The sequence below is a fragment of the Brienomyrus brachyistius genome, unplaced genomic scaffold (genome assembly GCF_023856365.1).
Source record: "Brienomyrus brachyistius isolate T26 unplaced genomic scaffold, BBRACH_0.4 scaffold148, whole genome shotgun sequence".
NCBI classification, from domain to species: domain Eukaryota; kingdom Metazoa; phylum Chordata; class Actinopteri; order Osteoglossiformes; family Mormyridae; genus Brienomyrus; species Brienomyrus brachyistius.
The window spans coordinates 117,998-188,824 of NW_026042423.1; the positions used below are offsets into that span (position 1 = coordinate 117,998).

At 46.4% G+C, this 70,827-nt stretch overlaps 2 protein-coding genes and 2 long non-coding RNA genes across 10 annotated transcripts; 2 read left to right on the forward strand and 2 right to left on the reverse strand.

The window, feature by feature from the left end:
• Window positions 1-2,116: 2,116 nt before the first annotated feature.
• grhl1 (grainyhead-like transcription factor 1) lies at window positions 2,117-16,079 on the reverse strand. Of its 3 annotated transcripts, none has more exons than XM_049005123.1 (15): window positions 15,904-16,079; window positions 12,720-12,906; window positions 12,288-12,361; window positions 11,349-11,715; window positions 10,810-10,892; window positions 10,369-10,528; window positions 10,094-10,205; window positions 8,547-8,641; window positions 6,600-6,846; window positions 6,309-6,439; window positions 5,150-5,175; window positions 4,935-5,023; window positions 4,244-4,329; window positions 3,781-3,845; window positions 2,117-3,647 (listed from the first exon to the last, which is right to left on the reverse strand). In XM_049005123.1, exons 1-15 carry the CDS (start codon window positions 15,921-15,923, stop codon window positions 3,533-3,535), a joined length of 1,857 nt encoding a protein of 618 aa, XP_048861080.1. In that variant the 5' UTR covers window positions 15,924-16,079; the 3' UTR covers window positions 2,117-3,532. The 3 variants fall into 3 exon arrangements, with proteins under 3 accessions (XP_048861080.1, XP_048861079.1, XP_048861081.1); XM_049005122.1 differs by having other exon boundaries at window positions 5,150-5,178; XM_049005124.1 differs by lacking the exon at window positions 15,904-16,079 and adding an exon at window positions 15,200-15,891 and having other exon boundaries at window positions 5,150-5,178.
• An 8,096-nt stretch (window positions 16,080-24,175) lies between these two features.
• LOC125728069 (uncharacterized) lies at window positions 24,176-34,223 on the reverse strand. Of its 2 annotated transcripts, XR_007388909.1 has the most exons (5): window positions 34,164-34,223; window positions 33,952-34,057; window positions 33,194-33,265; window positions 32,941-33,068; window positions 24,176-24,324 (listed from the first exon to the last, which is right to left on the reverse strand). It is a non-coding gene; the product is annotated as an uncharacterized LOC125728069 (long non-coding RNA). The 2 variants fall into 2 exon arrangements; XR_007388910.1 differs by lacking the exon at window positions 24,176-24,324 and having other exon boundaries at window positions 32,898-33,068.
• Window positions 31,301-32,806, forward strand: LOC125728068 (uncharacterized). Of its 2 annotated transcripts, XR_007388908.1 has the most exons (3): window positions 31,301-32,109; window positions 32,223-32,316; window positions 32,605-32,806. It is a non-coding gene; the product is annotated as an uncharacterized LOC125728068 (long non-coding RNA). The 2 variants fall into 2 exon arrangements; XR_007388907.1 differs by lacking the exon at window positions 32,223-32,316.
• Window positions 34,224-61,377: 27,154 nt separating the features above from the next.
• On the forward strand, window positions 61,378-70,486 carry ywhaqb (tyrosine 3-monooxygenase/tryptophan 5-monooxygenase activation protein, theta polypeptide b). Of its 3 annotated transcripts, none has more exons than XM_049005114.1 (6): window positions 61,378-61,457; window positions 62,550-63,016; window positions 67,273-67,396; window positions 68,530-68,693; window positions 68,925-69,020; window positions 69,469-70,486. In XM_049005114.1, the coding sequence occupies exons 2-6, from the start codon at window positions 62,723-62,725 to the stop codon at window positions 69,526-69,528; spliced, it is 738 nt and encodes a 245-aa protein (XP_048861071.1). In that variant the 5' UTR covers window positions 61,378-61,457; window positions 62,550-62,722; the 3' UTR covers window positions 69,529-70,486. The 3 variants fall into 3 exon arrangements, with proteins under 3 accessions (XP_048861071.1, XP_048861070.1, XP_048861069.1); XM_049005113.1 differs by having other exon boundaries at window positions 61,452-61,576; XM_049005112.1 differs by lacking the exon at window positions 61,378-61,457 and adding an exon at window positions 61,619-61,727.
• Window positions 70,487-70,827: the final 341 nt, after the last annotated feature.

The window sequence follows — 70,827 nt, forward strand, 5'->3', positions numbered from 1 at the left end:
AAGGTTTAATAAAGAGATATAAAATAATGAAAATCGAGCCTCCGGTAGATGAGGGATGACAATGGAAATGTATGTCCGTTTTGGTCCTTTGTACGTATGAAAGAGGGGGACTGGAACAGCCTTGTTTGGCTGACAATGTAGGCTGATGTCATCATATTTTAGTGGCTCACTTAGTCTTACCTTGGTTGAGAGGCCCTGCCTCCCTAAAGCCAAACAGACGAACACAGACTAACTCTGGGCCCGGGGGACATCCAAGCTGCTGTATCAGTGCTATATGCGCGCAGCTCTATCGTTCTGACTCTCCGCTTCATTACCACTAATTCGTTGGCTGTTGTCTTGGAAACCCTCGTCACGTATGATGTACCGTGTCTAGAGCTGGGTTGGGGGTTGTGGCATCTTACAGCGATTTTCACACTGGAGCTGGTGACTTGCTGGGGCTCCACGCAGAAGCCAGTTCCTGACAGTAATGATCAAGACGAAACAAGCAGACTGTAGACAGACAGAGGATTCCATTGTGCTGATTCTCCCTTGTGGCACCGGTGGAGAATGCAGGGGAAGACCCAGGATCCGCCCACAGCGGCTGGTCCCTAGACAGTCAATCAAGTGAATCTGAGTCTTTGATTGGCCAATCAGTCAAGTGCCCTTTCAGTCAGTGAAATTAAGGATGTGTCTGAATTCAGGGGCTGCATACTTTGCGGTCCATGAAAGTGTAGCATTTATAGGCTGCGATAATCAAAGTTCGAACAAAAAATGTTGTCAAATGGGACCATCTGGTCTACGGATAATTTCCTATTTATGTCACCAGCTGTTCCCGCCCTTACCCTTCGAGTCACACCTACTGTGCAATGAATCTTGGGATATGTTGTACTGCAAAGGATGCATTGGGTGCATTATTCACTGGGCGGGAAAAGGACGCATTTCTAGCCTGCATTTGAAGGAGCCTTTGAGATGGGACAGCCTCGTTGCATGACTGGGACACATTTATTCTTCAAATGTAGCCTTAAAAGGACATAGCCCCTGAATTTGGACACAGTCTAAGAAATAAATGTAAAGAAATCAATGCAGAAGGCTAAAACTGAATAAAACGGTACTCTTGATTGGTTCAGACAGGAAAGCATCTTCCTCTGGATTATGTCATTAATCTACTGCAAGCACCACAAACCCTCTGAAGAAAACATATTAGAAAGTCTGTACCTAAGGCTTGACCTTCTGTGATGGATGTTTTTTTTTAATTCATGCTGTACAGAGAGTTCTGGATAAATCCTGTCATCTGGGCGTCGAGTTACCGTCAGGCAGGAGCTGTGCGTGACCTTCCTTCAAGAGGTTATATGAGACCTCGCGAGCCTCAGAGTCACGTGGACAGGGATCTTGGAACCACAGGTGTGAGTTCTCAAGGGGGCCTCGGATATCAGGGTATGTCCTGCACGGTAGTCCCCCAAAGGGGGTGACCAATTAGGGGGGTCTTTGACGGACGATCCTGTAGCCTGATGGAGAGAGGCGGATGCCCTTCATATTTCCTGCATCCATGGCACACTGTTGGCATGTAGCTGGAACTTCCTGCGTTGGTGGTCTTTGACCCATGCGATCCCTCTCCCCAGGTATGCCCCCTCCCCTATTCCCCAAACAGACAAAACTATTTCCAAGTTGCTCATAAAAAGTCCCTCCAAGCAGTCACATCCTTTAGAACGTTCTAGAACATTGTTTCTCACCCCAATCCTGGGGGACCCCCAAACAGTCCACATTTTTGCTCCCTCCCAGCTCCCAACACACCTGTACCAGGTGTGTGGTGTTCTTTACTGCTGGGTTCGGGTTTGCAGGGAGCTGAGAGGGGGCCAAAGAGTGGACTGTCTAGGGGCCCCCCAGGACTGGGGTGAGAAACAATGTCCTAAAGAAAAACCATCTATTTGTTGCCAAGACTTGACAGTAATTAACGGCCACCTCAAAATGTTTGTTTTATGTACTTATGTTAATCACTGCAAATAGCTATTACAAATTTTCCATGAGCTATTACCTGTCAGCAGGATTCGGGTTACAGCCCCCAGGGACCGGGTTATAAATTCTGGTCCAAGTCTGCACCTCCTGGGCGACTCACAGCCCAAATCAAAACACCAAGCAATTCGTCCAAATGCTGATTTTATTCATCACAATGCATTTTACACACATGGAAGCATCTAACCGTGAGCATTAAGGAAGCAGATCTACCCTCTTGTAAAAATAGCAATAAAAAATCCCATCGCATACAAACGACACTCTATAGTATTTCCATATAAAAACAAAATACAATATTAAATGATAATAAACATTTTCTGAGATTCATAAATCTTTAACACCCCAACCCTGTTCCTGATATATAAAATAAATACGTCACGCACTTTAGCATAATTGCTCTAGCCGATCAGCCTTGCCAGGTTTTCATTTTTAAAAAAAGACAAACATATTTTCAAAAGACCTACACTGGCTTCTGAATATTCGTAATTAGAAAAAAGGAATGCTAGTCATTGAGAATATATTTTTTTGACACTGACGGTTTATATGAGATGATATATACAGATCTATACAGATGCATATAGACACAGATTTATAGACGGTATCTGCTCATATAATGGTGAGTGAACTTCATTGCACGTCCTGTACAGGTCAAATGCATTTACCGTAAGCAAAATTCACTGAGACCGCAAAAGAAAAAAAACAAAAAAACAAACATGGCCGATTTCGATATTAAGAGCACAAGACTTTGAACGAAGCAGAGAAAGAGAAAGCCACGCAGCTTTAACAACATTTCCATAGCCATCTGCATGCGCGTGGACATCGCCGAAGGGGTGACATCAGACATAACGAGCCCAAGTCACCATCAGAAATACGAGAAGGATGACTGCTTAAAGTTTACAAGGCTAAATACTGCAAGATGTTATGCTTCAGACTGAGTCTGGTCCGGTTGGCTGTGCTTGTATGTACAATCAAATTTAGACACTCGAAATAAATCCCTACGCGATACCCTAAGTGTTATTCCTTCAGTGCAATACTATCCACATGGACACAAAGAAAAATCGTAGAGGAAAAGCAGAGTGGCTTAAAGGACCGGTCTCTGAATGTCGTCCTGCAAAAATCCCACGGTCGATGACTCTGGATGGTGATGGATGTTCAAAGTAGAGTAGTTTTTTTACACAACTTTTACGTCTACCTCCATTTTAGGATGTCCATCTAAGGGGCTTCCACATGTCCATCTTCTATTATTCAGGTAACCGTGGGAAGGACGTGGAAAAAGCACTGACATACTGGAGCTCGGCGTGTCGTCGTTGGTCAGCTCGCTTGTGACCAACAGCAGCTATTTGCCCAAACTCCTCCCAGGAGAACCAATGGGCTCCTCAGCTGATGGAGGAGTGTGTCGAAAACAGAGACAGACCATAGGCACAGAGTAGAGGGTAGGTCTATGTACATGATATGTAAACCCCAATCCTGTCCGCGATGCAGGCCCGCAGCCGTCCGAACTGGCGGGAGGTGCTGGTGTTTTACAGCCTGTACTCCCCCCCTTTCAGATCTCCGTGAGGGTGAGCTTGTACACCCCACCCAACTCCTCCATGTGAATCTGGAAGGTGTCTTCATTAGAGTAATGCTTGATGATGTTGTCGTCCATATTCACGAGGATCCTGATGAGAAGTATTGAGAAATCCAAGATATTCGATGGGAATAAAGCCACAGGCATCTATGTAACGTGTGGTTGGATATTTACGCATGTTTTGTGCAAGTATGTGTATATGACTGAAGTAATAAAATTCTTACCCCTTTTTGCACTTTTTGTAGACTTTCCCTATTTTCTCCAGTGGTACCTCATATTTGTCAGATATCTGGGCAAAGACAATTGTTTCACATCCTTTAGCTCAGCCATAACACAAAAGTTCCACGTACAAAAACCTGGGGATAGCTCTCGCTAGGCACTGCAGTTGTGTTGGAAGACGGTACGGTGTTGGGCAACACCGTTAGAGTGTCCCAGAAGGCGTACTGGCATGGCCCCGGTGAGCGAGGGCGTCTTGGACATGTTACCCTGAACTTTTGGTGCTAAATGGAAGCTTCCAGCTACAGGATTTTACACAGGGAAGTTGCATGTGGATGCAAGACAATCGATAACATGGTGTGATATAACGTATTGTATTGCTTATCCCGTGAGTCACGTTTGATTGTACACGATAGTCATGTGATGCAGTCTATGTCCTAAGTCATCTTTTTGAAAAGTAAAGGAGCTCACCGCCTCAAGCAGGCCTTTCAGCGTGGGGGTGTTCAGCATGAGGGCATCAAACACCTCCTCCGTCTCCTTCCGTACGTAGAGCAGGACTGCATGGTGGTGGGGGGAGAACAGACAGTAAGAAGTGAGATGCGGTTTGCCTGAGGAACGTACACACGTGTGTAACCAGGCCACGTTTTACCAAAAAGGCACGTCCCAGATAAGAGTATCTGTGGGTTTTTGGTTTTGGTTTGTGGTTCTGAAAAAAACAGGCCAAGCCCTTGTGTCCTGCTCTGGGATGCGGTGGAGGTATCTCTGACCAACAGAAACCCACACAGGATGTGAGAAGCAAGGTTATATGAGCCTTCCTTAGGTACAAAGACCACGTCCTTTTCAAGCCAATGCCTGGCAAGCTCTTGTGGCTAGGAGCTGTTGGTGACCACCGCTGCTATCTACAAAGCTTCCGATAGAGCCACCCTTGGTTTCTAAACCCAACAGGGTGAAGCTTTTGGGAAGCCGGAATGCACAAGGTGGCATCCTTCAGATCTGCCTGCTAGACAAACTCCCATGAATGCTGTCTCAGGGGTAGCTTGGTGTAAAGACGACGGGGATGTTCAATAGATCTTTCTCACGATGACCAGAATGCATGACCGCTGTAGCCAGATCACAAACACAGGTGTGCAGGAGATTCTGAGGAGCATTAAAGGAGCCTCACCTTTCTTGGGCTCTTCCATCCTGGCCATCTTGTTGGCAGAGGAGCCAAACTCTTCCTCGCTGGAGTACGGTAACCTCTTAATGGCCGAGCTGGAGGCGAGAACAGAGAACAGCTGGATTAATACTTCTGCTGGGTAAGGTCGATGGACCTTCTATTCCCCAAAAAATCCCAACCAGGATCACGGTCATAGAAACAAATATGAAAAAGTAACTCACCCTTCCTCTCCATCTTCTGCTGTGAACTGCTAAAAGGGAAAAGAAAACATGAGAAAACAACGTAACAGCACAGAATTAAAGAAAATAATTACAAGTTAAGATGAAAATAATTTCCCAGTTTTGAAACGGTTAGGTTGCCTTTCAGCCTGTGACTCACCCTGAGACCTGCACTGTTCCTACACTCAAACCCAGCTAGGAGACCTGTGAGGTTCCTCACCTTCTTGCATGCCAGCCCAAGTCGCCATGTTAACACCCAAGGGCAAACTCAAGTTTATTATTAAAATTGGCCCACTTGTAGGGAAGGAAAATTTGACTTCTTAAAATATCTTTTCTAGACTGTATTAGATTTCATCTAGTCCATATATAAAATCGAACTGATCCAGTATTATTTTTAAAATGTGTTCATTACAAATATTGCTGCATTTATAACCCAGTATGACAATTTCACTTCAGCCCAAACATGTCTGCTTATCTCAGTCATGCCAAATTAAACCATAAACCTTAAAGCATAAAGGTGGGCGATTCTCAGGAGGCCAAGAGGACGTTCAGTTCTTGACATTTTGGCTCAGGGAATCACGGCCGTTATGACATGTCAGACAGATAAGGACCCGTCATGTAACCACCGCTGGAAAAACAGGAAGAGGCCTGTTGGCCCCAGTAACGACGGCAAACAGTCTGTATGTGGAAAAGACCTCAAACTCCCCTCACTGTGCCTCTGCTCTGCGTGTCTCCCCAAGAGAGATCGGAGCCTTTGGTTCTATGTACAGTGTGTATCTCTGCAAACACCTGATGTTAATCTGTGTGGGAGGGGGGCCTAGGTGGGGAACCGTACAAGGACAGGGTGGAAGCAAATTTGTAACGGCAAACACTTGACCCCAATTATCACTTTAATATTCGTAGAAATTCCAGAAAGAGTGGAATCTTCCAGAACAAATGTCAGTGGTTAATTTCTTTTTCATTAAAAGCATGGCGAAGCAAGCTAATATGTGCCGACACGTTAAACGTTAAACTTGATATTTGATAAAGAATCGGTTAAACTCTGAGAAGCTGCTTTTAAGTGTCTTTTTAAAAATGGTGTCAGGGGTAAGAATACGATTCTGACTTCATCAATAATTCGCTGATCAAGCAGTAAGGACTGGAGTTGGGGCGTGTTACTCACATGGCGCTGGAAGTTGGAGAAGTGGATATCGGGAATGAAGAGGACGGGCTGGGTGTCGAAGTCAGTCATCACCTTGAAGGTGGTAATGTCACTGCGCTTGTGCAGCAATGTCGGCATCTTCACGTCCACAACTGGGGGGGGGGGGGGGTGGGGGAGAAGACATGACTCAGCCATAATGATCGAAATGGGGGAGGGGCAAGGCCTGAGGCAACTAAAAAGACAAATGTAAATAACCGAATTAGACCAGCGCCCGCTCCACCTGGGTGTGGCCAGTAGGGGGCATATACTCACAGTTGCTGAGGTTGGTGTTCAGGTCTACGCACTTCCCCTTCCGGCGCGTCTGCTTCCTCTCCTCGTCACGGATCTTGCGCTCGGCCCCCTTGTCGCAGAACACCTTGATCTGGCAGCAGGCTCGGTGGATGGGCCTATTACTGCGGTTGTTGTAGCTGTAGGTGTCGATCTGCAGATTAAGGGGCAGACCCTTCACGCCTTTCTGGCAGGAGAAGTCTGTGCTCAGGCAGTTCACCGCGATGAAGATCTGCGGGGAGGAGGAGGAGGAGGCACAACAGTGAATTTTAATAACAGTTTCCACATGTAGGAAGGGACACAACGACGGGTTACCGGGGGCAATGGCAGACAAAAGTGAAACTGTGCAGTGGCAGTGAGCATGTCTCCCCCTTTTGGAAGACTGGTGGAATTACACATGTTATTTGCTCTTAATTTAAGTCAAATTTCCGCTTATAATACTTGACAACAGATATTTTTAAATTCTTTGCTGATTGTGACTAATTCATATATAGATACCAAAAAACAGTGAGTATTGATGTTTCAATACTTTGTTGTTTACTATATACAGTGTTTAATATTTCATTTTCTACTTTGCCTAAAACATAATTATCTCATTAGTATGACAAGAAAACTTTCAATCTCTCCATTAAGTGTTTTAATACAACTAAATTACTAGAATATATTGAACATTTAGACTATGTTTTCTATTTATTGCCACCAGGGGGCAATATTGTAGTAGACAAAAATGCTCCATTGGGATAAACGATGTACACTCAAAGATATCATTAGTGCTTTGTCTCATACACATAATGGTGACTTTCCAAGTTCAGTGAGAACTTCCTGCTGGTCGCCGAAACCAGCCACTGAGCTTACGAGCTCCTCTCCCTGCTCTGCTTAGCCTCCCTGGGCTCAAGCAAACAGACAACGTAGCGTGAGCAAAAGGATGGGTGTCCTGTGACCACCAAGCCACGTGACCGCTGCCGCCTCGTATCCGGGAGCAAGGAAAACACTCTGGAAAAGACAACAAGGAGCTGCCTACGCCTGCAGTTCTGTTTGCTGTCAGCAGCAGTGCGGGAAGGATTTTTCGTTTTTTTAGAACCCAATTCTGGCATTTTTAAGTCACCTGTTTTGACAGAAGCAAAAAGCCTGCATCTAGATTGGCTGGTGAATAATCTCCCGCAGTCACTGTCAGAGCGGTAAAACGCTGTACCCGTTGGACGAGATTCCATTACTAGCCATCCAGCCGAAAAGCTCGGCTCCTGCCCCGTTTCCTCATTCCACGTCCCATTGTTGGGCTCGTCTCGCCTGAAGGCTTTTTCCTCCATACATCACATGAGGTGACAATAGGGGTGACAGGCGTCACAGGCGAGCAAATGTCGCCGCCGAGCCACAGAAGCGCATGCTCGCATCGCCGCGGCGTCCCGAGCGACGAACGCCACGGGAGAACAGACTGATGTCACGGCCGGGCGAACTGGGACGGCGCCCTCTGTGACAAAAGCCACTTGATGTCACCAGCCATAAAGGACGGGCTGTGTTTGCGTAGGAGACCGTCACGGGATAAAAAGGCGAAGAACAAGAAAAGTATAAAAAGCCCCTTAAGTCAGACTTCCCCATTTTCACCCTAGTGAAGCTTTGTTCATTTCAACAACCACCTTTCTCATGCCTCCCAACTGCCCTGCACACCCTCTTTAAGAGGAACTGTCTTGTTCGGAATGCGCGTTAACCAAACAATAACATAAACAGGTCGACTGGCTTTAGGTGACATCTGAACAAGGCTGCCTCACAACCAAAGCCAGTGTAAATGTGTCCTTTCTTAAGGCGGCACTAGCAGGGTGTAATACAGGAACGGCCTGTGAGTTAGCGTCAGTGAGCAGCCATTGTGAGAACACGCCACGGGCTCAGTAAAAGGGATCCTGCACCATCCGAGGCGAGCGTGTTCTACCCGCTCACCTTCGCCTCCTCGTTGATGTCCCACGTGAAGGAGATGGCGTTGTAGGCGATCTCCTCGATGTTGCTGATCGTGTTGAAGCTCTCTTTGTAGTCGGCTGTAGGGGACCGGAGGACGAGTACAGCGTCAGTGGTTGGGACTTACAGCTGAAGCCCCATTTACATCCAGTTTCAACAGGCAGAAAACTGGCTACAAAGACATGAGGTATGGAGAAACAGGGGTTATAATCATCTGCGTGGTGATGCACTGTGATGGAAACAGCGCGTGGCTCGGAGGACTGAGCCTCTCTGCCAGTGATCAGAAGTCAGAGTTCAGCCCGGCTTCGGTAGAATCATCACATGTCTGTGTAGCCTTGAGCAAGACCCTCCAGCTCCATGGGTGCCACTGCTGGTGGCTGCCCTTCGCCGCCAAGCTTGCTCTCATGTACATGTGTGTCATGGAGAGCAAGATAGGGTAGACGAAAAAGATAATTTCCCAGAGAGGATCAGTAGAAGTGTCATTATTATTGAATCACAAATGGACAGTGGATATTATGATGAGAATGATATTGACCTTCTAGTCAGAATTCCACATGCGGACAAGAATGACACAATAGTTGGCCTAGATCTCCGACACTGCTGCCCCGATCTTTGACTGCATCCATGGCTGGATGAGCTCCTCTCCACCATTATCTCAGACCCATCATCCATGGTGACGCTACGTGACAAGACAAGTACCCTATTCTGTGTCTTCTTTTCCAGTTTCACTTCCAGCTGTTGTCCCAGTACCGGCTGGTTCCATGGGGAACTGACCCCGGCCACACCCAATGCCCCTGCAAGCAGAGGGCTCTTCTTCTTTCGCGAAACAGAAGACATTCTCAATCGATGCATGGACACAGACTCACACAACAGCCTTTGTATGAGTTGGACCATCTCCTAAACAAGCAGTTTAGAAGCGCTTCCCTCCCCCCCAGACATCCACCCCTCCCTCTGGTCCACATAAGCCGAAGTACAACAACACGTTTACCCATCTCTCACATAGCTAAGCTTCTCTTTCACACGCCATACATGCTCCGCAGTGCCAGATGGATGACAGATTGTCGGTCTTCTCTCAGGAACTAAGCCGTGCCATTGTCCTCTTCAGAAGCCGCCGTTGAGGGCATATTTCCCCGCGCGGACATACGCACACATCCCACCAAAATTTGATGTGTGACATAGCGGACCACTAGGGGGGGCAACCCTGCTTATATTCCCTATTCTCCCTTTCCCTCCTTTTTTTGGGTTGAGGTAGTTTATGTCCAAGGGAGTCCCGAGATTCCCAAGGTTCCTGTAACACGTTGCAGGAAGACCCAGACAGAATATTCTGGAAGAACAATACCTATGTTTGCCAACATTCACACGATGGAACGTAACGATAAAAAAAAAAAACAAGCACACATGGAAAAGTGTGGGGCGTGTAGACTGTGGCGATAACGTGCACACAGTGATGGAACCACTAGGATGGCAAAAATCTGAGGGTGACCCTGTGGAGGAATTTAGGCGGGCGGCTGATCGAGAGAGGAACATCCTACCGATGTCGATGCAGCGCTGCTTAGCTGTGTGCTGCCGGGAGTGCCAGTACTTCCAGTGCTTGAGCTGGTCTTCCCGGCATTTCTCCTCCCCGAACACCACCATCACCACACTCTGGAAAACAGCAAGTCGCAAGCGTCAGCCCACACACCACGGACGGAAGGACGCATCCGCTCAAACGCCCAACATGGTCAACAGCCCAACAGCAAAAGTCTAACAGCAAACCCTAACCAAGAACCACGTTTCCTGAGGTGCTGCGTTCTGGTGTCACCCTTACCCGGACTTTGCTGATAGGGTGGTGTAAGACCTTGCTGTTGTTGTCGGTTTCCCGAAGGCTGATGGGATAGAATTGGCCCTTGTTGAGGTATGTCATGGTGCCATCACCAGACTTCTGCCGGAGTGACTTGGAAGCCTCCAGTGTGTATTCAAAGTTATTACTGAGGAGGTAGAGCAGACATACAGTTTAGGAAGACCCTCCATTTTCTTAGACTTGAGATGCATTGAGATGCATGCAGTGTTTCCCCGAGAATCAGCACAACTCTTAAGCAGGGAACAATGGTGAAAATCAGGGAACAATGGTGAACATCACAAATTGACAAATCTTGGGGGAAAAAAAAGATTTGTTTTCCAAGGCTCAGAGCTTTGAGGAAGTGAGAAAAGCGAGGCCTGCTTAACGGAAAAGCCTGTCGGCCGGGGGGGGGGGACTGGATAGGCCTACCTCAAGACGGTATCGAAGCTGGTATAATCATCCTGCGCAATGGTGGGCATGCGTAACTGGAGATCCCCAGGGAAAGGGAACACCTGCAGTGGACAAAGGGTGGGGTAGCGGGGGGTGGGGAGGGGTTGAGGACCAGCATTACACAAACATCGACAACATGGACTCGCTCCCAGGGAGCTGGGGGGGGGGACTCTCTCAGCCAAGGGAAAACAAAGCATTGCCCCCACCACTGCTCCTGTATAGGGTTTTGTTGGACTATCCTTTTAATGTAATCCCCCACCCCAACCCCCCCAGGTTAAATACAGAAAGGGAAGAGAAAAGGTTTTGCTATTGTAAGAGAAAAGTACAGCGTCTTATTGTATTCAGTGGACAATGGAATAATAACATGCTAGCCGCTATTTTGGCAAGTTCAAATAAAACCAGGTAGGGTTAAGCGTAGCCCTGGCTCCAGAGGCACAGGTGAAAGGGGTATTGTATGGAGGGACGCTGGCGTGGGGGGGGAGCGGGGGGGTCCGACGGGATGAGGCCTCTCGTTGTACCTCCTGGGAGCTGTCCTTGAAGGTCTCCGGGAACGTGGAGTCAGGGGTGCGGGGCTGCGTGCAGGGGCTGAACTGGCTGTGGTTGCTCGAGCGCTCGAACGGCACGCTGTGTCCGTCTGGCTCGGCGCAGTGGGCGCCCGGCGGAGCCGGCACGGGGAAGCCGTGCGAACCGCCCTCCGTCTTCACCGGGTAGCTGGGCACGGCAGTCAATGACACGGTGACCGTGGTATCCGGGGAAGGGAATGGTGCCCTCTTGTCCTGCCCAAGCTGGTTCGGGAGGACGATGTTGAACGGGACGCCCTTCAGGACCTGGATCCTGCTCTCCCCCGTCCCCATGGGAGCCTCCTGAATTGGCACCATGTGGTTTCTGCCGGTGAACGCAGACAAGGGATGGTGAGGTCAGCGCCGCCCACAACCGAGCCCGGCACACCGTTCCCCCACATTCCTCCCAGTTCCTAAATTCTCTGCAGGTATTGAATTTCACGGCGGCTTCGGAAACGTTTGTCTCCCGTATCGATTTTCCGGTGCAAACATCCTAGCATTCTTTGACATTTTTGGCTGCCTCCCATGTCTTGCTCTTTTGACATATTCCCATAAACGTAACGAAGCCTGTTTTTAACGTTTCCATTATACCAGCAATAATACCCGTATGACGCGTAATGGTCACAGTGGGGGGAAAAAAAAAAATCGGTGCGCCTGAGAAAGCGTTTTGGTCGGAACATTGATTAACATCACCGTTATTGTCTACTCTGTGCTGCAAAAGCAAAAATTCTCAAACGGTGCTTCCGTGCCAAAGATCGACGTGGGTGAAAAGACATATTTCAAACAGTCAATGAGATGAAAACCCCAGCACAGATGCTAACACGCAAACAGAATGTCCTCTATCACAGGAAGGGAGCCTCTTTACTGAGTAGCCATGGCATCAAAGAGCCGAATTACCTTTTGTTGGGATCCACATCAGATCCCAGCACATCTGTCTTGGCCGGTGATATTGTTCTCTTTTCCCGTGGCACCTGTGGAAAGCAAACATTATCTGCATGGCCCTGACCACATCCTGCAGCCAGCAGGTTCCTCACTACGCATCAAATCTCTCTGCTGTCTCTCGCACTCAATTCTTCTAATCGATAACTCAACAAATTGGTCCACTCCGAGCAGATCCGTAGAACGACATCACTCTACTTCTCACATCTTCCTTTCCTAGTTGTTTATCAGTTTAACGGATAGGTGATCTAGATGTAGGTTTCTCGGATAATGGAACACGGAACACCCTGGAAAGATGATGTTCCATAAGTGACTGACTTCAAACAGGAAACCAGAAGGGGCCCCACTGAGGTCTTTGTGACCCACGCCCTCCCCGGCTATTAACAATACCTTGTAGTAGTCATAGAGGAGTCCCAGAGCTGCTGCGCTGTCCTCGTCTCCATTGATGCTCATCATAGCCTTGGTGGCGACCGTTAGGGGGTTCTCCAAGAAGGATTTCCAGGCCTCGTCCTCGTTCGTGAAGGATCTCCTCTGGCTGTAGCCAGGGTCATTCTGTAGCACCAGCACTGCTCTCTTGCTACAGAAACAAAGGAGAGCATCCGTCAAGCAGGACAGCCGGAGAAACCTCACAAGCCCATAGAATTATAAAGTAGAGGAGCCAGCACATGATATGCAACGATCTGCGAACTTCCTCATTTTTCCGTTGGGAGGTTGGACTTCTTAGAAAATGGATGCATTGTAATAAGTGAATATAAAAGACCTTAATGGGAATGTGTATATTTAAAAAATAAGCCATTCCAAGCTCAAATACTAAGGGTCTTTAACACTTTTTACACGTGTCATAGAAAATATAAAAGGAAATTCAACAGATTTTTGGCAGGAATCCATCTTTAATGCATTGTATCCTGCACCTTAACCTGTTGTGAAAAGGAAGTGTTGGCAATAATTATGATGGTGCAACACCTACTCGTTAAGCTAGATGATTCTGGGGGGAGGGGGTATTTGTGCTGGTCTGATACAAATAATCTACCAAGAAAGATTAATGGGGAAATTCTGAAATCTTAAATTAGTTATCTTCCTCGTCATCATCATCATCATCATCATCACGACTGTTCACATCCAGTGTTTTCAGAAATCCGTAAAACATCCGAAAATGAGATATGGACCCCATGTGTATGACTGTGCTTTGAGGGAGGGTGGGCGCTTTGGCAAGGGTGGGGTTTGGCCTACACAGTTAAATCATGTATGGAAAAACGGTGTTGTCAGACAGTTGTACTGCCGAAATACAAAACACATCGTTCGTAGATAATTTAAATAAAAGAGATGAACACTTACAAAAGGAAATGACATGCAAAGCAGTAGTATATCTATTTTTGTCCCTTTGGACCTTCTAACAAAAAAATAATTTACAGGTCTGTAAAGCAACCAAATGAGCGGGAACCTTACTAAACATTTTACACTATCAATTTACACACTATATTCAAACCGGCCAAAATAAGAAAAGGATTTGAATTTGGTTTTATGAGTGGTGGTTACGCAATGCGATCCGTGGCATCGCCGCACACGTGATAATTTCACTTGTTTAAGGTAAAACGTCTGTTGAAAGTGCAAATATTGACGACGCGTCCTGTCAACGCTAAACCTAAATAGTGCTCTCGAATGTCAAACATTCTAGCTAAAATATACATTAAAAGGCGTAAGGAATATTTGTTGATTTTCCTCTATTTAATTGGGTGACCCAAATTCTCTAAGCGCTTATTTCACCATTTTGATTTATTCAATTAAATTTGGACTATATGCCGTCATCATCCAAACAAAAAAACACAGTCAATTGCGTGTTAAATTTTGCCTTAACATCAACCCAATGCTTTATACATAGGATAGGTCCATATGATATGGTCCAATTGTTTAATGTGCCCCCCCCATATGTCGTAGACATGTAGGATATCGGTTGCGGGTATGCAGATCTACTGACTGTAGATTCTTTTTGTTTGTTTGGTATAGGGAAAGAGTCGATCCGTTGCCTAGTTAGTGATCAAAAGAAGTATATTATTAGTAATCCAATATCTAATTGTGTAATTCACAGACGTCCCCCCGGGTCGATTAATACATTTTGGATTTGCAATCCGATAGATCCGTTATTTCGTGGGACTAAACACACAAGTGGACATGCAATCCTTCATTAAAACAAAGGACTCGGCCATGCATGGCTGGAGCCTATAATAATGCTCTAACGCGGCCACATAAAACCTCAGATAAAAAGTGCCAGCTTATTTCAAACGAAGAGAATCGTTTCGTTGTGTTAAAAGGAAATCCCGTCCGAAGCAGATTCTACTTGCATGAATAGCTATAAATAATAGCACACCTTTGTTTTTCGGCCTGTAATTAATGACCATACTGCATTCTTTAAAGGTTTGGACAAATTACATCAACAATCCGCATCTAAAGTAACAGTGATTAAAATGTAGTGCCGAAAATATGTCCAAAAATACAACATATATACGGCTAAAAAACGTTTTAGCAACAGAAACGTGATACCCGGCAAAGCGGCGGCTTTCGCTTTTTCCATAAATAGCATAACTTATTGTCATTGCATTCGTGTGCGCTGAAGAAGCAACCCCGTGAAAAAAAACTTGTCACGAAACAAATAGCGATACTCGGCGACTGTTGTCTAAAATGTCTTTGCTTTGCTGACACAATATTCCTCTAAGAGATTTTAAAGGTAAGGCAGCCAACGCCTTGTAGGTGTACTATTTCACTAGAGTCAACGTTCTCCTTGTCAGTCCCATTAGATGCCGGGGAAACGCTGACATATAACGAATATTTTTAAACTATTTAAAATAAACAGACCCTTACAGTAAGTCATTTACCGGAAACATGCATATAGGGTCGGTCCCAGTGAGACACTTGGCGATGCGTCCTGTCAACGCTAAACCTAAAGCCAGAAGTCTTCATGCAATAAAAAAATGAAATGGGGGGAAAAAGTGAAAAACGTTTTTATTCGTTAAAACACTTTTAATCGTTAACAGAAAATGCCAGTTAGGAGCGAAACCAAGAACAGAAAATACACCACCGGTTGTTACTGACAGCAGGATCTAGCCCTGGTGAAATTCTGTCGGGTGTCCAGAAACTGTCTTTAGACTTTGACTTTCAAGGAAAAAAAATTTTTTTCGGGTCGGAAAAAAAGAAGCAAAACGATGGTAAATGTGAAAAACTACGCGGGAAGACAAAACAGGTAGAAATATGCTCCAACAAGTAGAGCAGGTGCACATGCACCTGCGCGAGCGGCGCAGGCTGCAACATGACAGGTGAGGCGCGCGCACCCATCCCCATCCCCAAGTCCGACATCCAAGCCGGCAGCTCGTCAGGCAGTCAAAAAAGTGAACGGATTCTTTCCAAGTCATAGGACCGAGAAGCAAAAAAGGCAATCCTTTACCCTTTGAAAATGTCACAGTACATATACACGTAGCTATCAGTAGATTATTCCACAACTGATAAAATTGGTGAAATGTTCAGCACCAGACACATACACACCGGTTCTACTGGACTTACACCCCTGACAGAGTTCACTTACTTGTCATGTTCCTGTGTCATCTTGGTCGGTCAAACTGGACTTACTAGTTATACGGTAAATCCGATCCGGCCTCTTTACCTGAAAAACTTCTTAAAGAAGCGGGATGAGGGCAATGTTAAGGTTGTCCCTAAAAGAACGGGTTTTGTTGGCTTTTCTCGCTTTTTGAGGTATAGTCAGATTCAGAGGCCGGTTTTACCTGTGACTGAGCACCAGATTGGATTACAGGGGCATGAGGGGCGGGGCCTGGCCTTCCAACAACATTGGCTGCGCGCTCCTGATTGGGCCGTCCGTGGGCTGGGTTCCCAGGTTTCTTCCACCTTTGCATCACAATGCCCAACCTGACGCTCAGCATTACTTCATTTGCGTGAAATACGCAGTTTAACAGTGATTGGAGTTGTGATTCTTTTTCACTATTATTTATTTTTTGGGTCTGAACTGTTCAATCCATGCAAAATTTTAAGTTGCACTGAAGCATGATTAATAGACTAAAGCCGATGTTACAGTGACGTTGCTTTTTGGGAGGCTATGCTTAAAGTAAAGCAGAAAAACATCAGGCCTCGTGCGTCAAGAAAGTTTGGTTTACAATCCCAATAACTGTACAGTGATTGAAATTAAATCAGTAAAACAGTGATATCTAGTTTATGTGCAATTCAGTTAAACCGTATCATCACACACCTGCCTAGTTTCTCAACCAAACAAGAGGCTAGTAGAGAACGTAACTATTTAGACAGCTTCCAGGGGAAACATCACTCTGGGCCTCATTAGCACAGGCCTCCCTCCATCACCCCCAGTTAGTGGCAATCACAGGTACCCAGTACCGCACCTCTCTGATTTTCTGTATCTAGTACCAGCACCTCTCATGAGGTATATGAGAGTACCGAATAACAATGGCTGTACTGGCACGCGTTTTCCCCCAATTCAGGCACTGATCGCCACTACTTTATGACACAGTCGCAAAAGCAATGCTCTTTTTTTGAAAAAAAAAAAAAAAACTTTTGAAATTAATACAAAGTTAAGCGCAAGCCGTTATTCGATGCTGTTGCAACTAACCTTTGTTCGCCCCAAGCGACGAAGAGGAAATCCGAAATGGATGAAAACCCGGACCCTAGGTTTAAGCCTATATGTTAAATTAAACATAGAAAATGCTACTGGAATTTCAAAGATACATTTTCCTGTTGCCTTTTTGTATGACATGTGGCCTGTACCGGCCATAACATTCGCTCACATTTAATTTCTCACTGCCTTACGTGGGCATGATAGATCAGTATGAACTACGGACCTTCTAGCAGAACGATGTCCGTATAATATCCTCTGTCGGAGGCAAAGAGTCGCACTCGATGCGCCACAGGACATGCAACAATGCCATCTTGGGTCGAGTCGCTGCCAAATTATGTAGGCCCGAAGAAACTGCAAAGATAAACTTACACGGAGGGGAATCAAATTGCCACCTTTCATTCGCACTCCTGCGGCCGGATGAATGAATCGAGGATCATTTGCGGTTTCTGTCGAAACCACGATCCACAAAGGGGGCAATTACATTTAGGGTGATAAAACAGGAGGGTGAATGCACAGCTCTCGAGCATAGCTTTCGAGGCTCATGCAAAACGGATCTCAATGATTTGGACCTGAATAATAATCGAATGACGCTGCTTTGTTTCACACAATTGCGTGCCAATTTATCTTATGTGAAACGGTGAAAATTACATTCGTAAGAGTTATTTGTTCGGTATACGAACACACGGAGCTGAGGGCAATAGGCACCTTTAGCAGATTCATCTGTATATCCAGTTACACTGAAATACCTTAAATTCGCCTGTTTTCAAAATGATACTTTTAGACTGTTATGTGATTTAAAAATACAAAAAACATACCCAGTGCTTCGATTAAAATATAGAACAAACTTGATCTAATTATAAATAGCAACGCAACAAAGTAAAATTTTATTTTGAAAAAGCCAGTAGCGGATTGTATTAGGTGAATATACGGCTGTCAGAATTTAATCTCAGGTGTATCACTGTGACAGCACACACCCATTTTCAGAGCCAATAACTGACCCCCACCCGGTACAAAAGCCTTGTGACTAGTCTCAGAACAGGGAGCAGTCTCTGCAAGTAATAAATCCACCAAATGAATCAGCATTAAACTAGACTGAAGTGATAAAACCGAGGGCGTAGGTTTGGTTTCAACATTGGTAGAGACCAAATCAGCCCCGAACCCAACTCTCCCCTAAACTCACACGGTACTCCCACAGTATTGGTAGGGACGTGTCCCAGTACCGTTCATACCCAAATGATAAAACACGTTCGTGTTTTGAACAGCCATGGTTGTTGCACTTATGAAACATTTACCTTCACAAACGGATTAACACGGATTAACACGCATGCAATCCCCCCTACCTTATTTATGTACGCTGTCTCTAATTTTTAAATCGAACTATTTATTGGAAATTCCGCAAAAGTGATTAAAATCATCAGACTACAGAGCGGGGACTCTTTGCTTTAGCTAAGTTGTATTCTTTACTGCGGGATACAATTGCAACAGTTTAAGTTAGCTATCCTAAAACTAAACATACATAAAAATATCAATAGGAATTACTCATGATTAATTTCAAACATGTTTCCTTTCTTCTGTGGGAGATATTCTAACGCGTGCGACAGTGCAACATATCGTGAATTCGCTGTCAGCCTCGTGGTATACGTAGGATATACGGTCGATGAAGAAACGCTCGCTTTCAGCCCTTTGATGGTGGCGCGCATTAAGCACGGAAAGCGCGCACACCTACGCATGCATTTACTCAAACCAAATCGAGCTCCAATTAAAGACATGGAAAGGATTGAGCATCTTTAATGTGCCCCGACAGTTAATGAAAGATCCAGCAATTCAAAGTGTTTCATATTCTGTCAGATGTCAATTCCTGTTAAACAACAAAATACTTTGTTTTAGGATTGTATGTTTTGTTATCAGTGGAAACAAATTTTATCTATAGTCTATCCATCAGTAAAAATGTGCAAACTATAGGTTTACAATCAGTGTAAATTATTGAGGGAGTGGGTTATAACTAAGGTTGTAATCATAATATATACTGGGGGGAAATGTCATCCCCTTTATTTAGATATGTTCACAATGTATCCCCAGTATATATTATAATAGCCTTGATCCCCCCAGTGTTGACTCCATAGTTACGGCCTTGGTTGTAACCCCCCGGTAATCAAAACCAAACAATACGACCCCCTGAACCTCACCCCCTCCCCAAGCCAATACAACCCCCTGTACCTCAACCCTCATAATGCTCAACTTCAAGATTTGCCCTTGAGTGTAATGCATTGTTACATTCCGTTGACTAAGGCACTGATAAACAATCACCTTTTTGCAAAGAGGCTTTGAAGAATTGGTAAAACATGCTTTTCATGAACTTGATTGACCAAACGAACCAGTGTAAATGGGAGAATAACTGGATGAACAAGCCCTATATTGGAATATATCCATCTGTTCTCAATTTCTGCTTATCCAGTTATGTTCACAGTCACCTGGAGCTTGTCCTGGGAAGCTGACTTGAGGCGAGGGACACCCAGGATGGGCTATCACTATCACCATCACCATGGAAATGCATAGCACTATCAATGATTTTTCAGCCTTTGACACCCCCCCGTGAAAGATATATACTAAACATAGAGGTATATTAACATGGCTAGGGGGCCTTATTTGAGGCACCAGAGCCCCTCCTACTCTTTTCTTTGATAGATGGGGGGTGGCCCCCTTTTTTAGTGGAAGCCCTTGCGCTTCAGCCAACGTAACCCTATGCATTAAAATGTACCTAAATAATCAACACGTTCTACAAGTGAGGGCCACCTCTCAACGATTGTCCAAAGGGAAAGAACTCAATGGTGCAGCTTGAAGCTACAGTAGATCAGAAGCCAGAGAAACTGTGACCACACCCTCCCTCTGGCAGAGCTGGAAGATCGTGTGTGTGTGTGTGTGTGTGTCTGTGTGCTTTCTGATAGGTGACTCAAACTCTGCGTGTGTGGGTGTGTTTTAAGAGAACAAGGAATGGAAACAGGGGTGATCTTCTATACCAGTGTTTCTCAATCCGGTCTTCGAGGACCTCACTTCAGTCCACATTTTTGCTCCCTCCCAGTTCTAGGTAAGGAGCTGGGAGTCACGGGGGACCTGGGTTCAGAAGTACATGATCATGCATTGGCCAATACCAACACGTCTGGACTAAAGCATCTGGGTACAGCATGGAAAGTAGCTCCCGAGAAATATTTTGAGTTTTACTTCATTAACGAGTGTATAGTGATCAGCGCTTTTGTGACGGAGATGGGGTCATGCAGAGATGAGCAGCAGCCGATCTCTACAGCACAGAAGTTAGGCGATGTTCTCCACTGTTGGATGGAGAAAAAGAGAATCAAAATAGTCTCTGCTGATGGAGAAAGTGTTTTGGCAGTAGAAGAGGGGCAAAAAGCAACGTTTGGGGGTCCGACCTGGTAGTGTGTTTCTAGGTACATGCCCATTGTTTAAGGAATCAGAGAGAGATTAGAACAATGTGAAGATTCTTGCTGGTTCACTGTAGGAGTGGATGATGTCACAATGCTAGAGGCCTTGGCTTATCATTGATGGGACCTTCAGTATGGGAGAGCAGGATCGGGGTTTTTAATGCAGGATTGCTATTTACTGCAGTCACAAAGGTGCAAAATGTGGTCATTTTATTGATGTAACATATGAAGGTTTCAGCTCTTCCTGGTGTGTACGAAAGTGTACGAAATCTCTCTCAATGCATGCTTATGAAGATATTCATCTGTAGATGTAAACGAGGATAAGTTTTGGCGGCAGAGCCTCTCTTTGTGTGGTCTCAGCGTAGAAACAGATAGAGAAACAGAGAAGATGTAGGAGAACAAAAGCAATTGAGAGGATCCTTAGTCTTAAGCAGCTTTAGAGGTGATACCAGCTAGATATGAGGAAGCTTCCGGAACTGTGGACCTCCAGTCCACTTTGCTGTGCCGTGTTTACTGGTCCTGCAGACACCTGTTGCTTTTAGGGGGGCTGTTAGTGTTTATCGTCTATTCGTAGGACAGCAGATAAGGGTGATCTGAAAGCACTTACTTATGCCATGTTTTGCCATGAGCTGACAAGGCTGAATCCCCCTCAAACAAACATTTGGTCAATTTACAACATGTCTTTGTGAAGCCGTTGAAATGCCCTTTCTTAAGGGATATCGGGGGGGCAGGTTCTCAAGGTTGTTGAAAGTAGAGCGCAAAGACTTGTTCTTTTTTTAAAAAAAAATTTGATTTATCTTTCGATTTTCACTGAATGCAGCATTAATTGGCTCAGGTGTACGTTCAATTTCGTTGATGGATTTTTGCTGAATGAGCAAATTGCGAGCTGGAAAAAAAGCAACATTGTTATCTTGAGACTGGGGGCAAACAGACCTCTTGAATGTCCGTTGTAGAGAAGTCAAAAGTTGAGTTTTTTTGAATGAAGTCATGGCAGAATTGGTGGTATTTTCCCAAAATCTGCTGAAATGTCATGCATCGTAAGGACATAAATAATAAATAATAGTTCTTAGCAGATATCTCTATCTCAGAGAAAAATAAACAAGTATCCTGAACAGAGTCTGGTGGGGGGGGGGGAACGTTCAGCATGGTGGCGAGGCCTCGTGTGTCCCAAGTGAAGCCCTGCAGGCTTCACCGCTACCTGGTACTACCAGGATGTTTGCTTGCAGACCGGATGAAGACAGCATGATGCGCAAATACACCAACACCGATGCTGCTGGTGCTCCTGGGGAGGCCAAAGGGTAAAATTGGCACAGCTGAACCAGAGACGGCAGCCCATTACCTCAGAGGGTGGTGATAGAGGCACGTGATCTGTGACCCACACGTGATCCTCCTTAAAACTGACACAATCCTTGCTTAGACGAGCCAGCTGTCCCATGCCCAGTGCAAAGGAACTTGTAAGGGTGTCAGATATTCTTTCAGAAGGTCGTAGCCAGTGCCATTGTCCTATTTGGCGACATAGGTGGCTGCCAAGGGCGTCATATTCCGAGGGGGCCCTAACTTAGCAAGTTGAATTAACTTTGTCTGAAACGGGGACAGGGGGGCATGAAGCCTGCATAGGACGTCACATGGGCTCTGACCTGCATTGTTTGTAGCCGTGATATTTTCAGTGGTGTGACGACAAAAACACCCCTCTCCCCCTCATTAGAGATTAGATGCAGTAAATGATGAGTGACAGCAGTATCTGTTTGAACCTGGCTGTGTTTCTGCCTCTGCGCAGTGCTGGCGATCTCCTGCATAGCGATCCCAACTTCCCACTAAACGGTTAACTGTTCCCTACGCTGCGTGATCTCTATCTGTTTGCATTGTCTGTTTGCTTTTTGGGATACTTCTGTTTTGTGTGGGAAAACGTCTTCTCCTGCTCCCTCTAACCCCCACCCCACTCCCCATTTTGCCATCCTTTAATACCTGACAGTTAGCATATTACCTGCCTGCATTATTTACCTTAATCACACTAAACAGGACAGGGACACCATGGAAATGAGATGCAAATCCCGGACTCCTCTTGGCCCACCGGGAAGCGTGCAGGACATCGACCAGGGCCGCCAACTGCTGTTCGTTTCTGAGAATGACAAATGAACAGCGACTGTTTTGTTTCTAACTGTTTTTTCTGTTGCCCAAACTGGCCCGAGTTCTTCAAAGCTGGTTAGGATGCTGAGAACTTATCACCAAATTCCCTTCTGCGTCTCACCTCTTCTTCCCGAAGACAGGTGCTGTAAATAAACATGCACATAACTCCTGTTTTGTAGGTTATATTCTTTCTACAGGAGGGAAAACAAATTTCTGGTCCCAGGTTAGATACAAGTCTTGGAGCCACTTAGAGACTTAGTGGACCATCATGTATCCATAAATCACTTCTGGGTTTCTAAGCTGCTAGATTCATAATGCAGCAGTGGAACCCTACAAATAAAGAATAACCTCATTTCTCATCGATGCCATACAATTTGATATAAATAGCAGCGATGGATTTGCCCGTTTTCCTTCCAGAACCCCTCCAGAAGCTGCCTCTTTGTTGCAATTGCTTTTCTCCCCTGAACTTATGCCTACTTACTGAATCCTCTTCCTCCAAGCAATCCATTGCTGTCACTGTCACCGATTTACCCAATACTTTTTAAGGAGGGTGGGGCACCTGCATTGAACTGATGCAAACAAGGAGACAACAAGCAAACTCCACCCAGAAAGAGCTGCCCAGCTCTGCCCCGGAGTTAATTAACTGCGAAACGTGCAAACTCTCATCCTTATGAGTGGCGACACCTCAGGGCATGTTGTCATGAAAACACGTAACTTTATTTCATCTTAATGGGACATAACTGTTGGCTAAATATCCATGGAGACACGTCGAAAACAGCTGCATGGCTGGTCTGATATCCTTGCAGAGTCAGAAGAGACAGGAGCGCCAAGCGGGGTTCTCGAAATCTGCAGTTTTAGCTAACTGGAGCAAACTGGATCAAATGAAAATGAGAAATCAAAAGTGAGGCAGTGTCTGCATACCTGGTGCTTGGAGTTGGTGGCCTGGACACGGTAATGCACAGGTGCCACTGATGAGGGTGAGTGGGAAGGTCGTGTGTTAACGCTGTGTTTGCGAGGGGAAGGTCACTGGTTCAAATCCCAGGCCCGGCACTCCGATTTCACCACTGGGCCCTTGAACACGGCTCTTAACTCTCAGCTGTTACATAGACTATAGCTGATCCTCTCTCTCTCTCTCTCTCTCTCTCTCTCTCTCTCTCAAAAAAAAGAGGCATGTCACTTTGGATAAAAGTGTCTGCTAAGTTTTTTTAAAAAGAGAGAATCGCTTTGGAAAGTCAGAAATGCTCTGTTTTGCTTGCTGCTGGATCAGAAGAGACGTAATACTGGAATGCAGGGATTCAATTACCATGAGCTGACGATGTCACTGCTATTAAAACACCTGCTCATCAGAGAACGGCATTCAGAAGACAAACAAGAAACCTACGTCTGGCATTCAAAGAGGTTGATTTGCGGCAAATTCTCATCACCTCTGTCACAAATGCAGCAGGCAGCAAAAATTGAGTCTGGATGCTGGGAGGATGTGTTTTTTGAGCTGGCTGGGAAGATGTTATCTGCCGTTTTCTCCATGCTTACAGTGCAAACAGTCGCGCTGGTGCAGTGTGCACCACGGCCCGCACACAGCCATAACCACAACCCCCCCCCTGTCACCCTCACTGCTCTTCCCTCCCCACCCCCCACCGGACACACACATGCACTGCTTCTCAATCCCGATGAGGTCAGCGCCGTTTGTGGCTGTTTCAGGATCAGCCGTGGTCTGTTGTGGTTTCATAGATCAGTGGAGACGTTACCCTTCATCCCCGTGTGGGGAACAGGGCTCTGGTAGGTTCACGGCTCACTGACACCCCTGTTTGGGTCAAAGTTATGAGAAAGAAAAAACATCAACACCTTTAGATACCAACAGATTCTGCATGCAGAAACAAATAGAGTGTAAAAATAAAACAATATCCCATATAAAAGAATAGAACACATTTGTAAGATGTAAACATCTTTTAATCATCTCCTGGATCCTTTTATGAACTGACAAATTCATGGACTTTCATGGCCTCCTGATCCTTGATATAAGGCATTTGCTCTCATATTGGGACACTTTCATTTGTTTTAAGGTCTTAAACTTAAAGAAGTTATATAATAAACCATATTGGATCTTTATTATCAAGTTTAAATTCTTGTTTTGCATATTTCCTCACAGGAAGAACTAAATGATTGCTCATAAGCAACCGCCCCCCCCCTCCCCCCAACCACCACCACCTCTGGTATGACAAGATTTTTTGCGAGCCCGTTTCTGGTAAAAGGAAAACATCAGAAAGTTGCAGAAACACAGTCGAGGGAACCTTGGGCAGAGTAGTGCCTGACATCCACAGTGACATAAACAAAATGACGAATGAAGACATCTGTCAGCATTGCGTGCCTGGGTTCATGCATTAAATATCAAATTTATTACCACACAATATTTGTTCTTATACAATACAAGCTTTACTCACTTTATTGTAATCTTGAGTAATACACTTGAAAACCTCTTTTGAGCTGCTAAGTGAAACTGAGTTAAAAAGGTTAGAAGCCAAAATTCGGAAAGGAAGGCAGGGATGTGAGGTGGGAGGAGGGGAGGGGAGAGGGGGGGGAGCCACAGCCACTTGCTCTCCTCACACCTCTGTCCTCAGCACTCGCATGCACTTTACCGCACACTTCACCACACACTTTACCGCCACCTCCACCGCGTTACCAAAACAACAAGTCATTCGTGTCGTCTGAGCGAGAACAGTCGCTGGCACGCACGCCTTGCGGCTTAACCAGACATATTTTGCATGTTACTACTTCGCTGCTGTCACAATTAAATAAATCCCTGAAGCGGGACGATTCAGGAAAGACACCTCGATTAACGCCCTGAAGTGTGTTCGAGCAACAATGACATCTAAGGCTGTGACCGTGTGACGTCCCCCGTTGCCACGCTAACCCTTGTTTAACAGATCATTTACTGCCTAAATCTCCCCGCTTTAAACTTCAGCTTAATCAAATGAGCTCTGATTTCGTCTCCATGCCCATACAGGTTTTTGACTTTATTCATGCGAGCTGACAAGCTAGGACAGGATTTTTTTTTTTCCACGGGGTGTTAATTGCATACTATCCTCGGTGATCCGTGCCAAGCAGCCTGCTGACATGAAGGGCATCGGCGAAAAGACGCTGTGTCTCTGAGCGGTTCAACTTTACGGGGTAGCTGCGTACAGTAATAAAGAGGCCATCGAAGGCCATCCGTCAGAAAGGAAAGCTATGAGGCGTGATTAGCGCAGAGGTTGTGGGGGGGGGGGCTGAGATCAAGGTAAGACTTACTTTCTTATGTGCGGTTTATTTAGTGCAAGCTGAAGACGCGCAGGGTGATTTAAAAAATAATTACTCTGCTGTCGAGAAGCGCCATTTGAGCTGAAGTTAGAATTCACAAGGTTCTCTAGCTGGAAGTTTGCGCTGCAAGCTAATCGCAGAAATCTACAATCGGGCGCCACAAGCCTTTACAGTAAAAGATATTTTTTTCTGACTCCTTGTCTCCAAGATCCCAAAGGAACTGTAGCTCTGCTCCCCTCAAAACAAGCTGCCACGGGACAGGCAGCGAAATTTGTTGGGACACTGTTCGCCCTGTGTGTGACAAGGCTGTGCATGCGTGTGGTGCATCAGGCCAGACACACGGTTAACAGCTGAGGGGAAATCAACCTGACACAGTCATCCAATCAGATCAGGCCTAGTAACTTCTGGGGCAAAGGTGAAAGGTCACTGAGACATTCTGGAAAAACTTCTACTGGTCTTGCTCTTATTCTTACTAATAAAGCATGTTAAACCATAGCATGTGTACAAAATGAAACACATTATTTACTTTGCTGCGACACAGTAATATAGACAGGAACGAACCGGACAACACGAAGACAGCCATAAAGTATGTGTTTAGCATAATGTTACGGATTATGTATTTCCAGCATGTTGACACACACAACAGACTGTCTGCCCATTTATGGATGTAGCATGTTTGTTAGTCCCGGTTTTTTCAAAATGTCACGCCAAGTAGGTCAAAGACAAAAGCACAAGTGGGTAGATGCTGTCGATTCGTTTCTGCTTTGGTGACGGCCATTATACTTTCCACCGGCAGAGATGAAACTTCGAAGTGCCCATATTTATGCCCTTCTAGAGGAAGGCAGCACCTTTTCCACCAAAGCAGTTCTTCTCACCACTGATCTCGAGAGATCGAGCCATCGCAGCGGAGTCGGCGTGAGCAGAAAACCTCCAAACGTCGGGTGATTGGAGACGGATGCTTTAACCCCCCCCATTCCCTCACTGGTACTGGTCTGGAATGCTGACGAACGGAACGTACCACATTCCAAGGCAAAAACGACAGAGATAAACCTTCACACACACTTAGAAAAACAACAAAACAAAGGGTCCCTTTTAGTGCAGAGAAAGATGCGGAAACAATTGGCGGGCGTTAGAGAGGTGCGTGGGCCGGGGGCCCGGTCACCCTCTGAGGATGTGCCACAGTGTGCTGGGATCAGACCCAGGGCTGGACTCCATGAGATCAGCCTCAGAAAGGGTCCGTACCTTTTTCTAAACTGCCATCAGAAACATCGTGGCTGTGTGGTTAGAATCAGCCCGATATCGGCCATATTGGCTGAGATTTGTGCGTCAGCTGCTCGCGTAAACAAATCAACGCAGAGATCAGACCAACATTCACACAACATTAATGAACAGATCACTGTGTTCACACAGCTCGACAGCGGCCCCACAAACCCCTGACTGTGTCGTTCTACATCTACAAAAACAATTATGGGTGCCAGGACCTGGAACATCAGTTGATGAGAAGAAAAGCCTTGGTGTTTTGGGTATTATAATTTTATGCGGTTGCTATAGGGGCTCCATCTCCAACATGAACCTCACAGGACTAAGACGCCTCTGAAAGTGGGAAACGGCCAAACCTGTTCAACCATGGCAGAACACCGACCCCATCGACAAGTCTCCTACACAAAATTCACACACCGATTCATCCCGTTTCACCCAGCGTGCTTGAGGATCAAGGCGTTTGATTGTGAGAGAAAGTGAGAGAGTGTCCTGACTGTGCAGTCTGGCTGGACGTCACCACAATATCCGAACTGCCCGTTCCCCGCTTTCACTATGCCCCCCCCCACCCCTTGTCTGCAGACAAACCTTTTCTGTGACCCCTACCTTTCTCGTGTCACTCACTTCAGGGTGTCAAGCTGACTCAAGGCTATTTTTGCTCTCGGAGGTGAACTGACAGGTGTTTTCCCTCCCCAAACCAGACTGGGAAAGTGAGCTGAAGGTGGGGGTGGGTGATAAAATTAAATTAACTAAAATCTATCTATCTGGTTATGAGTGTTATGTGTTTAGGGTCAGATCACCACTAATATTCATCTCGATGATTGACATTTAGAGCAACAGCCAATCGCTCTCAGATTTGTATATGTATATTCTGTACAAGTTTGTTCACTATTACTACTGTTTCTTGTGCAATATGTATGCGTGTGTATATGTAATCTGCATGTCTGTAGTATGTACGCATGCTAGCTGCTGTATGTATTGTCCATTTGTTGTTCTGTTGGATGTATGACTGACTGTCAGAAGTATGAATCATGAGCAGGTGCTTTGTCTAGTTTTATATTTTTTTTAACTTATTTTTGCTTCATCCTAAATTGCAAGTAGCCTTGGATGAACAGCATTTTGTGGTAGCTATGCGTTGCCTGGTCTAGATGACAGGAATCTTGATTCTTAAATCGGCAGATGAAGGGTGAAGATTAAAGGGCGAAAATCGCAGGGATTTCCCCACTTTTCAATGAGGGTGAGGGTTTGCTTTAGGTTTTTATGTAGTTCAATTATGTCCTGGAGGTTATACCAGGCTGCCAGGTCCAAGGAGAGTCATGCAGAGCGCGACTTCGCAGCTACAGGACGACGTGGATTCAGAGGCCAGGGGGCGCAAAGTGCTGGCAGAACCTGTCAGCATTTCTCATAGAACAAACAGAAAAAGATTCTTCTTGTACAGCAGCACTATAAAAAGCTAAATGTTTTCCAGGTTTCGGGCCCAGGGAGCCTGGGAATCTGGGTGTCGTTAAAAGGGTTACATGGGGAAAAAAAAACCTTCCTCAGCTCATTTATTTATTTTTTTAAAATCAGATTGTGTTTAATATGACAGTTTTAAACATGTCGAAAACTGCTAGTGACTTCAACCTGACTCTCACTGCTGTGACATGGCTGATTTTATGAGTGGTGTTAAAAAGGCCTTTTTATATTATATATAAAAAAAACATATAAGATTATATTGCCCATTTTTGTGGCCCACTAATCCCGAGAGCTAAACACTCCTTTACCTGAGTAGTGGAGCAGAATGGAGTGAATATTCTAGACACTTCAGCAGCCGCTGAAAGGCACCTGTCCTTATTTCTCGTTAAATCATCAAATAATGACAGTTAAATTGTATTAAATTCGAAAAGCAGCATGGAGGGGGGGTAGAGCAGTTCCCAATTCGCCCCGGCTTATCTGCAGAATACCGGGGAGGGTGAGTACCACCACAATCCCTAAAATAATTCACCAAAACCACTGGCACACAAAATCAGGCTGAACCCGAATCTCGGCGTGAGGCTGCCAAGAAGGTGCAGGGCGGGGGCGACGAGAGCTGGGGAGCTGGGGGGTGTGGGGCGGGTGAGCGAGACTGGGCCAGGCGTGTAGCGGCAAGCCGTGGTTTCAGTTGCTCAACAGGCAACGTGCCGCGATCATGTCTCCCCGCCATCCCGACGCGGCCGTCAGACCTTCTCCTTCGTCGGGCAAAAAAGAAAAAGTGAATTGTTCTTCTCATCTTTTTTTGGTTGTTGTCGTGCACCTTGCTGCGCGTGTGGGTGTAGTGCGCTGAAGAATGGAGCTGTCAAGAGGGGCTGGAAGACAAGCCCCACCTCATAAAAGTCTATTATGAAGAGGAGCTAACCACACATCCATCACCATAATCCGGCCGTTGGTTCCGACTGTAGTTGGGGGGGACGGGGGGGGGGGGGGGGGGGGGGGGACTTACTTCCCTGAAATCAGATATGGAGACACATGAAGTGCATCCATAACACTCAACGTTTACTTCACCTCTCTTTTGTTCTTCTGTGTGTCCCCCCCCCCCCCCCCACCCCAGAGGGTGTCGGAAGCCCTGAGCCTCATCCTACATTCTCGCCCCCCCCCCCCTTCCCCCAGCCTCACTGCCTTTGTTCCCCTCGAAATGCGCCGACAGTCGAACGGCGGATCCGTTGGCCCAGATGGGGAGAAGGGATCATAGGAACTGCCGTTGAACCTTTCATCACATGCTTGGGAGAAAAACTTCCAAACTACAAAACTAGATGTAAATCAAACAATGAGTAGTCAATTAAAAATCCCACAGATGTGCCAATTAATTATCCTGAGCAGGGTTGAGGGGTTAATCACACATGGAATGGGAAGTGTTGTGCTTATAAAACTGAAGAGTGGGTAAACTTTTGATCGGGAATAGGTGTAGCCAGAATGTTGTCTAGCTACACGATCTTCAGGAAAACATTAGGGCAACTGATTCACCTTTGGCAGCCTGTCAGCGGAGTTTCACTTGAGCGGGAGCCAAAGAAGCTCGCCCGCGGGCGATGTGGCGAGCGGGCAAGCGAGCGAGCGAGCGCGGTACTGCCTCTCCGGTCGTCTGCCTCTCCTGGATGTTCCAGACCTCCCTGTCTGTGTTCAGACATGCTTTTGTCACCCACGGAGAACCGGGCCAGGAATCCCCGCCAGCACCCACGTGACTGAAGCGGATGTGTTGGGAATGGAGTGGCCGTCTGGATGCGAGAATGCCGACTGGAGCTGCTGTTGGACCTTAACATTATACGTCACCTTTAATGGTTTATTATCACAAGAAAGAGCTTTAAAATTCTTAATTAATTTTAGTGTTTACAAAAAGACAATTGTTTCTCTTCTACTTACTAATACCCTGTATATATTTTATGACACTTTTATCTAAAGCAATTTACAGCAGAGGGAAGGGTTGCAATTTACATGTGCTTTCTAGGATTTAGAATCCACGACCTTTGCATTGTTAGTGCAACTTGTTCAACTACAGCACAGAAGCCCTAGAAAATTTGGATTGGTCTTGGGGGGGGGGGGGGGGCCCTGCCACATAGATTCCTTTGCTGTCCTACAGTATTAGGATACATCTGCAACGTGGAGAACTATTCAACTGTATTAAAACACTAAACCATACCTGCCCAGAGCTACAGGGACCCTTGCTTGTCTGTAGCCATGATTATAAATAAACATTGTGGCTTGACCCACTACTGAGCAGGAAAAAAAAACCACAAAGCCCACCTCAGATTTCCATTGGCTGCCAGTTCCCAACAAATGTTTGCTGATATGCAACATAAACAGAACAGAAGGCAGCCGGAGGAGGAGGGGCAGTGAAAGTTCGGTGGATTTTGCCTTAGCTTTGCATTAGAATGTGCATTCCCAGTTAATCCACGTTGTCACACCTTCCGCAGTGTAGAATGAGGGTAAGATTGAGCCGACCTCCCTGCGTAATACATCTGTTACTATTATGCAAGTAAGCTTCCTTGTGTAATTTGCATAACCCACACAACATAAATTAAGACAGATGATGAATGTCCATCCATCCATTTTCTGTAACCGCTTATTCTAATCACAGTCAAGGGTGGGGGGATCTGGAGCCTATCGACACCAGGCAGAGAACAACCCAGGATGGGGCAGCCACCCACCAGAGCACCAGTCACTCGCGCACCAGTCACGTCTGCGGACGATTTGGTAACATCGGTTAACCTAAGCATGTTTTTGGATTATGGGGGGAAACCAGAGTACCTGGAGGAAACCTCACAGCGACATGGGAAGAGCATGCAAACTCCACACACTGGGAATTATGGCAGAAGCTTGAATGCTAGTCCCAGAGGTGTGAGGCGACAGTGCAAACCACTGCACCGCCATGCCGCCCCAAAGACGATGAATGCGATTTAAAAAGACATCATTCCAACTAAGGAAAAGAAAAATTCAAGGACATTTTCTGTGATTTCTATTGATTGATTTTGTACGTTGATATCCTCTGTACCGTCAGCCAATCGCAAGTGGGCGGGGATTGCAGTACACTGTTGATCGCTGCCACCAGCGGGGATTGAGTAAGATCAGAGAAGCATAACATCATCCTCCTTGGGTTTCTGAGTCTTTCCGGCCTGGCTGAGGTAGCAGGTTATAGAAAGAAGCAGGTTCACTGAGTCCTGAAGCAGCACTGCTGCCTGACACCTCTGGCTGGAATCTGCCACTTGCTGATTTACATCTGTCAGACCTGCCAAAGCCCAAACCTGATCTGCAGGTATGGCCCATCCCTTGCTCCGGAGATCGAAATCAGTGTCCCACAATAGCAAGGGCCCAGTGCAACTGCCAGTAGCGGGTGGAGCTCACTTGAGGTGGTGCAGGGGTTTTACAGGAGTGGGGCAATATAGAAAAGATCGCCCCCACACCCTCCACCCTCAGCCAAGGGCTAAGTTGCACCATCCAAGGTGGACTCCCATCCTGTGAGAAGAGCCCCTTCCAGAAGCAGATCATTAGAAAGCAAGACTAGGCATGGAAGTACAAAGAGGATAAAAAGGTAGGTGGGGAGCACCCCGCTGAGACATACAGACACGTAGGGAAGGGAAGTGAAATGAACCGTATAGAACCTGGCGCGGAAAAAACGACACGATGTGCCGTTTTACTCCACAGGGTTAAACGCAGGATAAGACGTGACTGAAAGCCGGGATCGGCAGTGATGCAGCAGTAAATAATGCAAGAAAACAAAGAATGTTTTTTATAACAGGTTTGCACAACTCAAAACGTCAATTCCACAGCAATTGCGTCACACTTCTTAAATTTTGTTTATGTGCATTTGTAAGTCATGCGCATCAACAATTTTGTAAATTGGAGCCTCTCAGGTACGCAGTACTAAGAAATCGCCACAAGAGGGCGTAACAGATCCACGCTGCGCCATTCCCGCTAAATAAGCATTACATCATTAAGAAATTACTGGGTGGGACAGGAAATATGGGGAGGTGCACTTTTTTTTTTTACACCATATGTATTTTTTTTTCTTTCGCTTCAATCTTAGGAGGATACATGCAGCCAAGGAACGTTCTCCTCCTGAATGCCTTCAGGAAGCATCCACCCATGTTACCAAAATGGAAAACCCACCTTTTCACCTACTTTCTTATATTACATTTCGGTTGTCCCGGTTGGCAGCAGGTCAAATCTACTTATACTGTAAATAGTGTATTTGCATGTACCAATAAAGTAATCCACACAATACATTGGATATCAGTTGTATTAAAAGTAATCCCTTCGCATTTTCAGCGCAACTCAGCAGCGTTCTACGCATTTTCCACAAGTTTCAACTGCATCTGAGTATATGAGCCTGTCATCGAAATGTTTTCTGTTCACCGATTACCTGCTCGTTGATTACAGGTTATACATCTGCCATGTGGCGGTCACTCAGTCTGCACGCTGGGTAATTTCCCCACATCGCCTCTGTCTCTTATTGCCTTGGAGCGATGGCCACGGTAACATTTGACTCCACTGGGGACAAAAGCGGGGGGGAAATTGTGTCGTGGGAATAAGGCAAAATTAGAAAGTGTGAGGCACCTGGAAGCCTGAGGGCGAACTTGAAGAATGGGCTGTTTGTCACGTGACTGCCGACTCACCTGACACAAGTATGAGCGACGCTTAATTCCCTTCGAAAGCGGCCCTACAAATTATCAGCATTTAAACCGGATCTAAAGAAAACAAAAATAAATTTCTGCATATTTAAAGCTGAATAAAAGCTGATGACGTCGGGGGAAACGTGCGTGGTCTCTTTTTACACTCAGATCTGTAAAATATATATTTTTTTTTAATCGGGAAAGTAGATTTTCAGTCATCTTCCACAGTATTTAATATTTATTTCATATATTTATTTCATTTAAAACGTGTAATTTTTGCCCAGCTCAGTGGGACTTTTTAGCGGTGTGTCCACTGTGTTTTGTCACTAGCAACATATAAATAAAATGAGAATGAATCTTGCACTCATTCAGTTTGTACCGCAGGTTGGCCAGCTGGGCTGTTTGAGCCTCGCCATGGACTGGCTTTCTGCGTCTGGTTTATCCCTGCCCTTACTTTCTGTTAGGGAAATCCTCCCCTTTTCCTTCCCCTTTCCTGCCTGGTCTGGCTACTTACTGCTCTTTTCAATTCAGGTCATGAATAATTGAACAGAACCAACGTTTTCCCAGACCACGGTAACTGTGGTTTTATAGGAACCGGACCGTGTCGGCGCTCCACAGAGAAGCGTTTCCGACGAAGGCTGTCTCTTTTTGTGTGTTGTTCTTATTTCTCTTATTACTTTTATGCTGCTAAACGTAGAGATGTTAAACCCTTTCACTATTTCTGTAATAGTGACAATAAATATCTATCTTATCTACCTTACCTTAGTCGGAAGATGTTTCTTTTGCGGTGACGTGTAATGTGTTGCGATGCAGTACGAAGACTCGCCTCAGCAGGGCGCCACTCTGCAAGGAAGGCCAAACCGGAAGCTGTAACATGGAAAAATGAGTATGACCTGGTTAATTTTGGAATCTCCTATATTGTTGGATTATTTTTTAAATAATTCTTCACGGAGAACCTTCTGGTTAGGTACACCTTTCATTTCAAGTGTGTGGGTGTGCTTGAGGGCGCCCGTGTGCACGAGGGGGGTTTGTGATGCGTCCAGCTGCTCTGCATTGGAAATTGCAGTCCTCGATCGCCCACAATATTGTAACGCAGCCGAGTGTTTCTCTTGGGGGGGCTCACTGTGCTATGTAACCGTTTTTTAAAAGGCAGTGAAAACATAGATGTCTGAACTTATCCAATGAACAGAGCAGTTTAATTCTCTGACAGGGGAGCCTTTCCTTTCGCCTGTGTATGTGTAAAGGTGAAATAAACTTTAAACGCAGTACTTTCTGCATAGTCTGGCCTCAGTGAACTTGCTGCTCTCCAGCCCAGTCCAGTGTTCTAATGCAAATCGCTCACTGTTCAAGCGCTTGTCTATGGAAATCAGAAACAGTCCACAACCTCCATTCTGCGCATCACAAAAGGGGTCCTGTTTGAAACGTGGCCTCTCATTGGTTCCTCAAATCTCATATTCTTTTCAAATTTAAGAGGTTATGTGAGACTGGAGCACAGTATTGTATTTAGAACTTAAAAAATAAACTAAAAAAATCATGGATAACTCCCGTAAGCCTCTGCAAACGCTTATGAATATTTGATTTGTTTGTTGTCTGTTCCCTGCTTTTGATGAATACGCGATAAAACTTTAAGCTACTCTTTTGTGCTCTTTTGTGGCGTCTCTCTTTCATCTTTTTCTTTTTTTTCCCGATAGGGTAATGTGTCTTTTCATATCCCCTCAAGGTGTGTTGGCTGGGACAATCTAAGAATCATCACACACTTTTCTGAGTTTATAGTCTTTACCATGGAAACAGTTACACATTGTCAGTTCGCCTTCCTGCTTGGTTCCTGAACCGTCTGAATGTCCCCTGAAAAATGAACTTCGTTACCAGACATTTCCTTTACCTGTTCCGAGAAGTAGAATATGTAACTATCTTGGAAAAGCAGCCGGTAACTGGTAATAGTAGCATGGGGCAGAAAATATGCAACAACAGTAATATCTGTGGTTGCATTCCATCTCAGACACTACCAACTTTGTACCCCATACGCTAACAACAACTATATATATATATATATATATATATATATATAGTATGTATAGTATAAATATGTTTTTCCCCAGTAAGGGTTTGCTTTGGTAAATGTTTAGCTGTAGAAAAGGTATGTAAGCAGCGTTTTCTGTGTAATAAGGGTCGCTAATACCATTGACCAGCTGTGTGCTCATGTGTCCATTATCTCTTGTGAAAATTCAGGAACGACACCTCAGTGCAATTCCATCCCCTTCAAATCTCGGCGTGTTGGTAGCCATGGAAATGGCCACATTTTGTTGCTCAGGGAAACCGGCGTTTTTGCCGCCTGTCCGAGATGCTCATTACTGACGTTGCGGGGCCCATTATTGACGAGGCAACGTGGGCGCTAAGAGCAATACCATTTCGATCACCGTGGGCCAAGTAAGATGACCTCAAACTGAATGAATGTCTCTCGTATCAACCTGACAGAGGTGCCTTAGTTTGCTTCTGAGTCAGGGTCGAACTCCCCTTGTCCATGTCCCTGTCGGGTATTCACCGATCAGTGCTCTGTCATTGGTTATTCACCGATCAGTGCTCTGTCATTGGTTATTCACCGATCAGTGCTCTGTCATTGGTTATTCACCGATCAGTGCTCTGTCATTGGTTACACAGCTTAATTCTGAATCATGGCTGAACAGGGAGGTGTCTCTCTCCACCTCCCTCAGGCACTGCTCGGCAGTTCCAGAGCCAGCAGTTCCGGAATCTTCCAGGGTCTGAAGTCAGGCCCGGGCAAGATCTGGCACCTCAGTGACTTAGCTGAATCCTCAGGGCAAACGGCACCCCCGAGCTCCGTCTTCCTCCGCCTATTTCCCCAGGGTGTCCAGTCACCATGTCTTGTCAGGGGAGTCCCCATTGGCTAAGAGGCCCATGTGCATCTAACGTGCATTCCATGCAGTTCTCTTCTTGTGCCTTTTTTCCACCTGACACTCTCATGTGATATTCCATCTCGGGTTATGTTGGTGAAATTACTCTCTCTGCGTCTCCATGGAGAATGTGAAACAGGATAAAGGGACACTATGATGAGGCAGGCCGAGTTTCGCCTCCACATGTCTGCTCCAATGCATCATCTGCATCAAATTCTCCCCAGCAACCTGGTCACCTGACCATGATCATTAAGCCCTATTGGCTGCTAGCAAATCAGTAGTCTGTAACATGTAAAAGACACATATATTTGGGACTTGTGCTTTCTATATACAGACACTATGCATTTTTCTCTCTACTGGAAGACAATTTTTTTAATCACTGAGAAAATTCACAGTATAAAGAAGATGGGTTCTCAGTTTTCCTGGAGCTATGGGTGAGCTTGGCACCCTCCGGTGGGTAAGGCTGTCACTGCTCACTACTGCCGCCCCTGTGGTTGGATCATGACACTGCTGCCATGTCATTTTATTTATGGCTTAGCAGCTTCTCACCTCTCTGAATGGCATTTTGCCTCACCAGTGGCAGGGTTGGCACCTACATGTGGGTGGGGGTGGGGGCGGGGGGGGGCAGGAAAGCACATTAGCTTGTACCGAGGCCTAATAGGCCCGCTTGTGAGATGGTAGTTATGATCATCCGCCTCAGCAAACAAGCCGCCTCCCTTCCTCGCTACCGGATGACCTCATGGGGCCGTGCGTTACACCCACAGCCCGTCACCCGGCCCTGGTGTTTAGCTGGCAACACCATCTCCATGACGATGAGCAACATATGCCTCTTTGTTGGCTCCAGGCGTCCTAGTCTGAACTACAGGGCATGGCAGGGGTCAGAGCTAAACTCAGAACCCCCCTAAACTCAGAATGCCCAGTGTCTCCATGGGGATGAACCTAATAGAGGTCTGTGTTGTGTTTGGGATCCTCATCTGAACTGTAGGGCAGGGGAGGGTATCATAGCTAAACCCAGAATGCCATGGTGCCACCCCCCTCAACACCGCCACAACCCCCTCGGTGATTACCAAAACAGCTACATCTTTGCCTCTCTGTCTAAGGTGAACTGCGGGACGGTGGTTGTTTCTGAAAAATGCCCTGTGTCCCTGCCTGACACTTTAAGGGCAACGGTTAGTTATTAAGGAGTTGAAAATATCCCCACATTAGTTACTCCAAGACCTGAGAACAACATGTTTTGGCTGACATATGCAAGCATTTGGGACTCATTCATCCTTATATGGAGTTATGGTCCATCTGAGACCATCAGGCAGTTTTGCAGTTCTTATGCAGAGGTGCCAACCAGTAAAACCGAAACTCAGAGCAGATGACCCCATTTTAATTAATATATTAAGATATTAAGTAATATATGGTTGTCTGTCCTGAAAGGGCCCCTATGTGGGGACTGGATCTGACGTTTCTGAAAAATGGAAATTAGGAGCATCACTAGAGATTTATGAAAAGGGGGGGGGGGGCTAGATCTTTCCTAGGGGGAAGTGAAAGAAAAGGATGAGAACACGCTAAAGCCCCCCAAAAAAAGCCCCAGTGACATGTCTGATGGTCTGATGGTTCATTCTGGAATTACTTTTGAAGAAAAGTGTTTCGGTTTCATTCCTGAGAAGCATCTGGGCAGGAAGAATGCAGCTTGTCAGCCAGTGGTGCTGCCACATACTGTAAGCTGATGGCTGTCCCTCTTAGGCCCGTCTTGGCTTTCCAGCTACAACATCCATGTTTCCTCATCTCCTTCCATGTTACGAAGACGTGCGACTCGTGCATGGATGTGCCTCTCCTGCGATGGACAGACCTCCTACCTGAGCTGCTTTGGCCTTCCTGTTGCAGGTTCTGGATCAGCTCAGGAGAACAGACTTTGAAAATGGATTGATGGAAAACGGTAACGCACTTGACACTAAACAGCTTTTATACACTTTGCAGTTAATATGTTATGCAGTTAATGGTTCAACCAAAATATTTACCAGGACTGAGGTGCTTTTTGAGTGATCCGCGGCATTGTGGGTAATTAAAGACCCTGCCAGGGAAAGACGTCAATGTGAAGCGTGGCTGTTTGAGAGCAAGAGAGAGAAATGTTCTATGAGGTAAGGCAGCCTGTCAACAGTTCTGGAAAAAATAAATGCATGGTTCCCTGTTCTGTGATGCATCCCTTCCACTGCATGACTCCTGCCCCGACTGGTGGTTTCCTATTTTATACTGATCAGAGGTGTCTGCGGCTCACATGGGGAAATTAGCGGAGCAAATTTTACGCTTTTATCTGAAACATCTGCTTTGAGAATATGCGTTTGCGATGCTCTTAGATGACGTTTCTCAAGAAGGTTTTAAGAAAACGCACTGTTGACTGGTCCGATTCGTCTGTTCTGCATGATGACGTTGTTCGAGTTAGCGGTAAAAACGAAGCCATTGACCCAGCACTGTAGGGAAGGTGGCTTTCCTAGTGACCGAACCTCCCTTTTCTAACACCTGCACCATGGTGCCCCCTGTTGGCTGCTGCTGGTGTTGCCCCCTAAGAACAGGCAGCCATATTTAGCCAGGGAAGAAGGACCCGCTCACCCTCAGTGAAAGGGGGAACTCCTTCATGCAAGGGTTTTGACCTCATCCTGCTTGATCTTCAGCCAGGGTGAGCTCTACCTTTTCAGGGGGCCCTAGGCAAAGCCTCACTTCGGAGACCCCTTGAAAAGTGATTTCTTTTCTGTTTTTTTTGTTTATTGTTATTTCTAATTTAATCACACACACACACACACACACATTTTCATGACTCTATCTGGGCCCCCTTGTGCCGACAGGGTCCAGGCAGCTGTCTAGTTTGCCCACGCCTGGATCTGGCCCTGCCTTTGACGGTGCAGTGCATGCAGGTCACAGCGGCCCGACCTTGGCCAAAGGGGGCGGTCCTTCTCTCTGCGTCACAGTGGGGAATCGCCAGTCTGACTCAGCACTCTGATGAGCCTGAGCAGTTGCGCCCCAGTCTCTATGAACCTGATGCTGACTCTGCTCTCACGGCGCAGAGCTGACCAAGAAATCCTGAAAAAACTACCTAGACTAGGGGTTCCCAAACGCTAATCCCAGGGGCTGTGGGACTTCCGAAAAAAAAAAAGCCACGTAAAATGGAAATGGTTAAATGTTGGTCAATCTGCTGCCATCTTTCCAACTGCCCCTGGTTGTCAAGGGTAACTGGTCCTAACATATCTAAAAGTTGGGAAACACCCCTCTAGATTCCAACCTGCCGAATCCAACCTGTGCTCTAGGCAGCAGTGAAATGTCAGATGGTTTTCTAGAGAAAATTCTAGAATCAGAATTTCCGGGGAATCACAGCAACTTCCTGATGGGAGACCAACCAAGCAGATACCAGCAAGTCTCCCAGTAAATCCAGTTCGGGACTGAAAATCTGAAACGGCCATGTCACATGTGTATTTCATTACCCAATGCCCACGCAGGGCGGTTTCATACATAAAATACCAACATGCAAAGAATGTGCAAGCATTTCACTTATGTTCACGCGTGCCGTCGCCCTGTTCATGGCAGCAGCCAATGACAGGCCCTGCCGTTGTGTCACCCGGGTTCACAGGATGCTGAAAACTGACCGCGTGGCTTGGGGTGCATCCAAGACACAGGGATACTGTACCACGGTCTGGCCCTGCCAGTTTGCCGGTGACGCCCCCTGCTTTAATAATAATGCATGTTCTCTAGTCAGATTCGTCGATTTTATTAGCTGTGTTTGCATTATTTTACACGTTTAACGTTATGTTATGCAAATCAAAAAAAGTTTTTTTTGCAAAAAAATATTATCTTAAAATTTTTCAGGATATAAACGCCCTGAGGGAAACAGAATGAAGTGAGGGCGTAGATGTGGACAGCGGTAACCCCAGGCTCGGCCTATTGAAGGCGGAGATGTGGACAGCGGCGTTCCCAGGCTCGGCCTATTGAAGGCGGAGATGTGGACAGCGGTAATCCCAGGCTCAGCCTACTGAGGGCGTAGATGTGGATAACGGTGACCCCAGGCTCAGCCTAGTGAGGGCGTAGATGTGGACAGTGGCATTCCCAGGCTTGGCCTAGTGAGGGTGTAGATGTGGACAGCGGCGTTCCCAGACTTGGCCTAGTGAGGGTGTATATGTGGACAGCGGCGACCCCAGGCTCGGCCTAGTGAGAGCGCAGATGTGGACAGCGGCGTTCCCAGACTTGGCCTAATGAGGGCGTAGATGTGGACAGTGACATCCCCAGGCTCAGCCTAATGAGAGCGTAGATGTGGACAGCGGCGTCCCCAGGTTCGGCCTAGTGAGAGCGTAGATGTGGACAGCGGCGTTCCCAAGTTTGGCCTAGTGAGAGCATAGATGTGCACAGCAGCGTTCCCAGGCTTGGCCTAATGAGGGCGTAGATGTGGACAGTGGCATCCCCAAGGCTCAGCCTAATGAGAGCGTAGATGTGGACAGCGGCGTTCCCAGGCTTGGCCTAATGAGGGCGTAGATGTGGACAGCGGCATCCCCAGGCTCGGTCTCGTGAGATCGTAGATGTGGACAGTGGCATCCCCAAGGCTCAGCCTAATGAGAGCATAGATGTGCACAGCGGCGTTCCCAGGCTTGGCCTAATGAGGGCGTAGATGTGGACAGCAGCGTCCCCAGGCTCGGCCTAGTGAGATCGTAGATGTGGACAGCGCCAAACCCAGGCTCAGCCTAGGGAGGCTTAAGCCCAGAATGTTTTTAGCAAAGACCAAAACCTTTTGTCGTCATGTTTTGTGGTTTTGTTGCCACCAAACACCAAATCCATAACTGCCACTGACTACTGTATTTTGAAGAGACCAGACGGGCGGAATTTTATTCTTTTAAATCTTGAACTCTGACTCATCGACAGGGCTAAACCTTGGGTCTCTCTGTACCCTAGAACCACCCCTGGATTTGGGTTTGGTCTGTAGGGACATGTCCCTAACTATACGGATGGAGCACTCTGTATGTTTGGGGGGGCGGAGGATTAGAGACTGATTTAGTCCCTTCCAGTGTTGAAACCAGATCTACACCCTTGGAATAGAAAGTGAGCAGCTGTGATTTTAGGCTCGTAAGTCTTTTTCTTAGGGGTATAAGTATGTAGAGATTTTAGCCCAGCAGAGGACGAAGAGCCTATTTCCACTTCACACCGTTTACAGAATCACTGACGCCACGTGATGTCAGGAGTGATGTCAGGAGCCCAGTCTCTCCTAATTATTTGTCCTCCTTTCGGTAGTATTTTTTTTTCTTGTGTGTTTTTACTTATTTAAATTATTCTGGATTTTTTTTTGCATGCATGCACAAAGCCCCCCCCCGCCCCCCCAGGCTCTCGGCGTCACATCAAGCGTGGGCCGTGTTCTGCGGGGGTTGTCACGGTAACGCATACACAGCAGACTCTTCTCCGGCGGGCTGCTGGAGGGAGCTGGTGCCACAAAGCGCTGTGTGGATTTAGGCCACCCCGCCTCCCAGAGCTGGAACTCAACAGAGGATGGCGGACAGCAATCATGTGATGTGACGTCATTGCTCCCCTCCTCTGCTCTGTGACCCTGGTGACACAGCGGTGCAGTGTCCGGGGGGGGGCAGTGTAGCAGGAAGCTGACAGACGAGGAGGGGGAGGAGATGATGGGATGTAGTGACTGGCAGCCGACGATGGGTTGCCTTGGTTACTGGGCAGAGAGGATGTGTGTGTTCTGGCTGAGGTGTGAGCGAGCTGGACTCAGTCGAGGAAATCTTTGTGCTTGGAATCAGCCCTGCAGGACTGTCTGAAGAATCACATGGGAGGCTGTGGTAGCTCCAGTGCCACTCTTTGTGGCCATCTTTTAGTGTTGGGAATATGTGTTCTCCTCACCCTTGATGGAAAATTAGCACAAAATTATGCATTCCATGGCCAGAAGCAGGTCATTTCCAGGAAGAGCTTTGTTGGCCATTAGACGAGGGGGGCATTTGTGTCATGACAGGCATTTGAATGACTAGTCATAGGCAAGAAATTATGGTGTTGTTGAGCAAGGACGCAGTGCCAGTTATCTCCACAAGGGGCGCTGTGCTGTTTTAAGTAGGGGTGAAAAGTGCATGTGTGCAGTGGGACGCTGTCAATCACACTTCTGTCTGGAAGGACCCTAAGGGGGCTGCAGCCGCTAACCCCCAAGCACACGCTTGATAATAGGAATCAAGGCCAGCCCATGCCAGGCCTATTCATTCCCAATCAAAGACCTCTCATTCCTCTGTGATTACGCTTACATAAGTGGAGGAATGCTGACGTCCTTCTTAGCATGTGGGGGCTCTCAGAACATCGCAGGCAGCCGCGCTTCGCCACCGTGCACTCGGGACTTCACTGCCAGCAACGCTGCTCAAACTGCACCCACCATATTTACCTCAGTATCTCATGGGACTTTACTGCACATTAACGTGACAACGCACCTCATCACCTACTGTTTCCCCAACCTACCAGGTGACTCACGTATCCAATAATTAAAACTCCCAAATGATTTAACGTGTTGCTGGCTAATTGACATTCTGGTGCCCCCTATATTCTGTGGGGGTGGCTGACACCTAAGCCCTGCATCTCCCCAGTTATTAAATCACATGTTGGGTGGATTCCTGTTAATATCTTGGGGATTGGACGCATCGGCACTTAGGTCACATGCATGGAGGAGCTTGAATCTCAGCCACGGGTGAATTCAGCGCCCCCTATATGTGGCCAGTTGAGTTGCGATGGTCCTCATTTTCTACTCTGCAGATTATTGTTCCGATAGTGACCCCTCCCACTGCCATCTGGACTGAACACACCACCCTGCTGAGCGGCTGTGAGGTAAGCCAGGAACCAGGCTTAGGAAAGCAGTAGCTAATTATCCGATGCACAAATTCCCTTTAAAGATCAACAGCCTAATGATTGGTTTGTTGATTTTCGTGGAACCACTCAGCCGTTAAATTAAATGTGATCCCATTTTGAAACAGTGATTCGGAAATATATGGCATTTCAGATTTACACATAACTCTGTTTTACAATATGCAAATCAGACTTTTTTGAAAGTTTTTTCATTATTGAATATATATGAAATATGAAAAAAAATATGAAGAAATATGTCTTGGGATTTGGGCAAATAAATAAGGGATTTGGGAAAAAAAATAAAAACCTTGCTATTTTCGGCTTCCAAAAAATCAGTGTTTCTCCACGCTGGTGTCCACCCACCCCCCCTCGCCCCAGCTGTCATTTGGAACATCTGCCTGACAGCATGCAGACGCTTTGAATCCTGGGACGTCGTGAGCAGCGTGTTGGCAAACGGTGTCATCAGAAAATCCCGAATTTTAACCACATGTTCCTTGCTTAGTTAGCGTAGTTAAGGCAGCGCTGGGAGACCTTGGAGTGAGCCGTCCCGCGTAGGGAGCATGCCGGATTCATCCACAGTTGATGTGTGAGCTCCCCGCGACAGCTGAGCGGAGCGTGATTCTGCCAGGACGTCAGTGACCGTGAGAGGCTAGGAGGAGCATACGCAGAGGTGCTAATTGCGGCATGGGCACGGTGGGGACTCGGAGGACCCCGGACCTCTCTGATTGGCTTCCAGGGCAGCATTAGCTGTGGGAAAAGATCAGCAGGCTGTCTTCTCTCCGGATAAAGCCGCTTCTCAATGTGCGTCTGCCTGACAACATTTACAGAAGGGGTCGAGACGGCGGGGAACGACAATGAACAGGTCGCTGGTGGAAAAATAACAAAAGAGTAAAAGGGAAAAAAAGTGAATTGGCCTGTATCCAATCACGAGGTGACCACACATAACAGAGTTATGCAGTGACCAATCAGTGGGGTGGGTAGGAGAGGGCGGGGTTTAACTGTAGATGAGATGTGGGTGGAACACGCACATTAATATCTGGCCTAAGTGGCCTCATTCTCATTGGACAGGAGGGCCTCCTGAATGGCTAAACCAACCATTCAGCCAATATACTGGCTACCTATCACGACACCAGCTGGGACAAATTCTGCGCTGCCCTCCCCAACCCGAAGTTATTAGTGTGTTCTATTACTACGTGATTATCTGCATTTCTAGAAGGGAGGGGGGAATAATGGGGGGGGGGCAAGGACAAGCCTGGGCAATGCAGTCAGATCCCACTTCCCACCCCCCCCCTCCCCCCCCCCTCGTTGCGTAACCGGCTCCACCTCCCCTTCCGCCTCCACGTGCTGAATAGCCAGGCGGGGGTGTTGCTGCTTCCCAAGGCTCCGGGCTCAGCCTGTGCAATTTATCAAGGCCGTCTTTCATCAAGCTACCGTTTACCAGCCAGGTTTATCTTCATTTTCTCCTCACAGCAACCTGCATTTGCGCTGATATGTCTCCATATTGTCGCTCTCGTGCGGTGTTTCACATGGTGATAGATTTAGGCGGATTTCTTCCTTCTATGGAAACATGTCGATGCAGTGATGTTATGTCGCAGCTGCAGATTTGCAGCCGGTCAGTAGTGCGGGCTTGGCCGTCGCAAGTCAATGCAGGCACTGACGGCATGCTTGAGAGAGACACCAGACTTTTTACGCTTATTTTTCTATAGCCAGTTTTACACCTTCACAAAGTGACGCCTGCTTGCCGATCCTCACCTCGACCACTGTGAGTTTGTCACCTATCATATATGTGGCTCTTTCCATCTTGGGATACGAAGTCCCGGAATGCCTGCCTGTAAATGCCATTCTGTAACCATGCACGCATCCTTGATGTCCTGATCTGATGCCTCTGTGGCATCTAATCCATCTTTTATTCAATTACTAAGCTCTCCATAGCATTTTCAGCGTGAGGGAAAGCCCATTTTTTTGAGGGAAGCAGTATCACCAGTGATGCATGTGGGGGATTCCCCCCCCCCATGAAAAAAATGCTGAGTATGTCTGATAGGCGTCCGATTGGCTGACAAGAGATGGTCGGACCAGCTGATGTCAGTGGAAATGCAGGCAGCTGTCACAGCCTGAAGAGGCAATGGGAAAGGCTGTTCTGTCAGGCACTGAGACGGCTGATGGGGCCAAATTCTTTCTGTGACCTCAGTGACGAGTCTGGATCTCCCTGCTCCTATATTTCTGTGTTTTATTCATATGTGTAGCCTGAGAAAACATTTCCTCCCTGTGAAGTAAAAGTTCTGACTCAAACTGTATACTTGAGTACTGTTGTACACTCAGGGAACATGTAGCCCTTCCGGAAAAGTCTGACACAATGAGTAAAAGACTGGATTTTTGCATTCGGCTTAGCAAAAGGATCCAGAATGCCTTAACCAGTTATTCATAAAATTCACAAATGCACCATGATGGTTTTCAATATTCAGAATCCGTTTATTAAAAATGCATCATCGCGACGAAAAGCACCAGCAGAATATCTTCAGAGTGCTTTGGTTAGACGGGAGCCTTTACGTCCAACGGCTAAAATACATGAATTCCCTGTCATCGGTAGAAACGATGGCCCGGACAATGGGCATTTGTCCGAAAGATCGTTTTTGTCGGATGTCTCTGTTTCGACACACTACTTCATCTGACCTTCCTCCACTGTGTGTCAGGACCTTGATGGAATAAGGGGCCATTGATGGGCCTGGCTGGAGCAAATCAGAAGTTTGGGGTCCTGTATGTACAGTGCGGGTCATGTAGTTAGGAGGGCAGGTAGGTCTATTGTCACCAAGGACAATATTACCCATTTCCATTGTGACCATGATCCAGCACAGGAGATGTTTCCCAGTGGGGGGCTTGGCATCATTAAACTGCTCGGCTCTGTTTCCTCGTGTCCGTGTTTCTCCACGCTCTTGCGCGGATACATGCGTGTGTGAGGACACGTCAGACGGAGGACCCGCGCGGTTGTGTGTCAGGACGTTCCGACCTTGACACCGATTCTGGGGCGGTGGCGGGGGAGAGTGCTCTGATGTGGAGCTCGCAGACAGTCAGCCTTTACAATGAGCCACATCTGCTCTGTCGAGTCTTGTCAGCAGATGCTGGAGCACAGTGGCTGTTCTCCCCGCTACTGAACAACGTCAGGGCATGAATTAACCAGCAGATATACCCGGGTGATGGTTTAGCGTCTCCTTCTGCCAGGACGGGACTCAGGCGCCTGTGTGGTGTGATCGCTCCATGGTGCGCTTGACAGAGGTCATGCACAAGGAGCCCCCCCGACGGCAGACACGTGCCCATATATCAATCACCAGCAGGAGCTTAGCAACAGATTCAACGTGAGCGAGAGGAACCAATCAACAGCAGGAGCTGGTGATGCGATCCCGAAGCCTCTGCATGACCCGTACGCCAGGGTCTCCTTGCGGCAGGCTCCTCCCCCTCCTGCGAGCTGCCGCTGGGTGAGTTGGGAAGGCAGATCCTGCCTGGAGATGCGGCCGCTGGATTGGAGTGATGGAGATCTTCTCAGATACAATCCTCAGGCTCCTTCTCCCAGTAGGACTTGCTGCTTCATCCAGCTCCAGAACATTAAACCGAATCACGTGTCTCTCCTGGAGGGAGAAGGAAGCTTATATAAGCCTGTGCTGCAGACTTAAAAATGCTTTCTAGAACCTTCTGATTAATAGTTTCGGTTCCGGTGTGAGGTGGATGTGCGAAGGGTTGGGGACTGAGGTCAGAGGTCACATCCAGTCAGGTGATGTCTTGGGATTTGGGCTGGAAAACTCTGGCTGGCATGGAGACCCAGAGGTCAGAGGGGGAAGTGGGGGAAGGGTGTCAAAGAGACAGGAAAGTGGAGGAGAAAGGAGGAGATGGAGGAGCTATGCAGGAGCTGCGATCGTGCTCACCTTGCTGAAGAGCATGAGTACGAGTCACATCCACTTTGTGCATGCAAACACACACACACACACACACACACACACACACACACACACACATGCACACACACACACACACACACACATGCACACACACACACACACACACACATGCACACACACACACACACACACACACACACACACACACACACACACACACACACACACACATGCACACACACACACACACACACACATGCACACATGCACACACACACACACACACACACACACACACACACACATGCACACACACACACACACACACACATGCACACATGCACACACACACACACACACACACACACACACACACATGCACACACACACACACACACACACACACACGAGCGGAATCTCTTTATGTAACGTGTGCTCTGGCAGAAACCACACGCTTAGCACAGGGAATGAATTAATAATTTATCCAGCCAATGACCGACTGAAGTATCACTGTGGATTAACCTCTGTACTGTGGCTGAACATCCCCCCCACCCCACACACACACACACACACACACACTCATGCACCCCAATAGCACAGTCTCAAAGGCAGCCTCCCAACAAACCAAAACTGCCATAGCTCACAACACGGCAGAACCGCACACGTTGCATATTCCCCTACAGCATCTGCTTACATCATGGCTGGAGTGCCGATCCCCCCCCCTCCCCGGTTTTTATTCCAAACGCAACACAGAGTCACTGCAGGCGTGATGCGTGTCTCATCGTGGAAGACAGGTGGCAGAGCGGGTGCAGGAGCAAACAAAGGAGCGAAAGGCGGGAGGGGATCTGGAATTTGACCCCGGAGAGATTGCCGCGATGATAATGCTGCTCCTGCACGGACAGAACATTAGAGGGCGCCGCGTCTATCAGTCTCACTCCGTGTCACTGGCAGAGGGCGAGTTCCGAGCACTTTAATTAGCCTTAATTACAGCTGTGAAAATCTGTCGGCTAAATCAGAAAGGTCAAATTGCAGGACATACCACCCCCCCCCCCCCCACCCACCCAACCACCACCTTGAACCCCCCGCAACCTGGACATAGAGGAGAAACACCAGGCTTCCTCCCATTGGTTCATGCAGTCGTACCATGTGATTGTGTGGCCCCTCCCCTTCTGACAGTCAGCTGCCTATCAGAGGCTCAGCACCCACCCAGCGCAGGCTACTCCCATCCTACCTCCTACCGTGATGGGGGAGGGATATCCTTGTCTGTAATTTATCGGCGGGCTCCCTGATCATTTGCATTGGGTCACGGTTACGACCCCCCCCCATCCCCCCCCCCCGCAGTGTCCCACGATGTTTAGCCTTCTGTGTCCTTCTCGGCACGAATTCGGCTTCCGGGAGCAGGAGGGTGCAGCAGTTTCCCGCTCAGAAGAGGCTCCTGGCTTGGCAGGAAGCCAAAAGGCTGATGTCATGCGATCTAAGGCCATCCGGGCTTGCAAGGGACACTGATATCCCATTCACTTCATGGGGGGGGGGGGGGGGTGCAACGAAAGGAGAAAGGAAGGTATGAATGAAAGTAAAACAGGTTTGTTCCAGTTGTGCAGGCTACTGCTAAAGCTAACGCTAATGCTAACGCATGGTGTCTTCCCTGCCGGAAGAGGATGGCTGAAAGTGTGCATTACCGATCACATGTGCCCCATTCCCATCTGCGATGGCTGCCTCGACCAGCCAACACACAATCAATAGCAGTTTTGTGGCTGGATGTCCTTTCGGGTCACAGATAAATAGTTGGTTACCTCCTTCTGAGAGCCTTTTTCAATCTGCGGCGCCTTTGTCGTACGCAATAACTAGATAATCGTACGCACAGTGACGCAGAAGGCTTGGTGGCCCCCGTCACGACTGAGGAGGATGGCGAGAAGCTACGCAGACCTGTGGCGTCTCTCTATTCCAGATGATGGGAGGTAGAACCTCAGGTCCGGGCGTCATCAGCCATTCCTGTTTGCTGCAGTGACTTTGGGAACGCCCCCCTCCACCCCCATGTTCCTGCCCCAGCTCCTTTCCTAGCTCCTGGCTAGAATGGACACATTCTCCATCAGCCACGTCATTAGCAACATTGATCTGTCACCAGTGACCCACCATCTGAGGGCATGTCCAGAGCTTAAAACATGTTACAACATATTCACCAGGACAATGGTTAACGAAACAGAACGTTTTAGCTAACTAAAATAATGCAAGTTTCACAAATAAATGAATTTATTATAAAATTACATATAGTTAAAGAAAATTTCATTATTAGAGACTGGGGTGGATAGCTCTGTCATTTTAAAACCTAGTTTTGTAACCTATAACCTATTTATAACCTAGGTCATAGTCTTGTTCGGATCTCCAAGAACACGAATAAAAAAAAATGCTGTTTTAAATATTAGAACCTCTCTTTTTTTCTTTTCGCCTTTAACGTAGGGGAGTCTTTGGCAAATGTTAAACTGGAATTTTTAAATGAATCTGTTACTATGAGAACCAGGTTTTCCGCCCCGGCTTAAGAAGCCATAGAGCCACTTTGGTACAGCCCACTGACACCACATCCTCGTTGCTCAGCTGCAGCCATGGATTTTAGGGTACAGCCTGGTCCCCCCCCCCCCCCCACCTCATATGTAGATGACAGGAATGTGGAGCCTGGAGATTCTGTCAGAAATTATGTTTCCTCTTGGTTTTCAGGGCTGAAGGAAAGCTGAACAGAAAGATAAGGGCTGTTTATCAATACCGAGAATACACAGATCGTACTTGTGGTCTTGGCAAGACCGGTCTTGGTAACTTGCCTCCCAAGGATGAACTTGGGCCGCAATGAATCATGGGAGTTCGACAAGAATGCAACCGAAGTATCCTTGATATTTGGGATGGGGCAAGACCAATATCCAGGGATTTTTACTGTCCTCTGTACTTGTGTTCTTCAGTGTTGAAACTGGTCTTCAGCAATGGATGATGTAAGACGTAAAACGGTACACAAGAATCCTCTTCCTGTAGAAGATTATGGGTAGGGAGCACGCCTTCAGAGCAGGCTCTCGTAGCCTGAAGTGTGATGTGACCTTGCTTAAGTAACACTACGCAAGCTCCAGAAATGGGTCATTAAATGAGCATTGCAAAAAAATTAGTAGGTTTGTAAAACGCTGATGGGATATTTGTTGCTACTCTTCTAGTGGCTGACCGGGTACAAGGTGACGCTGTCCTCTTCCAGGTATCAGATACCGGAAAAAAACAGCCCATGATTACATCTCAGTTGCAAATTACAGCAACAAACTGAAGGTGAACCAGATAAGAAAACCCCCCTGAACACCTGCCGACGGATCGTATTTTAAATATTTTACAACTATTGATAGATTTTTTTTTTCTTTATTTTTATTTCTATATATTTCCCTGTTCAACACGGCTTAGGAGGGAGAATGAATGAACACCTTTAAAAGCTTAACCAAGTCTAAGAAATATCTTGCACCTTAACTGGAAACGAATTTGGGACATTGTAAAGCACAGCCAGTTAATTATTAAATCATAATTAAAGATAATGTGGTGGTGGATTGTGGAGCAAGTCGGATTTAATCATCAGACTTTATTATAGAACGGGACCAAAACCTTATTAGGAATGACATCCATCCATCCATCCATCCATCCATCCATCCATCCACCCATCCATCCATCCATCTTCCAGCTGTTTATCCTGCACAGGGTTGTGGGGTCAAAGAAATTCTAATGATAAATCAATAATACTGCACGTATACAGGAGCCTTACGCCGCCTTCCTGCCAGATCACTCCTTCCTTCCCCTTTCCTTTCTCCTTCCATCTTTTTTCATCAGTCCATCCAACCATCCTTCTCCCTTTCTTCCATCCATCTTTCCATCCCACCTTCCATCCTTCCTTCCACCCACCCACCCCATACTCTCATCCTTCCTTAACCCTTTCTTCTATCCTGCCTGTCACCCCTTCTTCCTTCCTTCCTTCCTTCCGTCCTTCCTTCCTTCCTTCTTTCATCTATCACTCCTTCCATGCCATCTTCTATCCTTTCTTCCCACCTTTTTTCGTCCTATCTTCCATCCTTCCTTCCCCCTTTCTTCCATCCTGTCTTCCTCCCCTTCTTCCCTCCCTCTTTCTTCCATCCATCCTTCCGTGATCTTCCTTCCTCCATTGTACCCCTCTTCCTTTCTCCCTCCCCTCCTCCACCAGCTCTCCTACCCACCCAGCTGGACCTCTTTAATTGCACCTTTAATTAACAGCTCAATTAGTCCGATCCTCACCAGCCGAAGAGGCACATATTTTAGTTCCATAAAAGCTGCAATTATTTCTGTGCTGTCTTGCCAGAAAGGGACCAAAATGTTTAGCTCAGTATGTAGCTTTTAGATTTGTACAGGCCACTAAGTGCCACTATTTATACTCTGCCTAGGTACTGAAGACGGGAATCCTTCCAAGCTCTCCCTCTGAAGAGCTCGCTTGAAGTTTTAATTTTGACCCACTTAAAGCCAAGAGGATCGGGCACAAAGAGGCCGACTTCAGCGCAGAGGTCACCTGATGTCACACTGCTATTTCTGGTTTCCTCTTCACAAAATTCCTGGTTTAAAACTCTGGTCAGGGTGAAAATAAAAGCCCTGTTTCCTCCCAGCCAATCGCAAGCTTTGTTCCTCGAAACACTTCAGCCAATAGTAATCCGCTGCCTTCTCCAACACTTAGCAGCAAACCGTAATTCTCTCTGTTCACTTTAGCACCTGTATTTCAGTAATGACACTTTGTACGGATTGAGATGTATCGATGGTAAATATCGCCGTGAGTTTAGCTCCAAAGCTAACACACTCTGTTTGACACCCTGTGTTTATTTTCATAAATACAACAAGCCAGCTGCAGCAGTTTCATTCTTGCTGGTTTTAGTATCGTTTTTAGGCCTGCTGTCCTTCTGAAGATTTCTTACTTAGCCAGATAACTTTTCGGATTTAAGGTAGACTAGGCTAAATGTACGTGAATTAAAATATCGCCAATTTAACCTGGGATGCCTTAAATCTGGCAAATAATTCAACTAAGCAAGAACTCCTGCTACATGATATCGGCCCCTGGACTGGGGTTAGTGCGTATAGTAACAATAATGGTTTCCTCACACCTCTGTGCCTTGGGGCTTGAATCCCGCCTTCGCTGTGTGTGGCGTTTGCATGGTCTCTGTCTGTTACATCCTGCTAGTCCACTTGCAGTCCAAAGCCTAACATAGACCCACCGAATTCTCTCAATCGCCTGTAAGCTATGATTGTGCGCGTACCCAGTGATGGACTGGCATCCCGTCCAGGGTGTCCTCCTGTCCCGTGCCCAGTGATGGACTGACATCACGCTCAGGGTGTCCCCGTGTCCTGTGCCCAGTGATGGACTGGCATCCCATAAAGGGTGTCCCCCTGCCCCGTGCCCTGTGATGGACTGGCATCTCGTCCAGGGTGTCCTCCTGTCCCGTGCCCAGTGATGGACTGGCATCCCATACAGGGTGTCCCCCTGTCCTGTGCCCTGTGATGGACTGGCATTCTCTCCAGGGTGTCCCCCTGCCTTGTGCCCTCTGATTCCAGCTTCCTGGTTCCCTCAGCAATTCAGACCAGTATAAGTGTTTAGAAGATGGATGGATGGTTGGATGGATGGATGGATGGATACTACTAATAATAACACAGCAATATAAATAAACTCTAAGTAGCAGATGCATAAAAAAGGTTATTTTCACAGATTAAGCTCCCTGCAGTTTCTGTTATTACTTTTCAGACTTCCTTCTGTTCCTCTGTTCGCCAAAACCAAGTAATAATATTTCCCACATTTTTATTGCCATCAAAATCTGCAGGCCTGTCAGGGGGAATCACGTGCCTCTCAAGTAAAAACAATAATTGCCCCCCTCCCAGAATCATCTGCTGCTCCATTGTCACATTTTTTGTTCCCCATTTGCGGCCACGGAGGTTGTGAAATTGCAGAAGAACGGTGGGAATGTTTTTTCAGTCTCATTGCCAAGCCTCATGTTGCTCAGCAACATGGGAAAAATCGAGGCAGACTCATGCCGGACAAGGAAACGTGCCCGTGTGCCCGTGTGCCCGAGTGCCCGTGTGCCTGTGTGCCCTTACCCACACGAAAATAATCTCTGCAGATGGCATATAATTTCGCTTTGAGTCGTATGAATAATATATGAAGCAAATATGCTACTGAATTTCCTTATACTGCTCTTTTATGTAACCTTAATGGTGTGTGTGTGTGTGTGTGTGTGTGGATTATATTCATATTACTTTGTGGGAATCAAATGTAAAAACCTGTTATTTTGACATTCTGGAGACTCTTTTTCAGGTCCCCACAAAGATCTGTTAATGCAATCAAAAAACTAAAAATGGCAAGACTTGTATTTTGTTTGGTTACTTATGGTTAAGGTTAGGGCTGGGTGGGGGTTAAGGCTGTCATTTTTGGATTAGGGTTTTGCCCATAGAATTGAATGGAGAGTCCCCACAATGATATAAGTACAAATGTATGCGTGTGTGTGTGTGTGTGTGTGTGTACGTACATGTGCGTGTGTGTGTGTGTATGCTGGGGTGGAATCATGTGTAGTATTTTGCATGTTCTCCCCATGTCGTCATGTTCCTGCCGGGTACTCCGGTTTCCCCAGAAACATGCTAAGGTGAATTTGAGTTGCCTAATTATCTGAAAGTGTGAGTGAATTTTGTGTGAGTGAATGGTGTGTGAGTGAATGGTGTGTGAGTGAATGCTGTGTGAGTGAATGGTGTGTGAGTGAATGATGTGTGAGTGAATGGTGTGTGAGTGAATGGTGTGTGAGTGTGCCTTGCGATGGGTTGGCACCCCATCCTGGGTTTTTCCCTGTCGTATGCCTGTAACTTCTGGGATCGGCGCTGGACCCCCATGACCCTGCATAGGGTATGGAAGATGGATGGATGGATGGATAGATGGATATTTATCTATCTAAAAGTGACCAGAATCAAATAGAGCATGAATGGAAGGACCCATTGGATCCATTATCCTTAAAAAAAACATAAGAAGTAGCACAGAAGTATTTAGATTTATAGATGACTATAAATTCTGTTTAGGTCCAATGGAAAAGAAATGCTTTAGAGAAACGTATTTAAAGATGGTGCTTCTATGCAGCAAAAAAATAATTTTATTCCACAGCAATGAATCAGCAATGACAGAGATTAATTATCCCCTGGAAATCAAGCCTGCTTGAAACTGTGTTGATTTCAGCGATTTTTGTGACATGGCCATCTTGACGATTTCTGTTGACAGGAGTGACCCCCGTAGGGACATGCAGAAAAACGTGAAGCAGAAAGAACAGCCATTGCATATCAATCGACCATCCCATACTGTCACATTTACCTCTGTCACTTACATTGATGTGTATGTAATAGTTACATAATTGAGGTCTGCTTAATAGACTGGTACATCACACCTTTGGCAGGGATCCAGCACTTTCGATCTGTGCCACCTTCTGCACTCACTGCACATCTCAGGCGCTGATCCGATTGTTCCTGCACTGGCAAACAGATTTCCTACTGCGTTCCTAAGACAGTTGGCTTGAACCGTGCACACGGCTAGGGTGGAGTGCTCTGGTGTGCTCTGGTGTGCTATGGTGTGCTCTCTCTCACCCACCTCGACTTCAGAAGGGGCTGGATGCTTACATTTAATTAATCGCCTGTTCTGGTAGAGAAATGGGACAAGAATGCAAATGAGCTAAGAATTGGCTACATGCTAAATAGGGCTGTTATGTTGTAGTCCAGACCCCGGTATGATCGGGAAAGGTGCGTTATTTTCCATCCATCCATCCATCCATCTTCCAACCACTTATCCTGGTCAGGGTCATGGGGGGGGGGGCGGTTAGGAGTGGGGCTGGAGCCAATTCCAGGCAGCATTAAGGACAAGGCAGTGATTTCAGGTAAAGTAGAGGTGGTGATTTAAGTTCCTTGGTGTTACATTAGTCATGAATTGCCTTGCGCTGTAGAGTAAGTGGTCCCTCTCTTGTTTTATAACTAGGAAAATGGAACTTTATTTGTCTCCGTGGGGGGAAAGCATACAACACAGCACAAAAGAGGAAAACCTGTAATAAAATAAGTATTAAAATAATAAATTAAATAATTAATAAATAAGAAAAACCGCAAAAAACACTATGGTAAAAATAGTGTAAAAGGCTTTTTGGCCCTTCTCCTGGGTTTTTGTTTAGCTTTGCTTGGTAGAGTGACACTTTGCTACTGGACTTGATTGCTGGTTGATGAGCAGAATGTGTTACATCAGAGCAGGTGAGACCATTGTACGATACAGGGAGTCTGCTGTGCTAACACTGAATTGGTGAATTAGTCCTTGAGCATATAGCTTAACACTGTGTTAGCTGTGAATAATCATCTTTGGTACGATGTTTTTGTCGTTGACTTACTGGTCACACTAACATTGCTGAAGTGTCTGTACTGATGTTCTGCTACTTAAAGGGTTTTTTCCTGTGGAAATAATGCCGTTGGTCCACCTTCAGGCCACCGATCACCGGTTATCTGAACTGGAATCTCTACAGGTGAACGCCCTCATACAGGTATCAGGCCAGGATCACACAGTAAGAGGTCCCTAGTGCCTGACATCACCACTCATAGTGGTGGGGGAGTAAGGGGAATTTCCTTTTCAAGGTGATGATTATCAGCTATGCGCACAGGTAGCCCTCCCCTTAGCTTTGACAGTCTGCACTGCGATGGTGTCTTTTGGATTTGCAATAGCAGCATCACTGCTCAAATAGCTTTTCTTAGAACATAGACAACACAGTCGTGCAAAGAGGATGGCGAGGAAGCGAGGCACTTTATTTAAGGCATCGGCGTAGCCAAATCAAGGCAGGGTGAGAGAGTTTAGGTGACAGGGTGTGGAACACAATATGGGCTTCAAGGTGGTGTGTGACTCAGAGGGTTAGGGGGCTGAGCCTGTGATCGGGATGGTCGCTGGTTCACATCCCGGGGTCATCAAAGTGATTTTACTGTTGAGCCCCAGAGAAAAGCCTTCAACCCCCAAATGTCTGACTTATTTTCTCAAATATCTATATTGATTTGCAAAAGAATGACTGTTAAATAAAAATTGAAATGTATCGCGTCATGGTTGGGGGGGGGGGGGGGGGGGGGGGGGGAGAGAGGTGCAACACAGATTGGTGAGTGTTATGGTCTGAGATGTATTCCTTGGGGGGAATACAAATAATGAAAGCAAGAGGCTGAATTGGTTCATCGTCACCTGACATCATCATTTAATGGCCACGGCCCCTTCCCATAATCCCTTCCTGTTAGGTCACTGAATCTCTCGCTGCACTGCTGCAGCGAGACCTGTTACAGACCGCTGTGTCCGGCTTGCCATGAAAGCTCTACACCACCAGCTGTGGGCATGGAGAAGCAAAAAGTGCAAAGAAAATGCTCCCAAATACATAGTAGTAGCTTGGGATGGGTTCACCATAAGAATGTGCTTCAGGCTATAGCCAGCTCACCAGCCCTATCTCCGTGCTGCAGCTGAGCTGACGCCCGCTGTAATCTTACTGGCGGACCTGTGGAATGTCGTACGGAGGCCAGGCTGATTTTTTTTGGCTGCGTTACTGTAAATTCCCCCAGAGAGGTTTTTTTTTAGCAATTAGCATAAATATGCTCATAGGCTTTAAGAGCTTCAAAACAAGGTGTGAGCTGTGGTAAATACAACAGTGTTCGGCGTAACTGAGCTCAGTGACACGCCTCCTCCTTCCCCCCTACAATCCCCCCCCCCTTCCAATGTTTAAGATGCTTCAGTCTTAGCCGTGGAAACGCGAATCATGAATTGATGGGCAGAATGACATATTCATCCCAGTAAAAGCGGAATATAAATGAATGCAGTCATCCTGGGCTTAGAGTGACAATTCCAGACTGAAACGGCAGCCATTGTACTGCAAGGAAATTTAAATAAATATGTACAGCTGCATGTTGGTTTGAATAAAACATTCCAGTGATAAAGCAGTTAATATGAATTGCAAAACAGTGTGTTTTTCTCCCTGCCCTTTGTCCTCTCATTAATGAATAAATATATAAATATCACACGTGAAACCACTGGGATTTGGTTAACAATGTAACGTATTACGATTGTTTATTTCTGGGGGCAGCTCGTCCACTTTCTTTAGGGGCCCAGATCAGTTCATTAATCTCTGTAGGAAGGTAAACTACCAATCTCAGCCAGCTTAGCTTGAAAGACATGACTAAGACGATTGGTGTGACAGTTGCTAGGAGACCGAGTGATGTCAAAGAGATTTGAAGGCTGACTCAGCATTTTTAAAGTTTGAGGGCAGAGAAAAGAAATCTACTGAATTCAGAACATTGTGTGGTTTAAAGGTTTTTAATTGTTTACTTAATTAATTATTGATGTTTGTTGTTTTAGAGTATACAAACCGCACTTTTATATCTAGTAAATTAAATGTGAAGCCAGTTCTTAAGAGGGATGTACCATGATAGTTTCTATTCCTGAAAACAAACACCTTAAAATGTTGATAAACAAAGTTTCCCAGCAAAGTTTTGCACAGTTGGTCGAAAATCTGTGAAAAACTGTAAAACAAATAAAAGAACATATGATGACAATGTAGAATAGCTGCTCACATAAAGGTAACACATATGTTTATGATGAGTGAAATTCGCTCTAAGACGGACCATATTGCTTCCTGGCGATTCAGGTCAAACAGAGAAAAAGAGAAGGGGAAAAAAAACTGTCCCAGGATTCCCTCTGACCTCACCTGACTCATTCCCAGGAGCCCTGGAGGGCTCTGAACGCAGGAATGTGCGTGTGGGGTCTGTGTGTGCATGCCCAAGTCTGCATTGTCGTAGGGCAGGTTTCGGCGGAGACCACGCCCTACGTCTTCTCATCTCTGGATGGAGAGAGTTGTGAAAGGGAGGTCGGGTACAAGAACTAAGATCTAAGGGTGCACAGAACATGGTGGCTAAGAGTCACTGGGATTTTCATAAGTAAATCTCAGCAGATGTCAGGTTTTTTTTTTTTTTTAATTTCAGCTGCATAAGTGGGATATATCTCTCTTTTTGAGGGAAACTGGGGTCGGGGGTGTCGCTAGCACTGTTTTAGGGGGGCTTTAGGTTCCCTCCCAAATAAGTGTGCACTAATTAGCTTGAATATTGTATTCTCATTCATTTTCATTAACATCCGACTCCCCCCCCAGGCAAGTAGCTACATTGTGAATTATGGATTTGAATCCCCCCTTGAAATCTGTCAGAACCAATACCACCCCCCCCCCCCACCCCCAAAATTCAGTTCTGGTCAGGGTCATAGACCCCCAGGAAATGCTTCAGGAAAAAATGTCATTTTTTGAGAGTTTGGCATCTAAAATTGACTGGAATTCTCCGGTACGCAGTCCTCCTCAGGCACACTAGTAATTCACTTGTTAAGTCACACGGCCGACTGAAGACGATGGTCGAGGAAGTCGCCGATACCGTGGAAACCGTCGCTTGGTTACTCTTCCTTTTTTTCTACACTTCTTGAAGTCGGATATAACTGTTTATTTCATGCCTTTTTCATTACTGCCTGACAGTGTGTCCCATCCACTCTCTAGTGAATGATCTCTGAGGCTTATCACTTATTGCTGTGTAGTTTTATGGACCGTATTTGCAATTCAAATGAAAACACCCCATTGTGTCTTTTAGTGACACACGAGATGGCACAACATTTCACTGTATATTATTTTAAATGTACGACACATTCCCTTTCCTTCCTTCACAAGCTCACATATGTGCATTGGTAACAAGGGACAGCCCAGCCAATAACACTCTAATTGTAGCTTGAAAGGCCTCAGACCTTTGCCCTTTGGCCCCAATCGTGACACAATAACCAGCGGGAATCTAAGGAATGGGGTGTTGGTCGGCCACACCTTGTATGCAAAGCTGCAGCGAGCCTTTGCCTGTGTCCAACTGCTAAAGTGAGCAGAACTCATGCAAACTAAGATCTCAGCTTAGCTTTCCAGGACATCAGGAATGCTGTCACTCGCACCAGCTCCATGCTGATATAACAAAACGTTCAAACACAAGGAATCGACTCCTTACAGTATAAACATGTATTCTTGTATTAGACTGGCGCTGCATTTCAGCACACTGCGCAGAAAGAACGTTATTAAATATCTAGTAAATACTTGGAAAATAATTTAATGAACAGATGCCATTTAAGAGCACTTAGGTGGGACCTAACTCACATGTGCTTCAGGTTAATCAGGAGGGATAAGAAACCTTCAAAGGTCCAAAGGGACGTTCTCTGGATTCTTCATTTTATCCCAGGTCGCTTCTGTTGTGTCTTTACTTGCCCCAAAGACACTTTAAGGACACTAAGGCGTGACCCTGTCTAGATATTGCTGTGTACTCAGTACCCAGTCCACCTCATCTAAAAGCAAACAAGGGAGGGGCGATCTTATTTTTCAACAGGAAATGGGATTTCGGCCAGAAGCCGGTGAAATTAAGACATCACAGGGTTCCGCAGAAAGGCACTGAAATGGAATCTCCACCCATTCTAATTTAAATTGACGTATTTTATTTGCTTGTTCATATTTATTTATTGTCACACCTGACTAATTGACCTTTTGCCAGCAGCCTGGCATTTAACAACTCATTCCCCAGCTCGGTTTTGGATGTACTAGTGTGTTTTCAATATTTGTCATGGGAAATATGACTGGATGCTTTTGTTTTCTTCTTCTGTTATTATTGCATGAGTCAGAAAGTGTACCTTCCGAAAAGGCGAGATTGTGAATCATGAACGTCGTCGGCCGTATGACCCACAGAACAAAGTCATAACGACGTTCTCCAAAAACCTGGCAATTGATTAAATTGCTCTACAGAATACTGTCCAGAAATAGGCTCCCGTAAACCGAACACAGTCCTGATGGCTTCAGCTTATTCTAAAATATTGATTGTATATGGATCACCTGCCGGTGCACTCTGTCTGAGGACGTTAATTTTCATTGGCTGACAGAGGGCACCGCTGAGGCAGCGGAATGGCAGAACCCCAGGATTGCAGAGCCCCCGCTTCTGATTGGAGTGCCTGGCAGGAGAGATCCTCCCATGTTGTCACTGTGACATTGTTCGGTGACAAGCACGCTGCCCTCTCCGCACTTGCTTGCAGTATAATTATCCCTAATGATGGGGCACGGTGACTATTGGATCCAGGAGCTTCCATATAAAACGAAATTGTCATAATCACTGGGAAATGTGAGCATATTAGCTTCTTCTCATTCTGCACATGCATGGAAGAAGGTCAGCACTCGTGCTCCCCCAGGCCTGGGGGTGTCAGGCAAGAATACTCCTCAGTTAATCCCCATTCTACTCTGTAGTTAAGCCATTTTTCTGCATTACTTGATGTTTCTTACAACATTAAATAAGGGATGGAATGGTGACTCAGAGGGTACAAATTGTGGGTTCAAACCCCGCATTAGCCCTGCATGTATGTGTAGATTCCATATTATTTGCGTGAAATTCCTCCTGATGTTTTAGTTCCCTCCCCTAGGCCAAAACGTGAGAGAAACCGCCATGTCTACATAGCAGAGTGTGTGTGTGTGTGTGTGTGTGTGTGTGTGTGTGTGTGTGTGTGTGTGTGTGTGTGTGTGTGTTCTGCTCTGGGCTGGCATCCAGTACAGGTTGATCCCCTACCTTGTGCTCTATGTTTCCTGGGACTGGCTCCAAACTCACCATAACCCTGCATTGGATAAACAGCTGAAAGATGGACGAATGTATTTATGTGTGTATGCAAGACTTGTCCCCAAAAGACAAAAGAACTGCTGTTAAAAACGGAGAGACTCCAGTCAGTTTGTCAATACTGGGATTCTAAATTAAATGTGGTTTCCCCTAATTTTAGCTGTGGCCTAAAAAGATCCCACGTTGGTGTGTTAACCCAATACGCCAAATAAACGATTCCCTCCACGTCAGGGCAGCACGTTGCTGGCTCTGATCCAATGTGTACCCTTTCACCTGTAAGTAAAATGCAGAGAAAATGCTCACTGTAAATTTAACCCAGTCACAGTAGTGATAGGACATTTTTAATTTTGATTACTTCATTTAATTTTCATTCACTGTCATTTATGGCAATTTAAATTATGTCTTTATTTTAAAAGGAGGATATAGCATAAACAGAAAACAATGTCATAATGGGATCAATATTTTCATATTATGTATAGCATGTTTAATTATAATAATTATACCCTTTTTTGCTAAATGTGATGTAATGCACATTGCATTCATATTTTCTATAGCAGAGTGGTTCACTATCTATCTAAAGTCACGACTAGAAAGGGCAATTTTCAGCGATTCTAACCGAATCAGCTCAGTCTTGCGCTGCCACGCCCGCCATGGGCTTCACAGATGATACTCGTCGGTGTGGCGGTGCTGGCCGAGGGAGGGGAGGGGAGGGAGTGGGGGTGCACAATAACCATAGCAATGGTGACGTATTCTCCCGTGCTCTAATTGGAGGAAACCCCGTGGCCCCAGCCGCAGCCTACAGGCCAGTCGAACTTGCCCCTCAGAACCCGCCCCCATTCCCCGCGCTAATCGCCTACTGGTCCGTTTTCGGCACAATAGCGTTCGATCGGCGGACAGATCCGCTTCTCATTGGGGATCAAGGTAACGTAGCAACGCCCCATCTATCAATTTGGGTTGAGGGGGGGGAACGACTGCTGCTTTTTTTCTATCTTTACCCTGAAAACTGTTCGAGTCGAAGGAGCTGTGCTGGACATTAGAAGGTTAGAAATCGGTTTTTATTTGATAATACTGTCCTTCCGAGACGCTCTGGGTTACGGCGGCGTTCGCGGAGCGGGGCGCGGCTTCAGCGGGTCCGAGCGGCAGCTCGGCTGATGCCCCCATTGTTCTGGCGGAGCCGCTCGGAGGAAGGGGGTACAGTCGCCGCTCGCTCGGCTTTCCGCGCATCCATTTTGTCGTGCAGAAACCGTCTTTTTCTTTCTTTTTTCGGCTACCTTTCACGCGTTTCGCTTGCACGTGTGTCGGTCCGCCGTGAAATATCGCGAATGGTAACCAGGATGGAGGGCGGGTTGGATGGAACCGACGGCGGCGGCGTGCCGTGCGCTCAGCTCTCCGACACAATGGGCTTTTCCCGGCGAGCGCAGCCGTCCCCCGGCTCGCTCCTCTGCCCCGACCGAGTAACGGTTAAGTGACCGTTATTAGGTCACCTTTTTATGGGGCGTGTTGGAATCGCGTAGCGAAATGGATGCGCGTACGGGTGTGTGTTTCAGGCGGGGAGATCGTGTATTATTTGTGTGTTTTTGGGGTGTATAAGCATGGATGATGGCTCGCCTGCCCTGGTTTGTCGGTGTGTCGCACCACGTTGCGCCCTGTCTTTCCGGCACTGCCTTATTTATCTGGTCCAAAAAACTGGGACGATTTAAGTCTCTTCGGGTGAGGATGGTGAAGAGAGGGGTGGGGGTGGAGAAGGTGTCTCCTGTCTCATCGGTGTAACGCTGCCAAGTATAAAGGGTGGCGGTGGAGGAGAAGCGAAATCGGGGCACTGGTTGTAGCGTGAGGTCTTTATTTGACAGCACTTGTTACTAGTACTTTACATCCGTGAGCTATCCTAGGTGGGTCGGTAATGACTGCTCGCTAGGAGTAGCTGATTAACCATTTGCCCCAAATGTGAATTAAAAAAAATCTGCGTCGAATGTCAACTTAATCTGCTGTCCTGATTTATCTCCATGTCTGCAGGTTTTCATAAGGATAACTTGTGATCACTCCTTGGAGCCACCCCGCCTGATTATATATATTTTTACATCCTCCCCCATTTTTTCCGTCCGCCGTATTCAGAAACTGCTGTACGGAGTCGTTGAGGTGTATTAAGCCTCGTTGAGATTTATCTAAAAGGATTAAATAAAGAGATCATGGATAAAACGGAGCTGATTCAGAAAGCCAAGCTGGCCGAGCAGGCCGAGCGCTACGACGACATGGCGGCCTCCATGAAGGAGGTGACGGAGCAGGGAGCCGAGCTGTCCAACGAGGAGCGCAACCTGCTCTCGGTCGCCTACAAGAACGTGGTGGGGGCGCGGCGATCGGCCTGGAGGGTCATCTCCAGCATCGAGCAGAAGACCGAGGGCGACGACAAGAAGCTCCAGATGGTGAAGGAGTACCGGGAGAAGGTGGAGACCGAGCTGCGAGACATCTGCAATGACGTGCTGGTGCGTGACCACGCTTCCGTGTGTGGGGGGGTGTTTTAACAGTTGTTCATTTTAGGTGCATATCTGATCTTAAGCTTGCACGGGTGTATTATTGGTCAGTTTGAGCAGAACATGTGCGGTCACCGTCATGCATATACATGCATAAATTACGTTTTCCCACGCCCAAGGCACTGCAAGTGTGCATGCCCTGCGCTGAAGGAGCTCTGATGCATGTGTGAGTAGCCTGTCTAATCCCTGTGGATGCTACCTGACCACACTGGGGCTTTAAGTTAATTTGCCCCTCCTGCTCCACCAGGATGGATACTCGCTCTAAAACGATACATCCTTTGATGAGGGTGGGGTGCGGGGGGTGTTTAACTGCATTCTTGTCTTTGTGCTTTAATGTCCATGCATTGATTCACCATTGCTTGTGGTGAATGCAGCTTGTCAGCCTTGCTAAATGTGACTAGCGGCGTTTGGTCTCTTTGGTCATAGATTAAGCTCAGCGGCGTGCCTCTTCGATAGGGTTCTTAACGCATTTTTTGCGTCGTCCGTATTCACATACAGTTTAAGCGCGACTTCAGTGTTTGAGCACAAGTGTTTCTTTGCATTTCCTGTCAATTGCTCTATGTTTGGTACGCCTCTTTAAATGGGTACATGCAGCACCAGGATAATGAATTGGTATTAATTACTGTTAAGCTTGTGGGGTTTCTTTGGTGGAAGTCTGACACTTAGGTGTCAGCCACGTGCTTTTGTTGGTTTGGAGGTCAGCGGCTTGCGCTGAAATTCACGCCATGTGCGATTTTGCTCTGTTGTGGGTGGGTCTTGTGGTCCCCCCTTCCCCCACTGGGGATGTTCGAGTTCATCCAGATGCCTTTTTTTGGCCCGTGTCAGCGAGGGGCGTAAAGAACTCATGTGGAGGATGTTGCGGTCGGGCGCTGTTTGAGTGAGCGCGCGAGATGCCCGCTTCATGGTGCAGGGGCCCTTGTATGCTTAGGGATGCACAAATGGTTTTTCTAAGGGACCTGGGTGACATGCATGTTGCTCAGCAAGAATGTGTAACATTACGTAACACATGTTAATGTACGTTATAGCCGTGTATGTGCTATTCCTGATATTCATCCCTCCCTACCTTTTCTTTAGAATTCGGAATCAGAGCATCTGCTGTTGTGAGAATCTGGTTTTGTAGGTTTAAAGTCTCTCTTGCATGCTTTGTTTTTTGTCTTGAAAGGATTCTCCAGATCAAAATTCTGCCACGGTCCCTTATTTATGCGAAACTGCAATCAGGGTTGGCGTTTTATTTTTAAAGCTTCTTGGTTAAGTGTGCAGAGGATTTCCTGTGTGTAGCTTGCAGGTGCATGTACATGAACTGCTGTGTCTTGGCCTGTTTTTTTATTTTTTTTTTTTTCCTGAGGAATGGGGGCAGACCTCACTGGTGCTGTCACAGTTTGGGTTGTAGCGTCCCCGTCGTGACCCTGCCAGGCCGCAGGTGGCCCAAATGCATCCAGCAGTGAGGTGGAGATTATGCCCAAAGCCTTGATGTATAGCTTTGCGTCTGAAGATTCTCTCCTGTTGAGACAAACATCGTGAGTGATTCCTGTGACTTAATGGGACTTTCCTGCGTTTCTGGGTGCTGCTTCTGAGCTTGGTGGTTTGGGAATTGATACCAAGGACGAGGAGGATGATAAAAACGGCAACAGAATGTCACGTGGTTTGCAAAAACCTTTCAGCAGAGGAGCTTCTGGGAGCAGTGGTGGTTCTGCCATGATTTTTAAGCTGAAACTGATGATATTCTGAAAAGGCAAACTGCTTCGAGACGCCTACATCAGCAATGACTGAAAACAGATGTGTGTTGGATGTGATATGCATGTGATATCTCTAGCATTTCTTCTCCCCCCCCCACATCATGGTTTTTCAAGGGCAGCTCTTAAGCCAGAGGTGGTATTGGGCACTGGCCGCTTCACGTAAATGTCAGCATGTGCTAGCAGGCTTGCATCATTTCCTAGCCGCGTCAGCAACATGGATTTCCCCCCTGCTTGGAAAAGCCGTTCGGCATTGTCTCGGTTGATTGACAGGTGGCGTCGCCGAGCCATGTGGGCTTCCTGCTGCCCCGCCTACTCCGCAAGCCGCCGCTTCTTCCCCGCAGGACACGACTCCCGTCAGAGTTGTGGTACCAGGAGGCGTCGTCTTTCCTTACACTGACTTCAGCATTACATCACCTGTTTGCCTCGTCAGTGACCTAGAGCCTGAAATTTTCCTCCCACTGTACAGTGGTTTTAGTGATTCGTATTTTTTGGGAATTTTGAATTATTGAAAAAAAAAAATTGAAGCTGAAACGTTTCACCTTGTGTCTGAATTACGCGCATGACCTTCAAGATGGGCATTTAACCTTTGTGGTATCTTGCTGCATGATTGTGACGTGCTTCCTGTCCATTTTCTTTGCTTTTTTGAAGCCTATTTCCTTGGCCCCTTTTGAAAACTGCTTGCTTCCCATCTTTTTGCGAGCAGCCCGCATGCAGTTCTGGCTGTCTCTCTCGGGTCTGGGATGAGAACTGCTCTGACTCACCGAATGTTGGATCTGTGTTCCCGCAGTCTCAGCCTTCCACTTTAAAGGATGCTGTGTGTTACACCCTGTAAATGGACCTCATTGAATGACGGCAGGAAAGAAGGCCATTTTGTTTGTTTTTTTTTTTTTTTTAAGTGGTGGTGCAGAAAACAACTTGCACATTTCCCATGGGATGTTGGGTGAATCCTTGATGCACAGGAGTGGCGACAGATTTGCTGGAGTCGCGGTAAATCGGGATGTGAAATCTGGGTTGGTGCTGTGGCCCAATCCCTGTGCCGCATACTGAGGCAGCGCTGCAGTGACCCCTGCAGGGGAATTGGGTTAAATCCCGTAGGTGTTCCTGAGACTGAGATTTCCCATAGGATGGTTCCCATGACGATACCCAGTAGTTCCATTATGATGGAACCGGACCATAGATGGAAAAGACTCCCTTCGGCAGGATCCAGAGCTTGTATGCTGTTTTGGCTCCAGAATGAGCCTGTCGGTTAGCAAGATGCATCATGAAGTTGTATAATGTATAGGGTTGCTTTCAATACCATGTAAGGCAAAATTGATAATTATAGATATAATGCTAATTTGTAATGTTGGTGGTCTGTGGAGGGGGGGGTATTCTTTTCTGTTTTGATTTGAATTGTCGGATGGTAAGATTCCAAAAGTTCCATCCTTATCTCCTCCAACTGGTCTGTAGCATCTCACATGCAGCATCCAAGCATCCCTGTCGCAAAGAATATGGGTCGGTGCTTCATTGACGCACAGAGACTGTAAGCGAGGGCTGGATAGTCACCTTCCAGCTATAAATATCACCCCAGAGTAACCCTGAGACCATCTTCCTACAGTGTTGGATGTCCGTGGGGGAGGGGGTACAGTGGCCCATTTTAATCTGTGTCTGAACAGTTTCGCTTCCTTGGCCTGGTTTTCTGAAGGGTCCTCCTGCTGCTGTTAGCTGTGCTTTCGTGGAGCGAGTGGTTTTACTTGAGATGAATTCGTTTCCTAAAAACAAAAGGAATAGAAATTTAGACTCTGGGAAGGTGCAGACAGTGCAGCTCATTACGCTTCTCCAATGTTGATTTCTTGGAGGGAATCTTTGTGGATATGGGGTTTGTGGTAGCTCCTTTTAAACATACCCCCCTCCCCCCCCCCCAACCCCAAACTCCAGTGCACTCAGAGATGAGTTGAGGCTTTTTTTTTTTCCAGAAAGGTCTATGGAATTTTATGAGGTTTGGGATTGGCTTTAGACCAGTTATTCAATCTGATCCTTGGGGTCCCCCAGACAGTCCAAATTTCTGCTCCCTCCAAGATTCCAGTAGGGAGCAAAAGCATGGATTGCCTGGGGGTCCCCGAGGACCAGTTTAAGAAATGCTACTCTAGACCTTCCCGTGACCCTGTCCAGAAAAAGCAGTGGTAAGATGGATGGACAGATGGGTGTATCAATGAAGTTTATGTGATGGAGAAATTTAATCAAATTTTACTTGGAGTTTATATAGAACCAAAAACCTTATGTAGTTCTGGCTCTTGGGATACTTTAATATATGTGTGTTTTTATGTCGTGTGATGAAAATGCCATGTGCTACCAGCAGAGGGTGCTGGATCGCCACTTGTATGTAAGAGTAGCGTCTTTTATAACGAAGTACACTGAACTTTTAAACTTGCGTTTTTGAGGAAGTTGTTAAAGTCCCCCTCCTTTTTTTTTTTTTTATTTTAACAACTACAGGAACTGCTGAACAAATATTTGATCGCCAACTCCACGAATGCCGAAAGCAAAGTCTTCTACTTGAAAATGAAGGGAGACTATTATAGATACCTGGCTGAAGTTGCCTCTGGAGCAGACAAGAAAAGTAAGTGCCTTTGTCTTTGGCTTTCATGTGTGGAGCTGTGAAATTCAGTGATTGCTCCCCCCGATGTGGCACATGGAGTTTTCTCTGCACGGAAGTGTCACATTTTAATTTTTGTTCAATTAACAAAAAAATTAGGATTTTAGAATATAGAATATACCTTAATTTGTTCAACAACTGTGCTAAATTGGGTTACGATTTCAATGTTCCAACTAAAGATATTGGGCAATCACACTCTGTTTTCTCTTACTAGACGCCTCCCCAAATTTGATTTTTAGCGAAATCCCACAATTAGTGCTGAAAACGGAAATGAAAATTTAAATTTTTACATACTGACATCCAGTAAAACACATTTGCTATGTAGCTGTAGGATGGGTACCTCCTCCCCCACCCCCCCAAGCTGCAATTTTTCTGTGTGTTGTGGTCTTCCACGAATTAATGTTTATGGACGTTGACAGAAGAGCTTTAGCTAATGTAAAAATTTTGCATATGATCATTCTAATACTGAAGAATCATTTTTTTTTTTTTTTTAATGGGGGTCCAGGTAACTCACGTTGATCCAAGCTCTGTCTGGATGTAAGCTTAGCAATGTCTAGGTTTCGGTTAGGTCCCGAAGGTCTTGGGACCATGACTGTAAAACAGACAGTGAGTTGCATCGGCTGAGGTGAATTTTGTATGAAGAAATGTAATATGAGAGTGTTTTGAAATGGGCGCCTAGACCCTGGTTACTGGTTTACGTCCTGTCGAGGCACCCGGACATGTCGTCATCGTCTAGACTCTGTAAACCCGAAATATAAACAGAGGTTTTATCTTCCCTGTGTTGCTGTGTCTTGTTAGTCGCGCTGCTTCATTTTAACTGACTTGTGCTCGGCATGATTCCATCTCCCCCTGCTGGGATAAGCTCTGGATGATCCCCTTTCCGCAGTAGGGGTTGGAGGGGAAATGATGCACATAATTTGAACAGCTGACACTGGATGGGGGTGGGTAAGCAAAAAAATAAAGATGATGTCACTCGGAAGATACTGCATGAGGAGATGTTGGCTCAGAGCTTCTGCTGGTTGCTTTGAGTTCCGTGTTCTGCTGAGGAATCACTAAATGAAAGGAGGGCAAAAACCATCTCCTGTCCTCCCCGACAGGCACTATAGACAACTCTCAGGAGGCCTACCAGGCTGCCTTTGACATCAGCAAGAGCGAGATGCAGCCCACGCACCCTATTCGTCTAGGCCTGGCCCTCAACTTCTCGGTCTTCTTCTACGAGATCCTCAATTCCCCCGAGCAGGCGTGTACCTTGGCAAAGCAGGTAGGGCAAATGCTGAGTGCTCAGGACCCTCCTGGATCTCTTTGGGGAATGTGCATGTCGGTCTTAATCGCAAATGATTTGTTGTTTCTGTCCATGCTGTGATTTCGCTGCTCTGGGAATCGCCGTGATGGATCCCTGTTAATTCTGGGCCAGCAGGTTCTTTTAGGAAATGACACTGTTATGATTTCATGATTCGAGTGATGGGTAACTGGTCCGTTTGCCATTTCATAGGCTTTCGATGAGGCCATCGCAGAGCTCGACACCTTGAATGAAGACTCGTACAAAGACAGCACTCTCATCATGCAGCTGCTTAGAGACAACCTGACAGTGAGTACTCGTACATCTCCTTAACTCTGCCAGTTTGTTTTGGTAGTAAGTTTTTCAGTTAGTCCTCATGATTGCTGCTGTCATTAATATAGGCTCAAAAAAATGATTCTAATGCAAGATGGGTAGGTACCGGTGATCTGGGCTATTTTTAATTTGTTCGTTCGTAACTGACCTGCTTTGCGATTTCATAACGCTCCCATTGAAATTAAGGGTTGGAGAATGAGTGCTTGCGTATTTGCCACAATGTAAAGTTTAATGTTGACCAAATCATACCTCTTTGATGGACGTGGCTCTCTAATCCCAGTATAATCTCGACCAGTGTAGTCTAAGAACCCACATTGGTCACTAAGTCATGATCCAAGTTCTTAAAAAGAAGCAAGATGCATTATGGGAATTAACGCCATACAGTGCAGTTCTAACCGGCAGTGTGCGATGCGTTTCCTCCTAGTTATGGACTTCTGACAACACGGCAGATGAAGGTGATGGCGGCGAAGGCGGTGACAACTAACCGTGCATGTGAGGGTGTCTCCAGACCGAAATTAAAGAATAAACCTTTTTACACATCTCCATTCCTTATTGCTCTGCATTAAGTTGTTCTAGCAATGAGAACCCATCATTACTGAAGAGCTATATATGGAAATTCAGATCGTATAGTCTTTTCACACTGCAGCTTTTGGGAGGGGGTAAATCAAATTTAAATTAAAAAGTAAAAAAAAAAAAAAAAAAAACAAACACTCCATTTGTTGGTTTGTGTTTTGTCATGGCCTTCGTGTGTGCAGTCTGCCATAGGAAAGTATTAATAGCTTCACTTTGTGTTTAACGTCAAACTTCCGGTTTAAACTGGACAACAAATTAGCAGTGCTTGGGTGTCTTGATAATTATTTAAGAAATTCTAAGAATTATAACCAGAAATCCACGTAGCATAGCAATCGGGGGTGCTGTTTTTAAAATGGCTTGATGTTTTTTTTTTGTTTTTTTACTGACCCCTTACATCATCATGGTTTCCATGTTTATGAGGCTATTTGATAGTTACAGCTATTTAAGAACCTTAGTGACCAACACCCCCCCCCCCAGGTGAGCAATGTTTCCTTCATTCCCTGAAATCACACTCTTGTTCCATTTGCCAGTGTGTTTCACTAGTGTGTCAGACTTAAGCTGGGGCTCTGTTAAAGACCAAAAATAATTTTTAAATGACTACAGGATAGCGTCGTCATTCTCCCACAGCACCTGAACGGGAATTGGTTCAGTACACACAAAGTTGAGTGTTTTGATTTTAGTACTTTTCCATGCGGGGTCGTGCACGTTAGAAGGTGCTTGGTTAGTTCGGTGATTGTCATTAGAGATTTGGACCACTATTGTGTTTTTGCTAATCATGATTGTAGTCCCCAAAAGCCTTGTGAAAATGTTTAATGCCCTATGTAACAGCTATGTACCATGAATAAAAAACAACATTTTGTAAACCAAAATGTGGATGGTGTCAGTCATGTCCTGGGCTTTGCCTTTAAAGCATGTTAAGGACAAAAACACCTACATTTTGTGTTCTCTCATTCCCGTATTTGACATCTGAGCTATGATTTTAAACTGACAAACATCACATGAGAAGCAAAGTCTTTCATCGTCCCACATATCTGGTGTTCCCCCCCCCCCAACACCTGATGTCTCTGAAATGGAGAAAAATACACCTGCAGCTTGTGCCGTTTTATCACATGTGCAGACAGTGTCAAGGAGTCAAGCTGTGAGAGAACCAATCAGATTGTAGACGAGATGGATTGAGGCACCTAGAGGAGACCGGACCAACCAATCAACC

Coding starts and splice junctions, on each gene's coding strand:
- grhl1 (XM_049005122.1), bottom strand. CDS start 15,923: ATGACACAGGAACATGACAA. Junction 10,206..10,368: donor ACCCTATCAGCAAAGTCCGG/GTAAGGGTGACA, acceptor GCTGTTTTCCAG/AGTGTGGTGATGGTGGTGTT. Junction 3,846..4,243: donor TGAAAGGCCTGCTTGAGGCG/GTGAGCTCCTTT, acceptor GTCTTTGCCCAG/ATATCTGACAAATATGAGGT.
- ywhaqb (XM_049005114.1), top strand. CDS start 62,723: ATGGATAAAACGGAGCTGATTCAGAAAGCCAAGCTGGCCGAGCAGGCC. Junction 67,397..68,529: donor CTCTGGAGCAGACAAGAAAA/GTAAGTGCCTTT, acceptor CCTCCCCGACAG/GCACTATAGACAACTCTCAG. Junction 68,694..68,924: donor CGTGTACCTTGGCAAAGCAG/GTAGGGCAAATG, acceptor GCCATTTCATAG/GCTTTCGATGAGGCCATCGC.